Genomic DNA, 72,089 nt, shown 5'->3' with positions numbered 1-72,089 from the left:
GGATGTAGTCTATTTAAACATGAACACAAATAGATAGATTTATTTGGACTTTAAAGAGAACCCATCAGTTGCTAAAAAAAATTAATAAAATATCTTGTCAAAATCCCTATGCTATCCTGATTCAGCTAGTATTTTCTATTTTGCTTCGTATTGAGTGTACAATGTGAAATCTCTGTTGCAGTCCATGTTTCACCAGTCTTCTTTGGGGGGGTGTGCTTTTACCCCTCTATCCCAGATGCAGCCTATCACAGCTCGTTAGCTGATCCTCCAATTTGGTACTCTTGGGCTATTGGCAGAATCTGGGAGAGAGAGAGGGAGAAAGCACATTCCCCTTAAAAGGACTCTGCTTTGCAGACTAACTGAGCATTTCTTTCACATACTGCTTTCCAGAACAAACAGATGTGAATATCTCCGTGCTGCAGTTATGCATCGCAAAACAGAAAAGAGCACAATAATTTGTTAAAGGTATTTAACTCAATTTTTGAGCAAATGACATGTCATCTTTAAACTTCCCTATTTTACCAGCTGTGATGTTACCGGTAGTAGATATGGTCTCCCAATCGGGAATTAGACCAAACAATCAAAAAATCACGTGGTCAGTCTTTGAGCTCTAAGTAATGCATAGCCAACTTTAGATCACCATATAGACCAGTGGTGGGGAACCTCAGGCCCCAGGGCCATTTACGGCCCTCGATGACCTTTTATCAGGCCCCTGAGCAGATTCTCAGGGACTTCATTCTTGGGCAGGGAGCTGTATTTTGATTTCCACCAACTCATTAATTTCTTCTTGCTCTGTGTGCTACTGAACACCGAAGGGAATGCAATGAAAGATTACATCCTGACACCAGTGCCAGAGTCAGGATGCACTTTGTGAGCAGAGTTTGTACGGCCCCCCGAAGGATGGTATAAATATCCAAATGGCCCTTGGCAGAAATAAGATTCCCCATCCCTGATATAGACGATTGGAATGAATTTGGAAAGGTAAAAGAGTGGGTGATCTGGAATCTATAGCTATAAGGTGGAAATTATAATTAGAGATGAGCAGATCGATTTGCTGGACTCTGATCCAGCCTCCAGGTCACTTGTTCTTGGCAGCAAGATGTGAGGCCTAGGTATCTCTTACCTTCAGTCCTCTCTGGTGCAGCAGTTGACCTATTGGCCCTGGCGTGACATCATCTGTGCAACGTGATGCACAGATTATATCCCACCAGTCCTGGCTAATAAAAAAAGCTGTGTCGGGGATGCCAGAAGATAAGAGCTTCCAGTTCAATGGTACCTGGAAGCTAGACAGTTGGCTCGTACATCTCTTACTTTACAGCCTCCATAGCATAGCATTTGATTTGCCGAGCCCTAGAAATCAAATCAAAAGCCTTGCCGAGGACAACAAAAGGTAAAAGATTTGCAGGCCCCTGGTCTAGCCCCCAGGTACCACTGACCTGCATTCTGGATCAAAGTTTCGAGAATTGATCTGCTCATCTTTAATTACAATGTTTCCATAGTATGAACAAATATATCCAGTCTTTATGTAAGACTAATTATTTAAATAGTATAAATACATAATTATTAAATTGGTTAATGAATCAATTAATTATTCAATCAATCAGTACAATGAATTGTAAGTACACCACCGATTTCCCTTCTGTTACATACGTTTTATACATATATATATACATATATATATACAGTATATATATATATATATATATATATATATATATATATATATATATATATATATGTATATATATATATATATGTAGATATTTATGTAAATGGAAAACTGCCATTTCATCAGCTGACAAACCACATTAATGACTGTAAGTAACTCAGAATTCAGTAAGCCAATGTTGGCAGTAAAATATTCCCAGTTATATTTTACCGATGGCTCAGTAGTTACCGTACTTAGATTTAAGTGTAATAAAATTACTAAAGCAAAATGTTATTTTCATATCCTCCATTACAAATAAAAAATTACATTTATAAATTATAATCTCCACAGTGCCCCCAATTGCATTGTGTAAAAATCACGAATTGACACATTAGAAAATGAAGTTCCCAATGTTTTGACATGAACAGTCATGGTTCCCAATATAATGAAAGCCAATGTTTTTGTCCTTGTGAGTATAAAAAGCAATAGAAAAGTATAGATATCTGGATTAGAAGTGGGCAGCTTCCCAATTCTCCACATCTTATCCCTTTGGTGACTACAAATAGTATGATTATTGTAAATTTTAGGGTGCTGAATTTATTTTAACACTTAAAGTTACAAAAAAGCCCCAATACATAATAAAAAAAAACAATTCCACAGTTCTTCGGCTACACACTTGATTCCTCCAGGGATTTACTTCCTGAGCCAGGAAATGGCTGCTCCACCGATCATCGGCTGAGGCATGTCACCACTGTGGCCAATTATTAACTGGATTTACATTTTCTGCTTCTTTCGAGAACCCAAAAAGCAAGGGAAACGGAAGTAGAGATGTAATAGCATTGCCGGGGCATCAATTGAGGTTACTAAAGGTTTTTTTTTTGTTACGCAACTTGGAGTCTGTAAAAAATTGATAGTCTTGAAGTCCCCTTTCATGTTATAACAGGATTCAGTCAAAGTATTAGCCTGGAAGACCAAGTAGGGCATGAAACAATGGAAACAAGCCAGGATAGACAAAAAGACCTCTAAGACCTAACATAAGTAAGATGTTATGGAGAGGTACGTCATTCCTGAACGATCTGGCATGACTAAAGAAAAAGTAGGGGTTTATGACATTTGTTACCTATCCTTAGGATATCAATATCATAAGTTCACGCTTGGCCAATGAAAATTTCTATCCACCTAACCTGGCCCTCCTCCCTGCTGCTGTCGAGATCTCCCATCACTCAGTACAAGATGCCGCTAGTTGGACAGATTCCAATTACACTTGGTCTCTTGAGATCTCTCAAACTTTGGTTAAACTCATAAACCGCTCATTTTAATATTACAATTACATAGCCATTCAGACAAGACATTTTAAAGTAAGTATACCAGCCCCATCACATATGAAAGAGACTGTAATATTGGTGTGTAAGGAGATGTGCGTAACCTACGCCGTTGGTTTTGTATCCACAAAAGAATCCAATAAAGAGGTTATGCGTTTCGAAGTGCTCAAACTTCTTCATCAGGAGGTCCACCTATATTGGTCACAAATTGGTTTTAAGAGGTCAGAAAAATCCTTCAATAACTCTTAATATTTGGCTAAGCATAGGAATTTTTGAGATAAAGGAATGTGAGCCCCAATGTGTTTAAAAATTTGCCTTTTACGAGTCAACAGAGAATGTGTTGGAACAATAGAGAAAATAAAAAAAATGCGTGAGCTGAAATAACAGGAAAAGTTCCACGAGTCTACTTTCACACTGCGTCCAACAGACAAAGCTGTTTGAGTTGTTTTATAGTAGTATTCCCATTCATCCGGGCCGCTGATACATTGTAATAAAATTATTAAACCTATCCACTGCACAAAGTGCTGCGAAAATAAAACACACTCGGCAGAACAGGATGAAAGGTATTTTTATGCAACACGGATTCACAGCATGCAACGTCCTAGATTTATCAAGTGGGGGTAAAAGCTCTCCAGTGAGAATACAACTCCAAATCCTATTATATGACAGTGCATTAGCAAGCTGTGACATTTTTAGGTAGTTTGATAAATCAGACTTTCATAGTTTAAGGTTATGGCAGAAAATCGCATCCACAATAGGCTCGGCCATTAAAGGGGAAGTGTGGACTAAAACGAGCCAGGCCTGTAGGATACACAGGTGAGACTGTGACATTTAAGAAATGATGGAGGGGGATGGCTCCCTGAAGCTGTGAACTTTTTGTCTGCAGACGGGCAATAAATATGAGTTAAGAGCTTTAATAACATGTTTCCTGTGTAGCTCGGCTTTCAGAGGCAGCCAGCTATTGCAGTAAATTAGTAGAACCTTGCGCTCCCGATGTACATCAAACACATTAAATTACTGGACATATACAAAAAAAAAGCAGATATTGTTATAGCCTCTTCTGCTCCATACAAGTCGTAAGCTTGTCTCGGTTACAATGGCTATTGATCCACTTCAAACCCTGACGAGGAGAATCACTTCTATTAGGGCACTTTAGGGCGGAAAACATCTTCCGACCTCTTGGACTATGAGCAATTAACACATTTCAGCCATTGTCAGGGAGCTGAGCAAAATATTATTTTAGATGGAGAGATATTTTGCAGACTTACTTGACAACTGTTAATGGGTACATAAACTTTTTAAAATTATTATTATTATCATCCTATATTGGAATATTATACACTTTAGTAATCTAGTTCATTACTTTATTTTGCTTCTAGCTTTTTCAAATACTATTAAAATTACAAGTTTATGTTCCTTTAGAAGCTTCTTTTAACTGCTACTCGGCAAGATCCATATTGTCATGATCCAGACCGGGTTTTGAGTCCTGTCTTCCCTTTTTCTGGTCTGATCATGTCAGGGGTTAACTTTTCTCAGCCTCAGTCTGGTTTCAGGTTTTGCTATTTATCTCTGTTGCATCCTGCATGCGGTGTCAGTTATAGTTCTGCATACGGTGTGTGTAGTTGACTCTGGTATATCCTGACTTGTCCTGCTGCATTAGCTGCCTGAACCCGTGTCTCTGTATTCCCTTATCCCCGTTTTGACTCAGTGTTTCTCTTTTATGTGTGTTTACTCCCTGGTTTTTTTTTGTTTTTTTTTTCAAATAAGCTTTATTGGGTTTTACAATTATCGGGGAGGGGAAGGAAGTAGGCAGAAAGGAAGGGGTAAGGGAGGGGTAAGGGGAAGGGGAGGGAAAGTGGATAAGAGGGGAGGGGAAGAGAAGGGAGAGAAAAGGAGAGAGAAGACACTTGTGATGTACGTCAACAGGTACTCACGGTTACCAAAGGGTAGTAAATACACGTGCAACAGCTTAAACATAGTAAACAATCAGACAAATCTCCAGAGCTCGAAATAGCACTATCAACTACGGAGTACTAGGGAAAACTTCTTCCCAACGTGCCCATTTTTCAGAAAATTTTTTGAAATTATTATTAGCGATGGCAAATTTATGCTCATAGATTTTATGGAGGGCAACACGGTCCGTTATCTCTTGAAATGAAGGAGGTGCCGTGTTTTTCCAATTATAGGCGATGGCGTTTTTTGTGACCAGGAGTATGTGGATAACCAGCTCCTTGAGAGGAAACTGTATAGCGTTTAGTCCCACAGAGAGCAGTGCCATTTGAGGAGATAAAATAATGTTTTTTCTTAGTAGTACACCAATTAGGGCAGAGATCCTGGCCCAAAGTGATTTTATTTTAGGGCAGCTCCAGAAGATGTGGAGCAAATTGCCCCTAAGGCAGCAATCCCTCCAACAGTCCGGGGAGACGCGACCCCCCATCAGGGACAGCCTTGCAGGAGTAAGGTACCAACGAGAGACCAGTTTAAAATATGACTCTTGCAAAGTCATTGAGACTGTAGCGGAGTAGGTGTGGACCAGGGCTTTTTCCCATTCTTCTGCGTCAATTGTTAGCTGGAACTCTTGTTCCCACTTCAACATAGATGTTGATTTAACAAAATCAAAGTTATGGTTAAACCAACAAAATATATATTTGTAACTCCAGAATACATTGTGGTCAGGGTTACAAATAAGGTTTTGTGCGGCTTCAGAAAAGAAAGGTTTGTTTGATAGAAACTTTTGAATTTGGTCTTTAATGATCTGATATTCACAGAACATAGAGTAGGGAATACCGAAACTATTTTTGAGGGTATTAAAGGGTAAAAATTTCTCTCCGTCAAATATATGACTCAGTTTCGTAATTTTGTACTCTGACCATATGGGGTTGACTGTCTTATTATGTAGCTCAAAGACAAAGGAGATAGCTAGGTTACCCAGAGATTCAAATCTTCCTATGCCCCTTTTGGGCCTGGCCAGTTTCGACCATGCTTTAATAGCTGCTATGAATATTGGATGTGACTTGTTATTGGCATTTTTTACGTTCATTAGTTGTTTCAGAATAAGTTCTTTAGGTGTTCTGTCTAAATTAAGAGTAGTCTCAATCTCTAACCATGCAGGGGGGTTCTGCTTTAGACCACCAAAAGAAGCTCTGCCTAATTAGATTAGTGTAGTAGTGGGCCGAAATGTTAGGAAGGCCAATTCCCCCCGTTGATTTATTTTTATAGAGTGTTCCTATCGCCACTCTCGCTTTCTTGTTATTCCACAGGTAGGTGTTAATTAAAGATTGGATGCTGGTTAAGTGTTGGTTTGAGATAGGGATGGGGATGGACCTGAAGATATACAAGATTTTGGGGATTATGAAGGTCTTGACTGATAAGTTCTTCCCCCACCATGACAGATCCTTCCCTGAGAAGTAGTTCAGATCAAGTGAGATATTTCTAATTATGCAGTCGATATTTGTTGGGATGAGTGAGTTCATGTTTTTGGTAATCTTGATCCCCAGGTAAGTGAAATCGTCACTCACCCAGCTCCAAGAAGTCACTTTTTGTATCTTGCTAATCTGATGGGGTTCTAGGTTGAATTGTAGGAATTGGGACTTAATCTTGTTAATTTTAAAATATGATAGGTGAGAAAATAAGTCCAGTAGGTTTGGGGTTTTTGGAATTGATATTAAGGGGTCCGTCAGGGTCAGAATAACGTCATCGGCAAATAGGCCGATTTTAAATTCTCTGTTTTTTGTTTGGTACTCCCTGGTTTTGACTTGGCTTGTATCCTCACCTTCTTCTGCCTTTTGTCTTTGGTTCTTCCTCTCCTGACTGTTACTGACCTTTTGGCTTGTCTCTGACTCTGTGTTTTGTCTATTCCTTTGGCACTGCTCTACTGACTATTTTTACCCAGTGGTAGCCTCACTGCACAGCAGGCCTGCTTTGTCTAGGTGCAGCCCTCCTTCCACTCTATATCTAGTGGAGCTTGCACTTACCTGCATTGCAGTATCGTGACACATATATTATATTCAAACAATCAGACAACATGACTTCTCATATGTAAGTATGGAAAGTGAAGCAGAGAGGGGAAATTCTGTACATGGACTGATTGGACATAGTGCACAAACCTTGCTGATAAACAGTAAAAGGAGCTTCTAAAGATGCATTAAACAGCATGGAGTTTGAGAGAGAAGGAGGCTGAAAGTAGGGTAGTGAAATATATAGTAAAACTGTTTACTCTCGCTCTTGTAGAGTGTAGGCTCTTTTGGTCAGCATGGTCCTCTCTCTCTCTCTTCTGTAGAGTGCAAGATCTTATGGTCAGTAGGCTCCTCCCTTTCCTGTAGAATGTAAGCTCATATGGTCAGCAAGGTTCTCTCTCTCTCCTGTAGAGTGTAAGCTCTTATAGTCAGCTGAGTCCTCTCTCCTGTAGAGTGTAAGCTCATATGGTCAGCAAGGTTCTCTCTCTCCTGTAGAGTGTAAGCTCTTATGGTCAGTGGGGTCCTCTCTCTCTCTTGTAGAGTATAAGCTCTTATGGTCTGTGGGTTCTTCTCTCCCTTGTAGCATGTAAGCTCTTATGGTCAGCAGGGTCCTCACTCTTTTTCTTGTAGAGTGTAAGCTCTTATGGTCAGTGTGGGCCTCTCTCTTTTTTCCTGTAGAGTTTAAGCTTTTATGGTCAGCGGGGTCCTCTCTCTTTCTCCTGTAGATTGTAAGCTTTTACGGTCAGTGTTGTTCTCTCTATCTTGTAGAGTGTAAGCTCATATGGTCAGCGGGATCTTCCTTTTTCCTGTAGATTGTAAGCTCTTATATTTAGTGGGATATCTCTCTACCACAGAGTGTCTGCTCTTATGGTCAGCGAGGTTTTCTCTTTCCTGTAGAGTGTGAGCTTTTATGGTCTGCGGGGTCCTCTCTCTCTCTCCTGTAGATTGTAAGCTTTTACGGTCAGTGTTGTTCTCTCTATCTTGTAGAGTGTAAGCTCATATGGTCAGCGGGATCTTTCTTTTTCCTGTAGATTGTAAGCTCTTATATTTAGTGGGATCTCTCTCTACCACAGAGTGTCTGCTCTTATGGTCAGCGAGGTTTTCTCTTTCCTGTAGAGTGTGAGCTCTTATGGTCAGCGAGGTTTTCTCTCTCCTGTAGAATGTAAGCTCTTATGGTCAGTGGGGTCCTCTATCTCCTGTATAGTGTAAGCACTTTTTTCCATTAAAGACTTGTCAGAGAAGGTATTACAGCTTGCAGGCAATGCTGTACCATAAGCTGAAGTCCCAACCCAGTGATGTCCATATAACCTCATAGGACACATTCCCTTTATGTTTAATAAATAATCATTTTAACAACAAACCATTCGAAAATTAATACAGTAGGTCATAATTCACTCCTACATAGTGCTGCCGACGGATGAAAAAAAGCTTAGAACTGTACAAATTAATTAAAATTCTAACAAGCACATCACATGTGCGTTCAGATGAAATAAAGACTTCTCGAGAAAGTACCGTTCCAACTGTTTTATTACAAATGCCAAATAAAGACGTATGAAAAAAATCAACTACTGAACCGAGAACGATGGCAGAGGAAGGTTTTCTACAACTCAGCAGATTTATTGCAGCCAATGAATTGTTAAATCCCTGATAATAGATCATTTCATGATGCACCATTCACTTTTTGTTGCTGCATCTCTTGTTGATATATACCTATAACTATTCAACGACTAGGAAATACCATCCACTTTCACTCAAGAAGGTAAAGCTGCAATGCCAATATCCAATATAAAAATGTATTGTGTATGGTCATAATCGTGATCTAATCGTCTATGGCAGCCACCTCTCTAATGAGCTATGCATACCCATCCTCTTCGTCTACAGTAAGCCGTTCAGTATTGGTAGGTCTTCATGCCAACGTTCTCATGCCTGTCATTGAGGTAGGAAACTGACTGTTATAGGGCACTGTTATTGGGAATCACTTTCCTTCCACACATTTACATACCCTAATTAATTTTCATTTAGCACCCACCAGTGGTGGCTGCATGCACTCAAAATTATATCATTTATCAAGAATAAGTAGGTCCTGAATATGGTACAAATCAAATATGCAGTATGTGCTATAGGATCATCTTGAGACGTAGATTCTATAAGACATGGGCCAGATTGAGTAAGCCGGGCCAAAGGCAATGACACAGCAGGCAGGACTTGCCGGATGGCACATGGATAGTGTTGAGCGATACCGTCCGATACTTGAAAGTATCGGTATCGGAAAGTATCGGCCGATACCGGCAAAGTATCGGATCCGATCCGATACCGATACCCGATACCAATACAAGTCAATGGGACTCATGTATCGGACGGTATTCCTGATGGTTCCCAGGGTCTGAAGGAGAGGAAACTCTCCTTCAGGCCCTGGGAACCATATAAATGTGTAAAAGAAAGAATTAAAATAAAAAATATCGCTATACTCACCTGTCCGACGCAGCCGGGACTTCAGCGAGGGAACCGGCAGCGTTGTTTGTTTAAAATTCGCGCTATTACTTGGTTACGTGAATTCCCGGCTTGTGATTGGTCAGGTCGGCCATGTTGCCGGGACGCGGACCAATCACAGCAAGCCGTGACGAAATTACGTCACGGCTTGCTGTGATTGGTCCGCGTCCCGGCAATATGGCCGCCCTGACCAATCACAAGCCGTGACGTCACGGGAGGCTGGACACGCGCTCATTTTAAAATGGGCGCATGTCCAGCCTCCCGTGACGTCACGGCTTGTGATTGGTTGCGCCGCGGTCAACCAATCACAAGCCGGGAGGCTGGACGCGCTCATTTTAAAATGGGCGCGTGTCCAGCCTCCCGTGACGTCACGGCTTGTGATTGGTTGCGCCGCGGTCAACCAATCACAAGCCGGGAGGCTGGACGCGCTCATTTTAAAATGGGCGCGTGTCCAGCCTCCCGTGACGTCACGGCTTGTGATTGGTTGCGCCGCGGTCAACCAATCACAAGCCGGGAGGCTGGACGCGCTCATTTTAAAATGGGCGCGTGTCCAGCCTCCCGTGACGTCACGGCTTGTGATTGGTCAGGGCGGCCATATTGCCGGGACGCGGACCAATCACAGCAAGCCGTGACGTAATTTCGTCACGGCTTGCTGTGATTGGTCCGCGTCCCGGCAACATGGCCGACCTGACCAATCACAAGCCGGGAATTCACGTAACCAAGTAATAGCGCGAATTTTAAACAAACAACGCTGCCGGTTCCCTCGCTGAAGTCCCGGCTGCGTCGGACAGGTGAGTATAGCGATATTTTTTATTTTAATTCTATTCTTTTACACATTTTAACATTAATGTTGTTGCGATACCCGATACCCGATACCACAAGAGTATCGGAATCCCGGTATCGGAATTCCGATACAGCAAGTATCGGCCGATACCCGATACTTGCAGCATCGGAATGCTCAACACTACACATGGATCAACAAGAACTAGGACAGCTGAGTATGCGGGCAGACAAGCAGAGCAAGAAACATCAGCAGACAGAGAGCAAGAGGTGTAGATATACAGTACATAGGAACTGTAGATGTATAGTCAGCACGATACTTTCAGCAAAAAAATAGTTAAAGGGGTTGTCGAGGGTTGGGGTCCAAGTTTGCAATCACTGTACATGATTGCAGACTTGTGAATCTTCACAGTGAGCAGTGATTCTTAGGTTCCGGCGCCGGCAGCAGACGGATATGTGACAGCAAATGTGTGGGAAAGGTGACAGAAATGAATAGAAGTAAACTGAGTACATGCTTATAGACATTGTTGCAGCAACATTTGCAGTGTGAACAGCACCAGTGAAGAGTACATTATGCTTATAGCAGGTTCAGGATGAAATGTAAGTCTGAGCCGGAGAGTAAATGCAACTAGTTAAGAAACAAACAGGAGTTTTTTGAAGAGATGATCGCTGAGAGAAATGGACAGTGAGGCAGATTCCAAAGCACACCTTCACCAAATACAAAGCTTACCGAATAACACCACGTACCTGAGTTAGCCTTTAAAGGCTTTGGGTGACGATGTTGCAGCAGTTCACTGAGCTAAATCAGAAACCTGTCACGGACTACAGTAATGGCAGGTGACCATAAGAGAAAGGAGGAGAGCTCAGGCATGGAGGCGGGAGAGATGAGTAACAATATTTAAGGAGTAATATATTTTGGCAGTAATCTCTAGGTCAAAAAGAAGTTTTGCTCTATAGGTGGAAAATTGTGCACTGTCTTAGTGCAGTGTAAACTGGCGATACGCAATCACTGGATGCACAGAATCAATCTTAACATACTGTAATTACCTGACTGCAACAAATAATGGGTGGCAACAGGTACATTAGCTATCTTCTAGGGATTGCATGATATGTATGCAGTCTCTGAATACTCTATTGACCTTCCTATCCATCCATTTAATCTTTACTGCCTCTAATCTTGATGGGATGAACAGGCAAACAGATGAATTAGTGGTACTAGTTCCAGGAACTTTTAGAGAAGTGTTGCAAAGCCAATTAGGACAGGGTTAAATCGTCGCACTGCAAATCCTGATTAGATGCACTTGACTAGATTTAACTAAGAAACAGGGCGTGTGTTCACTAAAGATGTCAGTCTGCTGAATGAAGCAGAATCGAGTGTGCTAAAGCTGGTGAGTGACCAGCCAAAATGTGAGCTGCTGCTGAGAGAGAGACATGCTGGGGTCTTTCTCTAAATAGACACTGCATGGGTCAAGTAGGGAAGCTGACCAGTCTGTGTGTTGGAGCTGCAGAGAACTGTGTGGAAGCTGCAGCCTGCTCAGTGTGAACTGTGCACAGAGTGGAATACTTCTGTTTGGCAGTGGCAGCTGCTGGAACTCTCCATGTACCGACCTCTGGCTATTTCCTGATGATGCTACCTGTCGGTGCTGCCCCCAGTGGTTGTAATATCACTGCTCCAACTCAGGTCAGTCAATAACAGATACTCTGCTTGCAGCTCACCTGTCATGCTTCCTTAGTCCTGTGTCTGGCACTAATGCTATCCTATTCTACTATTACAGACTCTTCACTATGTGCCAGAGCTTGTGGTGCCATGTAGACCTTTGATGTTACAATAACATAGAGTTCATTTATCGAGACACTAGATGTGATTTCAGATGCTAGCCAAACACTAAAAGCCCCTTCACAACATTATGATGCTGGAATAGCCAAACAGGATATTATGTCTGGATTGCTATAGGGAGCCGGATTGGGAACTTTGGTGGCGGGATAGGTGAGTTGGTAGGTGAGTAAATTCAAATTTCAGCAGATTTGTTAAACACTTATAAGAAACCATTGTTTCTGCTGATTTACTAATGAACAGGTAATATGATCATGAACTGCTTTCCTGTTTGATTTTGTTCTTTTGAGTGTTCTTAAACTTTGACTGAGAAATAAAGGAGGACTAATTTTGTCTGTAGTATTTTTTACAGATATTTAGGTTAATATGAGCTTGCAAAGGATCAGGGAACTTACTGTAGCAGCACTTACCTGTGTAATCAGCTCTTCATTGAGGATAGTCCCTCCACTGCTGAAAGCAGACTGCCATTGGTGCCATATTGAATTGCACTTCCAAGAAAAAAAAAATACTTTGGCAATTACAGCCATATGATGTCTGACAGTATCTTTAATAATAAAATACATTTTTTTTGTATATTAACAGTAATTTCTCAATGCATGGGTTATTTTCAGATTTGGGATTCGATACTGGAGAATTCTATATTTTTGTCAATCCTCAGTTGTGATGACGGCAGCTACAATCCCTGTTATTACACTGAGGACCATTGTACTTTATGTCCTCCACCACATCTGGAGATACATAGAAATTACCATGCAGCAGATGGTACCTGCTGGTAACTGGTCACGTAGGGAGAGGAAAATTACTTAATAATGGGAAGAAATTACTAAATAATGTGTTGCTTTGTTCCCTGAAATAATAGTTATATATTGTTCAAAACAGGTGCTACAGCCTCAATATCGAGGGATCCAGAAATAAAAGCAAGTACTGAGCAGCGTAGACCAGAAGTGTGTGTGTGTGTGTATATATATATATATATATATATATATATATATATATAGTACAGACCAAAAGTTTGGACACACCTTCTCATTTAAAGATTGTTCTGTATTTTCATGAATATGAAAATTGTACTTTCACACTGACGGCATCAAAACTATGAATTAACACATGTGGAATTATATACTTAACAAAAAAGTGTGAAACAACTGAAATTATGTCTTACATTCTAGGTTCTTCAAAGTAGCCACCTTTTGCTTTGATGACTGCTTTGCACACTCTTGGCATTCTCTTGATGAGCTTCAAGAGGTAGTCAACGGGAATGGTTTTCACTTCACAGGTATGCCCTGTCAGGTTTAATAAGTGGGATTTCTTCCCTTTTAAATGGTGTTGGGACCATCAGTTGTGTTGTGCAGAAGTCTGGTGGATACACAGCTGATAGTCCTACTGAATAGACTGTTAGAATTTGTATTATGGCAAGAAAAAATCAGCTAAGTAAAGAAAAAACAAGTGGCCATCATTACTTTTAGAAATGAAGGTCAGTCAGTCCGAAAAATTGGGCAAACTTTGAAAGTGTCCCCAAGTGCAGTGGCAAAAACCATCAAGCGCTATAAAGAAACTGGCTCACTTGAGGACCGCCCCAGGAAAGAAAGACACTGAGTCACCTCTGCTTCTGAGGATAAGTTTATCCGAGTCACCAACCTCAGAAATCGCAGGTTAACAGCAGCTCAGATTAGAGACCAGGTCAATGCCACACAGAGTTCTAGCAGCAGACACATCTCTACAACAACTGTTAAGAGGAGACTTTGTGCAGCTGGCCTTCATGGTAAAATAGCTGCAAGAAAACCACTGCTAAGGACAGGCAACAAGCAAAAGAGACTTGTTTGGGCTAAAGAACACAAGTAATGGACATTACACCAGAGGAAATCTGTGCTTTGGTCTGATGAGTCCAAATTTGAGATCTTTGGTTCCAACCACCGTGTTTTTGTGCGATGCAGAAAAGGTGAACGGAGGGACTCTACATGCTGGTTTCCACCGTGAAGCATGGGGAGGAGGTGTGATGGTGTGGGGGTGCTTTGCTGATGACACTGTTGGGGATTTATTCAAAATTGAAGGCAAACTGAACCAGCATGGCTACCACAGCATCTTGCAGCGGCATGCTATTCCATCCAGTTTGCGTTTAGTTGGACCATCATTTATTTTTCAACAGGATGACCCCAAACACACCTCCAGGATGTGTAAGGGCTATTTGACCAAGAAGGAGAGTGATGGAGTGCTACGCCAGATGACCTGGCCTCCACAGTCACCAGACCTGAACCCAATCGAGATCGTTTGGGGTGAGCTGGACCGCAGAGTGAAGGCAAAAGGGCCAACAAGTGCTAAGCTTCTCTGGGCACTCCTTCAAGATGGTTGGAAGACCATTACCGGTGACTACCTCTTGAAGCTCATCAAGAGAATGACAGAAGTATGCAAAGCAGTCATCAAAGCAAAAGGTGGCTACTTTGAAGAACCTAGAATATAAGACATAATTTCAGTTGTTTCACACTTTTTTGTTAAGTATATAATTCCACATGTGTCAATTCATAGTTTTGATGCCTTCAGTGTGATTGTACAATTTTCATAGTCATGAAAATACAGAAAAATCTTTAAGTGAGAAGGTGTGTCCAAACTTTTGGTCTGTACTGTATGTGTGTATATATATATAGAAGAAACAAATTCTGGGTCCGAAGCCCCTCAGGCATGTACCAAACCTTATAATGAGAGTCCAAAAAGTCGGAGGTAGCACACCATTGCAAATGAGTTCAAAAAGTGTTCTAGTTTAATAGCCCATCATGGCGACGTTTCAGCTCATGGAGAGCCTTTCTCAAGCCTACTATATAATTGCCTAAGGGTCACTTCCGTCTGTCTGTCTGTCATAGATATTCATTGGTTGCGGCCTCTGTCTGTCATGGAAATCCAAGTCGCTGATTGGTCGCAGCAAAACGCTCACGACCAATCAGCGACGGGCACAGTCCGGCAGCAACATGGCTGCTCCTTCCTCCCCACAGTCAGTGCCCGCTGCATACTCCCCTCCAGTCAGCACTCACACAGGGTTAATGCCAGCGTTAATGGACCACGGTGTAACGCACTCCATTAACACAGCTATTAACCCTGTGTGACCAACTTTTTCCTATTGATGCTGCCTATGCAGCATCAATAGTAAAAAGATCTGTTACAAATAATAATAATAAAAAAAAGGTTATTCTCACCCTCCGATGTGGTGCGGTGTTCTCGGCAGTGCAAGTGCAGGTTTCGGTGCCAAGAATGCTATGCGAGAAGGACCTGCCATGATGTCATGGTCATGTGACCGTGACGTCATCACAGGTCCTGCGCTCATACCAACCCTGGTACTGGAAGCTGCCGCGTGCACCGTACACAGGTGCCAGGACTTCAACGGCACTTTGGAAGGTGAGTATATGTTTATTTTTTATTTTACGTCACTGGGCAATATACTACAATACTGGGCAATATACTACGTGGCTGTGCAATATACTACGTGCTGGGCAATATACTACGTGGCTGGGCAATATACTACGTTGCTAAGCAATATACTACGTGGCTGGGCAATATATGTGGCTGGGCAATATACTACATCACTGGGCAATATACTACGTGGCTGGGCAATATACTACGTCGCTGGGCAATGTACTACATGACTGGGCAATATACTACGTGGCTTGGTAATATACTACGTGGCTGGGCAATATACTATGTGGCTGGGCAATATACGACATGACTGGGCAATATACTACATGGCTGGGCAATATACTACATGGCTGGGCAATATACTACGTGACTAGGCAATATACTACATGGCTGGGCAATATACTACGTGGCTGGGCAATATACTATTTGGGCTGTGCAATATACTACGTGGACATGCATATTCTAGAATACCCGATGCGTTAGAATCGGGCCACCATCTAGTATATGTATATATGTATGTATATATTAATATATATATATATATATATATATATATATATTTATATATATATATTTTAAAAAAAAAATATTTTTTTTTTGTCCTATCAAGGATTAACAGCATGTATGGCAAAGGCCAAAAACAAACTATTCATCATAGTAACGTTATGGACCAGAAGGCTAGGGATGGTGATAATTGGCCTATCTTCAATGAAGACGCCATTTGCGTCTACCTGGTCTGCCATCCCAGTGTCCCTCAGGAACCAAACTATCTAGGTCTCTTACTGTAAAATATCCTTGTGAAAAGTAAATGTTAACAGTGTAAACAAAGTGATTTAAAGATAGTTGATATAGTTCAAATGTAAAAAAGGCAGTTTGAACAGTATCTGGAAACCACAATTTGACAACTTCAACATTGTCCCAACTTTGTTAGGTTCACCTGCAGAGGTGAATCCATAAAGCCTCAGATCAATGTGATCACACAGACTCTGGGTATTAGTACAGTAGGCAGGAAGACAAGTGGGAAGGGAAGACTTGATACACTCAGAAATCTCAAGACCAATAGTACAGATGAAGTGGACCCATCAAATATGAATGTAATATGAACAGAGTCCAGGAATAGTTTGTTTGCTTACTGCAACCATTTGATTAATCCAGAGATGGCAGAGTGAGGATTAATCTACTGAGCTGAAGGTATCAAAAAGGGTTTGTAAGTAGAAGCATAATTGATGAAGTACACCAAACATAGGACACTAGTCATAATCCTAAAACAGGTTTGTCTTAGTGGACCTAAGGAGATATGGTCATTGAGCTACTTGCAAAACACGACTTTAAGCACAAAAGAGGGCAGTGGATCCAGGGGATGGAAGCAGAGACCAGGATACTCAGGACTACTGGCTAGAGAAGAGCAGATCAATTCGTAGAGGATCGAGTTTCAGTTGAGTTTCCTAAAATTCATGACTCCATGCAAATTCTAATTCTTTGAGATTTCATTCACAAAAAAAACTTGCCAGTCACCATTTCACACAATTCTGAATCATACTTTTGAGTCATTGGAGATCAGAGATTCCTAGTGACGCACAGTAGAGCACTGGTTATATATATGACCGAGTTGGAACCCATCTTCGGGTTCACTGGGTAGATTATACAGATCTTATTAACACAAAATCTAGTTTTCTTGTGGACCCTCTCTCAAATGTGTTTGACGTAAATACTTTTTTGAGAATTTGTCGAATTTGAAATTCAAGCAATCCGCTAAACTCTGCTCCTGGTCACATTAAGGTGGTAATTGTGGTCTATATAACTTTTCACCCAGGCAGTTCTAACTTTTTTGAGGACATTTTTGTTTTGTTCTTGTATAAACTTCAGTAACATGTTGAGTTTCATCAGGACCCATTTGGAAATGGATCTTTCATAGCTTTTATGTCTCCTTTTTGAGTGGAAGCCATGATGACTAGTTACATACGTTTATCTTTGAACTTTGGTGAAACAACAAGAAAAGTAAATCAATACTTTACATAGAGAATAAATAGTAAAAAACAACCAACATATGAAATGATTCATACATTTCTGAAAAAAGATAAATTTCTGGTAAGCAACCATTCACAAAGTCAGTAGTCTAGTTATATTTGCAAATTATTTTATTAAGACTCTTATTAGATACTTAGTTTAGGATTTGGTCTAAAGTTGTGTATTCTTACTGACCTTATAATAATGAATAATAATGGCTATTTGAATTCAAAGCTGGACCTTCCCTTGACATGTATATAGTCTTGGGTATGAAAGCTCATTGACTTTGGATATATTTAAACAAAGTAATTGGGTCACTTCTAAGGTGTTTTAATGTAGAAACTGAATTTATCAAATCTCTATTTATAAATATACCCTCTCCATTTACTTAATTAATTAGGTTGCCCACCATGTACTGTGTCCTATACCATGTCCTTGTTCTACATAGGTGCCCAAAAGGCTTTAGATTTTAGCAGAACAAGAAACTACCCAAAAAGTGTTTTCAATATGAGTTGCTTTTATATTTAAATATCATATTCACCTTTACCGCAGCTACCTGGCATTGGGTGCTGAAATTCAAACATAATTTACTGGATAATTAATCAGTCCATTATGTTACATAGTGATGAGTGATGAGTAGAGTTGATGCAAATCAATCTGAAGGACTCCTTTTAGCAGCCAGGTCTGTATTCTGTGAGAACCACCACTTACATCTTACCTCCTGGCATCCACTAGTCTTCTTCTGTTTGGCCAGTCTGGTTGACGTTATGGTGTGATGCATATGTAATGCTGCACCAGGCCAGCAAATCAAAAGAATACCTATGTATCCTGCCTGGGAGGTAAAAGGCGGTTCTCAGTGTTCCAGTACAATGGTTATAAATTACTGATGAGGTTGATGGAACCAATATTGCGAATCGACTTTGCCCAACTCTAGAGATGAGCAAAATTCTAGTTCGGCAGCTTAATCGAGTTTGGCCAGAATTTCAAATTGCATCAAAGTTGTTTAATCAAATCAAATGTTTCTTATTATGCTTTGGAATCTCTCCAACCCCTCTAGAGTACTAAACATAAGGGGCAAAAATAATATTAATACTTAGCTTGCTGCTCAACAGTAGCAGCATTGCAACCCCTGTTCTGGTCCGTTGTGAGCCTTCTCCATCCTTTTCTTTCCTTCAGCATTGTGCGCAGTGCTCTCATCCTGCTTCTTCTTTTTACGCCTGGGTTTTCTGGTCAAAATAGGTATATGATGATGTGCATTACCTGAATCTTAGTCAGCAGTGCTCCTCATGCATATCATGGAAGCCCCAGCGTAAAGTGAAGAAGCAGGAAGAATACATTGTGTGCGTTGCTGAAGGAAAGGAGAAGCCGGGAGGGAAGAGTGAAGGGAACCAGATGTGGGTTGCTTCATATGAACAACTAAGCTAAAGTATTTTTTTTCACCCCTTTCCCGTTCACTCTACACTTCACCTAAATGGCAGCCCTCAGGTGAGTGGTAAGTGGGTGATGACAAAGCAATTCTCTTTTCTGAGTTCTCTCAGTCTTTGTGTCATAAACTGTCCTCTGAGGTCAAGTTCTTACACAATGTTTAAGATTTTCCCAGGGGGATTCTTGGAATCTAAAAAAAAAAAAATCACCCTGGATCCATCTTGAAGCTTATGCATTTTCACTTCATCTATCATACCAACCTGATGAAAACTCCTAATTTGTATATTTTTAATACAAATTTGACTTATTAGTATCACTCATAATTATTTGGATTTTTTTATTGTGTTCAGTGGTAGAACCGTCACACTACTCTGAATTATTCAGCCTGCTCAGTGAGCTCGGTGACATTTTTTCTGTTAATCAACTTGTTGAGGATAACTAATAGATATCCTTGTAATGTAATCAAAATGTTTTGTCAGCTGAGTTTGTTATTCCGATCATTGAGATTTGCATTTGAGATGTGGAAGAACATAAGCTGTGGGGATGAATAGATTTATGAAAGCAAAAGTTGCTGCAAAAACAGAAGTAAAATATTGTGATTTCTAAGCATATTACCGATGATGAGCAAAGACTCAAACAACTTCTGAAATGCTTCACAAAGTAAGATTTATTTTTCATCATATTACAAAAGTTCTGCATTGACTTATGAGCATCTATGATTAATTAATATTATGAGTACTTATGGCTTTGTTCTAAATGAAGAATCCCAATCATTATAGTTGAAGAAAATGATTTGCAGGACCCTGGTCCAATAACCGTGTTGGTATCCCATAGTTGCCAGACCAGAGCACTATGATCCTCTTCCTACTTGATGGCATCTCTGACTCCTCTCCTTATTAGTAGGTCCTGTATGATATCATGGTTGTGGTGTGACACACATATGATGTTGCACTGAGCCTACTTAATAGAAGAGGCAATAGGCATGCCATGGACTACCAACATGACTGCCAAAACAGGGACCATCAGATCTTTTTGCTCAACTCTACTCATGATGCTTCGGTAATCATGGCCAAACACAGCCAATTAGAAAGCTGTGACTGTGGAATGAAGAGTCTACTATTGATAGGAGAAAACAAAAAAGTAACTGGCACTGCTACACATCCAAATTACAGGTCAAACGGGATCAGCAAAAAAATATTCTCTCAATCACCAGGTGATGCACTGCTCATCTTAGCAGATAGTTTGATTAAAACCCAGCAAAAAGTAGAGACAGGGAATATGGCAATCAATAGCCATTTTGCTATTCAAATTTCATGTATTCCATATTAGACATGCTTTGGCACGATAGAGTGCAACCTTTTTGTATATTTATGTATGGAGGTAGCTGCTCCTGGTATGCACCTATTCACACTAGTTAGGATGTGCGAGTCTTTTTTCTGTCATTTCAATGCTAGCTTATTGACTGAGCACTCCTCCCATCACCATGTGGTTTTTAATTGCATCTCATTACACTTGGTCCCGGCCAACTCATATGTAGGCTTTGCTGAATAGAGGTGTCCACATTCACCCAGGCATACAGATATTGGCCTTTGGTAAGTGTTCACATTTGGACAGGGAGGTCAGGGACCCATCAGTCTGAGACCACTTTGACGAAGTTGATGGGCTCACACTATTTGATTTATATCAAATTCTGTGCAAAGCGTCTCTTAAATATTTTTCTAATGTTCAAAAGCCATTTTGCTATTCAAATTTCATGTATTCCATATTAGACATGCTTTGGCACGATAGAGTGCAACCTTTTTGTATATTTATGTATGGAGGTAGCTGCTCCTGGTATGCACCTATTCACACTGGTTAGGATGTGCGAGCCGTTTTTCTGTTAATTCCATGTTAGCTTACTGGCTGTGCACTCCTCCCATCACCATGTGGTTTTTAATTGCATCTCATTACACTTGGTCCCGGCTAACTCATATGTAGGCTTTGCTGAATAGAGGTGTCCACATTCACCCAGGCATACAGATATTGGCCTTTGGTAAGTGTTCACATTTGGACAGGGAGGTCAGGGACCCATCAGTCTGAGACCACTTTGACGAAGTTGATGGGCTCACACTATTTGATTTATATCAAATTCTGTGCAAAGCGTCTCTTAAATATTTTTCTAATGTTCAAAAGCCATTTTGCTATTCAAATTTCATGTATTCCATATTAGACATGCTTTGGCACGATAGAGTGCAACCTTTTTGTATATATATATATATATATATATATATATATATATATATATCAATACTGGTGTGTCAGTAAAAGTAGTACACGCTTCATCCGGCTCACATGAGTAATTGGCTCAAATATCCTCATGATGGGATTTCATGGCTACATTAGTTAAATAGGGACTGTTGGGGCCTTGTACAGCATCCTTCTCTACTTCCCTCTCATCTCTTCTTCCCACAACTGCATCTAAGACTTCTCCCGCGTTTCCCCCATACTCTGGAACTCTCTACCCCACCACATCAGACTCTCGCCTACCATAGAAACCTTCAAAAAAGAACCTGAAGACTCACCTCTTCCAACAAGCCTACAGCCTGCAGTGATCCTCAACCTACTGCACCGCCGCACAACCAGCTCTACCCTCTTCTATTGTATCCTCACCCATCCCCTGCAGACTGTGAGCCCTCGCGGGCAGGGTCTTCCCTCCTTAGGTACCTGTGTGCCTTGTTTTTTGCTCATGTTTAATGTATTTGTCTATATTTGCCCCCTTTTCACTTGTAAAGCGCCATGGAATAAATGGCGCTATATAAATGTATAATAATAATAATAATAATTGTAGTCATTTTGTCAAACACAAAACAAAAGCAAATTTAGGAGGTTACCTAAAATGGAGACAACATGGCAAATGACGACTCATCAAGTTCCTAAAACTAGATATTCATGTTCTATCAATCTCCGATTCTGCAAGGTTTGGCTAACAGATATATCTTATATTTATCCCATGTGCCATTGGAGATTTCTTGCTTTCACTGCCAAGATTAAATTCTACGGTATTCACAGGAGCAAAACTATATATAAGAGAAGTATAAGTAAAAGCTGAAGGAACTTCCTTCAATAACTCTGAAAGCTAGAAGACTGGAATTTATTTTTGCAGCATTTATCTCAAACACAGCTCAGAAGATGAAATGTTTCCTCTGGGATATTTAATAATGTCACATCCTGGGACATGCCAAGACGTGCTACACAGGTGTTTATAGCTCTTTTAACCTATAAGAAAATATATTATTTGATCTTGCAATGGAATTTGCTGCATTCAAGAACATATATCGTCCACATCTTGAATGCAAACATAGATATATTGTGTTTAATGCAAGAATTATAAGACTTACTAAAACCTCAAACTCTTCTGATTCATCAAGAAGTTTGTGCTTGTAAAATAATCAGGAATGTATGACTCCAACATGCTCCTCATGAAGACCAGTGAGAAAATCGCCGGTCTTGATGAATCGAGGGCTGTTTACAAAATGTATCAGTTGGCTGTCTTTGTGCCAAAAATGTGGGCACTATGTCGCATGTTAGGCCATGCCCCCTGTCTGGTAAACCACAACCTTTTTTAGAGAAGCCAACCCCCTTGTTGGGCAAGTCGTAGAAAGTGTCTAAAATACATCATAAATATGGTGCAAGTTATTAAAGACCGTTTTTAGATATATTACTACAAAATCTGTGCATCTGAGCATTGTACGGCAAATAAGCCTCCTTACCTTGACAAGCCAGAGATGGTATGTCACTCTCCATAAGGAGAAACGATACCCCTTAGACCCCATGTCCAGAGCCTCTCACCTAGCCAAATCAGTTCTCATGCTTCGCACTGATGAGGGCCAACAGCCCGAAACACCATGTCTGCGAATTGAGATACTGATTTGGCTTTTATCCTAAGTCATATTGCACGACTCGTTAAAGGGTTGATTGTGACTTGTAGGATCGCTACTTCCAATAGGTGGCGCTGTAGAGTTTAAGTCCTCTTTTTCTCAGAAGAGGCAATTTGCATACAAAATCTGTAGCAGTTAGCTTACTAGATAAAATATCACCCTGATTGAGTGCCCTTGATTATTTAAGGGGGAAAACTTTAGCATGTAACTCCTCATATTTTGGTAACAGACTGATTCCCAAGGGTCTATAGTGCATGTTTTACTGGAAATTCAGCATTTCAAGGCAACAATTCATGGGTAGTTGTGTAATATATGGTCTATCAAATACTTATTGAGAGACAGAGTCCTTCTCCACCTTGGCTTTTTTGGAAAGAGCTCTAAGCAGAGGTTATCCATATTCTAGGTTTAGATGATATACCTTTTTAGATTAGAAGTATTATATTTATGAAGAGCATGGAAACAAAACCAGAGTAGGTACTCTATAGAATCAAAAAGAATCATCTTTCTGACTCAATTACTTTAAATAACTGTGATAATGATGTAGAACAGATTGCAGTGAGGAAGAGAAAATATGTAAGGAGTCCAGTGGGTGATTCTATTCAGTGATTGACAGTGCCGATAACTCCTTGAAGAAGCCCTCACAAACGCGCGTTGGGGCTGAGTATTATGGTATCCCACAGGGAAAGATAAGGGTAAGAGTATGTGACTTGCTGTGTTTTGCAGTATTGTCTGTAGATGAATGCAATCTGTTACTCAGTAATATTTCAATATTGGTCTCACAGACATATACTTATGATTGCTAGATTGATTAGTCACTTTTTTGCTGTTTACTTGTGAGACTAACATATCTTCCCTTTGCATCTATTATTATAGGTTATTAATATTGAAGCACTAGCACTTCATTGAAACTATTATATTTTCAAGTGATATATTCTCCCTGCCCCTATACTTATGTGTGGACCTCATAACATTATACCTGAGTCTATCTGCTATTTATCTTGTCCTTCTGTATGTGTTATATGTTTGCCCATTCTTATTCTGATATAATTAAAAAAATTGTGCTTTAATTGGTGGACCATTTACTCCTTGTCTTTAGTAGTTTATCCCAGTGTCCCTTTTTCTCACCTTTATAGTTCTCTGAGGCTTATGGACCTGTGTCATATCTTAAATATATTATGTTTTCTGTTCTGATGATACTGTTCCAATACTGTTGGGACATTGTGTATTTTTGTACAGAGTCAATGCATATGGCCTTCTACCTAGACTACTACTAGCAAATTCCTGAAATTTATTTTAGGCAGATTCACGTGAATCAACCAACAGAATTCATTGAGTCCAAATATGTTCTGCCTGACTTCCTTTTATTATGCTCTGAGATACTTTCAGGCCCCAAAGAATAATAATCTGAGATGAAGAAAGGGGTTAAAAAACAAACAATAAAACAATTTATACTAACCCTTCTCAGGCCATCAGCTGGCTGATTACATCGACTCAATTGCAGCATCTCTGGTGCGTTGCTCTTCCTTACTTCTAGCACTAACGGTCAAGCAATCACATACAGGCAACTCACTTCATTGACAGACCTCATGGGCCTTAACACAACAAGAACCTAAAGACAGAAGTGGAGGACTGGGTTAACTGAGACAGAAGTTGCATAAATTATCAGAGGATAGGCTAAAAAAAGGAGACTACTGTTGGTACTCCACTCCAATCTTCCATTCTTCCAGCATTGATGCAGTCACATAGGGGCAACTTACTTCAATTAATGATTGCATGGGCCTCAACGACGGAAGAACAGAAGTCCGAAGTGGAGAACTGAGAAAAATGCTTAAGAATCAAGGGATGTACAAAAAGTGATGAGTATAATTTTTAATAATTTTATTGATCCCTGAAAATTATGGATTCAATAGAATACTAAATTCTTGGGAAATTTGTAAAGGATTCTATTAGGAATTAATCACGAGCAATAATTAAAATCAATTTCAACCTAATCAGAATAATCCACCTATACTTCAGTTTTCGAAGACAGGTTGACTTCACATAATAGAATCTTGGAAGTTCTTTCTTTAATACATTGTTACCACATTTAATACATTCTAAAGTGTCACAATCTGCAATATGCCATCAAGGCAGGCTATTCTTCTTGCCACCTGTATAGCCGGTCATGCTATCTTGCTACCTTTGGTTATTAACTTTTAAGCACTGACAGTAAAATGATTCACTTGAAATTGGTATTGCAGATTTATGAAATTCCTTTAATTTATGTAATTGCAATCTCCGCACAAATTTTAGCAAGAAAATTGAATGAAGAAGAAAAGCTTGTCACTTGTCAGACACACTTAAATATGCTAATGTCATAACTTCAACTTTTTAGTACTCCTGGACTTTTAAGGCAAAATATGAGAATTATCTAGTTAATACCAGTGTATTAGCTCCATCAAATGATCTCCATCGTGTAAGAGAGCAGAATCACTTTACTAAAATAAGATCAGCTCTGGATAGAAATTTTTTCCAAACGTTTCATAATTTTATATGGGTAGCTACTAGTGATGAGCGAGTAAATTCGTTGCTCGGGTTTTCCCGAGCACACTCCGGTGGTCTCTGAGTATTTATGACTGCTCAGAGATTGTTTTCATCGCTGCAGCTGAATGATTTACAGCTATTAGCCAGCATAAGTACATGTGGGGGTGGCCTGGTTGCTAGGGAAACCCCACATGTAATCAAGCTGGCTAGTAGCTGTAAATCATTCAGCTGCGCTGATGAAAACAACATCTCCGAGCACTAACAAATACTCAGAGACCACCCGAGCGTGCTCAGGAAAACCCGAGCAACTAGTACACTCGCTCATCACTGGTAGCTACCATCATATATTCTACACTCTTCAATACTATATTTCTGTGTTGGAGTATTGTTATATCTACAAAAAAAGTGATGCTTTAATAGTAAAATATATATTGTGCTCCAAAAGAAAGATTGAATTCTCCATTCATAAACCTGGTACAAGATGATCTCATCCATTGGCTGTCCGTAAAAGAAGTCTACCTACTAACGATCAAAGGTCATGAGTTTTCCTAAAGAGCATCTCCACCAAAAATAAAACATCAAAGGGTATGTCTGGGACTTTACAAAAACAAAAATGTATCGAATCACTAACAGGAAGATAATTGCAGCTTACCTGCCTGTTGTGCAAGTCACCGTTCTTCCCATACACAGCGCGGTCACATACCACTCCTACTGGGAAATCAGCTGCATCTGTTGAGGCAACAGAACTCCCATCATGATTCTGACTTAAAGCTGACTTTCCGAGTTAGGCAGCTGTGTTCCAGCTATCAATTAGAATGATGTCGGATGTCCCATCCCGTTGACATAGCAGAGCATTTCAACAACAATTTCAGTGCCGCTTCATACTAAAGCCATAGTGGGGTGGGTGAGATGTCATAGACTTTCCACTGCACTCTCCATGAGCCATTTTGGGGCAAAGAAAATGAGTACATAGAAATGGCAGAACCAAGAGTCAAAAGAGGGTGTCGGGTATGGTTACTCTACTGTACATTAGGTGTACGCAGTCAAGTTTTTATTACGTGCTACTCCATGTTTTCAATAAAGATCTTTTCACTCTTTTCTGAATAATTTCTGACACACTAAAACTTTTCATAAGGAGATTTCATGAAAGCCGAGGCATCAAAATAACAAGTTCTTGATAAGAAAAAATCTTTCTTCTTTATTCCTTGTCAATTAAAAACCATCACAGGCTAACTTGTTATCTTGGTGCCTTGGCTTTCCCAAAATTTCCTTATTGCTCTTGGTTCTGGTGGGAGGCCCTGCCAAGTTAATCACTAGACATGAGTGAATATCGTTGGATCCCTCCTTATTCGGCTCGCTAATAGAACTTACCAAATAGCAGCAGTGGGAACCCGGATACCTGGAGCGCTCCCGATATACAGGTATCCTGCACTGCAGCTGCATGTCTCGCGGCTGTGTGACAGTCACAACACACAGGTTTTCCATGCATGTGTTATGACTGTCACACAGCCGCGACACATGCAGCTGCGGCGCCGGACACCTGATTATCAGGGGCCCTCAAGGTATCCGGGTTCCCACTGCAGCTATTCGGTAACCTCTATTAGCGAGTCAAGTAAGGAGGGATCCAACAATATTCGCTCATGTCTATTAAGCACATATTGGTTAATGGTGCTAATTAGTTCATTTTTGGACCAAAACCGTGCATGATATAAATGTAATGAATCATCACAACATGCTATAAATAACCACCAACAAGCTGCAATTCACATTACAACCACCGGGTGCCCATGAATTACACATACAGTATAGCATAAACATCTCCCAAAGGAGCACCACAAAGTCCATTTAAAAAACACAAACTGTTTATTTCATGGCACTTATGGTATCTCGAAACAAGAGGAAAGATAAGAAAGGAAACATCTGCACCAGCTTAGTTATCATCTTCTTTGTCTTCTTTTATTCATAACTAGAGTTGAGTGAATTTTTCAAAATTTGGTTCTGTATATGATCGGCGGTGAATATAGTTTTTGCAATATTCGTCGAACACAGCCGAACGTCATTGGAGTCAATGAACGTAGAAATGAACTAATATATTCAAAACCGATCATCAAACATAAACTCGGCACGAATATGGCAAATTCAGATTCGGTGACCGATTCTGAACATACTCGCTCAACTCTATTCATAACTACTGTATACAATAATACTCATTCCTTAAGCATCACTATTCCATATTTTTGAATTATACAACATATTTCTGATAAAAGCTCATTGTAATGCTAGCAAGCTTCATCCTATCCACTGAAGCTAGAATGTCCTGTAAGTGGACCACTGGGGATGAGCCAGGTACCCATGGTCCTCAGATGTTGACAGTTTTGGCTCAAGGCATCAGTGTCACTCTTCACTTATGTAACCAACCATTAGCTTTCAAATACTGAAAGCAAAGCTCTGCTCCCTTTTGTATTTGCAACTGTCTGTCATAAATTAGCTGAAACCTGACAATTGGATTGTATTAGCAGTAGCAGATGACAGGGTGGCACAGAATATATTCTCATTTGCCACTCACACTTTATGCCTGTCTGTTTGAATCAGACCATCTTTGCTGATGTAACAGAGATTAGCATTTGTTGATGCACAAAACTGCATCATTTTGCATTTTTATTGCTGATTTTTTTGTATACGCTTTGATAGGTCTTCACATAAAATATGCATCTTTTTCATCAAATTATACTGAAGGACTAGTAGAAAGTGATATAAAAGCACATCCAGTTCTAAAATGCTTAAAGGGAACTTGTCACTTGATTCAGTTTTATCCAACTAATTTCATTGTGGGTAGGGTAGTAAAAGACAAGTTCATATATATCCTTTTGGCCTTGATGGATATTCAATGATTGAGAAAATCAGCTTAAAATATAAAAAATACTGTAAATGGCCAGAAGCTATGCCAATTTTTTATCCACTTATTTGTTGGCTTAGTTTGACCCTTAAATGTGGGGCAAAACTTTGACACATTTTTTGGAGCTTTGTCTTGTATGTTAAACCACTCTGGCTGTCTGCAAAATGACTCCTTTCTTGAAAGTATGCGCCAACCTGTCAGACAAGACGCAATAAGGGGCCGGTTCATTTTGGTTCTCACTGAGCATGCCAGTCTCAATGAATGGGTTTCCTGGAGTACAACGCAACTCAATAAGTGCATGCCACTTATTGAAATAGGCACGTCTTACAAGTGCCATACTGCACTGACAGCAATGCTGCTGCAGCCTGAAGCTGGTGTACATTTCTGGTGTAAGGTTACACCACTAAAGCCACTGGAATGTTTTACTCTGTACTGTAAAGTACAGAGATTCGGGGACTTCCCAGCGGACATCACTTGAAAAATTTAAGGAACACCAGAAGTGACACAAGACAAAATATTTTGTTCATTTCATAGGTGTTATGCCAGTAACTAGCATGCTTTCTTGGCGCCTTTCTACTCAATGTGCTTACCGTTCTGCCCCTCTTAGTCTCAGGCCTTCAAATTGAATATTTTCTATAGGCCAACCCAGCACTGTGCATCTTCCTCTTGGTGTGAATCTCCACCGGTCTATAGGGAGGCACAGCCAGTCTCCGCAGGAATTAAGTCCCTGTGTCCCCAGTGTCCCTGGCCTATCCTCTGCCAGCAGGATATATGTTAGGCAGCTCCACCCTCTGCTTGATGCTGGAACTTAGGTTCCTAATGGCAGTCCATCCTTAATGTTCCATCTCATCGCATGTTGCTTGTTTCTATTGTCTCTTCTGATATCGACCTGGTTTGCATTCACATTCTGTCTGATCTCTCCACTGTCATCAGCTACGTTTTATGATTCTGTGCTCCCTACCTGTATATGCCTGTGCCCACTGAACCTCATATCTCTGCCTTGACACATTGGTCAACAGTTGCAGGTCCGGGGTCTGCCCTGGAATGGGACCTTGTAGCTAGCTTAATGGCCCAAGCATATCCTAACCACCAGAGGTTCTAGCGAAGTCCAGGTAGACACTTAGTCAATCCCATCCAGGGTAAGCCTGGCCAGTGACTCAGTGGATCCACACCCACCGCCATAACAATGGGTTGTTTTTGCTGTAATTTTTCAGGTAGATTCTGGACAGAACCCATCTTAAAAAGTATGAAACTTGGTGATAGGGGTCGAGTTCCCACCTCTGCACAGGGGGAATCTCGAGCCATCTCCACTGTGGTCTCCCATTCTTCTCCAGCCACAGTGGAGCCTGCTCAGCAGAGACGTTGGTCCCAGCATCTGGCTCAGCCTGATATGGTGCAAATGGTTACTGCTGCCTTTCCAGGCTCAACCATTGTAGCCCAGTACTGGTCAGCGGCGAGCAGACGTCTCTGGGACTAAGTCCTGCTTTTCCCCTTCTGAGCATGCCCAGGGTAAGACCTCTAATTGGAGGTCGGGGGTCACATGCTCAGGTACTGCAGCAGCTCCCATTGGTCCTCTAGGAAGGACCTGAAGTTGCTGCAGCTATAAAAGGTTTGCATGAGCGAATGGCCATGTGCTAGTATCAATCTTTGTTATGAGCTTTGCGCCAGTGTGGTCATGTATGCTTGTGGTCAGGGCTCAGCTGAAATAAGCCACTAGAATACCGACACCTCCGGTGAAGAGTTTGTTTGCATGTATTCAGGGCTTGGCTGAAAAAACCCACTAGAATACCGGCACCTCCGGTGAGGAATTGTTTGTGTGTTTCTCTGACTGCATGACCACTGACTGCTATCACCTCAGCAGTTAGCTGTGTACTCCTGAGAACTTAACAGGACACAGTGCTTTTCTATCACGGCGACTCTGTAAAGAAACAGGGGTCACTTTTACCGCCATACAGTGCCATTTGCTAGCAGCAGGCTCTCCTCCTGCACGGTGGACCCCGGGCTGCGAATGCACCAATAATAACATCTATATTTACTCTGTGCATTCCGCCAGCCCTAACATAATACTAGCACCAGGGTCTGGTTAGTAAATGGCGGATCAACAGCAAACTTTGCGGTGCATCCAGGAGCTGGAGGGTAGATTGGCGGCTCTCGAGCGCTCAATCTCAGCAGTGGATGTTACCGCAGTTGCTGTTCAGGCTGCTAGTGTGGCTGCAGCAACCTTGTCCACTGCCACCCCTGTTCCGACTGTTTCTTGTCTCCCGCTGCAAGAGAAATTTTCTGGAGATAGTAAATCTTGGAGGGGCTTTGTGCGCAAGTGCTCTATACATCTCTAGCTTCTGGCTGCACATTTCCCCACAGAGAGGGCAAAGGTGGGATTTATAGTGTCTCTCCTGTGGAACAGGGCATTGGAGTGGGCTACACCGCTGTGGGAGCGTGGCGATCATGTGGTGCAGAGTGCTCCGCTGTTCCTGAGCACACTGAAACAGGTCTTTTTAGGACCTCGAGTCACCCATGATATGGCGCTCCAACTGTTGGCATTGACTCAGGGCTCGTCCTTGGTCAGCCATTTTGCCTTCCACTTCCGCACCCTAGCATCTGAGCTGGAGTGGTCTTCTGACCAAAAGTCTGGGGTCAATGCCAATCACATCACCAATCTGACTAGAATAAATAAAAATAAATGCTAAAAATAAAAACAACCTAAACTGCATGAAAATGATATAATAAAATCCACTGTAAGGACCGTACTAAAAAAATAGCATTTCTGTTGTCCCTCAAAGTGAATGCATTAAAAAAACTGCACAAACAATGCTCATCAAATGGTTGTATGATCTCCACATTAGTTACTATGAAAATTATGAGTCATGCGTTGAAATTATATACATTATGACATGAGATGTCACAAAAGTGCAAAATGTATACAGGGTGAACCAAAAGTAGATGGACAGTAACTAACACTAACCTTAATCCACCAATGTCCACCTACTGGGCAGCTCGGTGACTCAGTGGATAGCATTGCAGTGCTGGAGTCCTAGGTTCATATCCTACCAAGGACAACATCTGCAAGGAGTTTGTATGTTCTCCCCGTGTTTGCATGGGTTTCCTCCGGGTACTACAGTTTCCTCCCACATTCCAAAGAAATACTGATAGGGAATTTAGATTGTGAGCCCCATCGGGGACAGCGATTATAATGTGTGCAAACTGTAAAGCGCTGCGGAATATGTTATATAAAAATAAAGATTATTATTATTATTACTTTTGGCTCACCCTGTATGTGGTTTCAGACAGCGGAATTAGACTGTTTAGATGATTCTAAATTTAGGAAAAAGTGAAAAAAAATTGAGATTAAAATAGAAAACCATCTAAAATTTTGAAAAAATGTAGATTTTATTTTGTGGCCACATTACCGTGCTTTAGCCTTAAAATGGACCTGTCACTTGATCAAAAAACATGGAGTTAAATACCTTGTAAAAATCCTTGAGTATCCCTGAATCCACCACTCGTTTCCATTTTGTGCTACGTCACTCCATTGCAGAGATATTCACATTTGTTGCTATTGAAACTCAATATGTGAAATCTCTACTTGCAGACCAACTGGGAATTTCTTTAGAGTCTCCTTTGGGGATGTCCACTTTCAGCCCTCTTCCAGATGCTTTCAGTCACAGCTCAGCAGCCGATCTAGCAGTGTATGAATCTCAGACTTTGTGATGGGCAGCATTTGAAAGGGAGGAATGAAAATAAAGGAGCAATAAGATACGCCCAGTTGCACTGCAAGCAAAGATTTCACATGCTGCTCTCCAGAACCAACAAATATGAAAATCTCAGCACTGGAGCGACGCAGCTCAAAATGAAAACATTCTACGTAGTCGAGGGAACTTATGGATTTTGCAAGGTATTTATTTTGAGCAAATGAAAGGTCATTTTTTTTATGTAAACAAAGAGCCATATGAGCAAATCTATTTTTAATAGACTTTGTACATCCGTTGCCAAGATTTTCTGAAATTTTGACACAATGCGCAGCATTAAGAATTCTGTAAATTCATATTTTAAAACAGTCAATTCAGTTCCCGCATCTGACATAATATTAAACATTCTCAGTTAATATTCCCATTGCATCTTTCCCATGATGTTATTTATTCCAATAATTATGTATATAAACAAGCATAAATCATTTTAGTGATATTTGCCCTTTTACATAAAATTGCTATAACTTACTTAAAGTTAATGAGCTGTCATCCTGAAGTAATATTGCCTTCAGCCTATGCAAATACTCTGAGCTTACATAGGTATAAATACAAGTCAACACTTAAATAAAAAAAAAAATATATAAAAAAAGACGTAACCTAGAAAAAAAAGAAAGTGAAATGGTCATTCCACATTTAGCTTTATTTGCCCTAATTTACCAGAACCTAGAAAATCTAGGCCATGGACAGAGTCTAATAACTCCCTAAGGCTTTAGGAATAAGTGTAAATACCATTTATTTAACTCAGGCTAAAAAGTGACAGGTGCTTGTAGAATGTAATAAGTCGTGTAACAGATGATATCGTTATGTCATGTGTCAGCCACGGCATGCACCGCTGAATGTTTGGACAGCTCCTAAACAATGATCGCAAACAAGAGGGGGGGGGGGAGAAAATATTGGAAAAAATGGACTCTAACAAATGAATGCATTAATTCACAATTTATAGAAAAGAAAGAAAAAAATGTAAATGAAAAAATGTACAAAAATAAATAAAACAAATATAGAATATTTTTTAGTAAATATGCCAAGTTGTCTAAAAAGCAAATAAAAAAACATACATATATACATTATATATTATATACCTACACATATATAATACATCATTTATAAATATGTTTTATTATATTATTAAAAAAATTCAAATTATTAATATATGTATTAATAATTAGAATTTTTTAATAATATAATAAAATGTATTTATGAATTATACATTATATCCATACATAATCAATTTATAATAACTATATCTACTTAATTATATAAATATATATATATATATATATATATATATATATATATATATATATATATATATATATATATATTTATATATATATATAATGTACTGTACCATAGACAAGCTTAAGGTAAGTGTTGGAAAATCAAGGCAAAGTGAGGTTGCTTTAAGAAATAGAGGCACTAATTGTTTATTTTTATTAATGAACACAATGCAGTCTGTGTTTATAAAAAATGGAGAGAATAAAATGTTTTTTTTCATAAATGCCAAAAAAATGCACAACACAAAAATATGTTTTCTTGTCTAGTTGAAACATTAAACCGCTGCTTCACTCAGTGATCGATATATCCCTCAGGACAAAAAAAGAATCTATTATTACATCTTGAGAACTACTATACATAGTCCAACCGCTTGCCTCATATGGTATGAAACACAAATTAAAATAGATATTATAACAAAAAAAAATCCAAAACACTTAATTGATATAAAAAAGAAATTCTATTTGACATACGAGGTTCTGGATTTCCGTTAAGTGAGGTCTTGTATTTATTAACTTTTGTAGTGTAACATCACAAGGCTCGGCTGACATGCCAGGCACTTGTAATTGGGTTTCTGCTTAAAGGCAACAATAAACATGGAACTGAGAAAGCAAAGTGTACCACAGAGCCGGGTGACCTTGGGAAGCAATGCCTAAGGCACCTTGCTGTGGTAACTGATATCATTAACTGTGACTGTGATGCCTGGGCTTTTGGAGTAATCAGACTTCGGAGGAATGTTTCACAGGGGGCACCTTATGGAGGTCAATCTTTCATGCACTCATTATGATGCCCTACGTGTTTGATTATATGAGAACAAGTAAAATCTACCTTGAGGCATATCAAGAACTCCAGCTGGAGGTATTAGAAATCTTGACAGAGTAAAGTAGTGTATTAAAGGCTTTGCCACCGAGGATCCTCTTTAAAATGGGATTCCAGGTCTGCTTTCTGCACATCACGTTTCATCCGAGACATCAAATAGTTCGCGGAATTCCTATCAATCTTACAGTCGTAAGGCTTTTTTTATTTTTTAATTACGAATTTTAACTTGGAAAGAAAAAGTTTTTTTTTATTCTCTATATTTTTTTAGAACTTAATCTGCTCGGAACAATTTAAGTTCCATGCCATCTTTCTTTCTAAATAATGCATGACGAGATTAATCGTGTTGCAGATGTCTTCCAGACTGTCACTTCCCGATCAAAACATATTTATTTCCCGTCATCCATTTTTTCTCTTAATCGTGCAATTATTAGCAGCTGAAATCATCACATCACAATTTTTTTTTTTTAATTAGTATAATTAAAAATATTCTGGAAATTCACAAGTTGGTGTATTAACCCATGATTTGCCTTTGACGTGTTTGCGAATAAAGGGAATTTCTCAGTAGAATCAATTATGATCTAGCCCACTTGCGGAGATCCGTACTCTGTGTGCAAAAAATTTCTCAATGGCTCATCTCCATTAGGCCGGCGTCACACTCAGCGTATGAAAATACGGTCCGTTTTTAACGGCCGTAATATGCAGAAATGTTCCCAAAATAGTGATCCGTATGTCATCCGTAGGCAGAGTGTGTCAGCGTATTTTGCGCATGGCATCCTCCGTATGTAATCCGTATGGCATCCGTACTGCGATATTTTTTCGCAGGCTTGCAAAACCGACATCTAATGGATTTTTTGGCTCAAATGTTCGTTAAAACATATATACAGTCTATATATATATATATATATATGTAATTGAGACATATATATATATATATATATATATATATATATATATTTATTTAATTCAGCGCTAGATATCCTAAAAGCCGGTAATTCAATTGCCGGCTTTTCATTTCTCCTTCACAAACCCGACAGGATATGAGACATGGTTTACATACAGTAAACCATCTAATATCCCTATTTTTTGCATATTCCACACTACTAATGTTAGTAGTGTGTATGTGCAAAATTTGGGCGCTGTAGCTTGTAAAATAAAGGGTTAAATTGCGGAAAAAATTGGTGTGGGCTCCCACGCAATTTTCTCCGCCAGAGTGGTAAAGCCAGTGACTGAGGGCAGATATTAATAGCCTAGAGGGGGTCCATGGTTATTGGCCCCCCCGGCTAAAAACACCTGCTCCCAGCCACCCCAGAAAAGGCACATCTGGAAGATGCGCCTATTCTGGCACTTGGCCTCTCTCTTCCCATTCCCGTGTAGAGGTGGGATATGGGGTAATGAAGGGTTAATGTCACCTTGCTATTGTAAGGTGACATTGAGCCAGATTAATAATGGAGAGGCGTCAATTATGACACCTATCCATTATTAATCCAATAGTACTAAATGGTTAATAAAACACACACACATTATTTAAAAGTATTTTAATGAAATAAAGACACAGGGTGTTGTAATATTTTATTATACTGGTAATCCACCTGAAGACCCTTGTCGCCTGAAATAAAGTAAAAAAACCAAACAACAATATTCCATACCTTCCGTCGCTCCGTCAGTCCCACAATGTAAATCCATCTGAAGGGGTTAAATCATTTTACAGCCAGGAGCTGTGCTAATGCACCCGCTCCTGTCTGTAAAATGTTGTGAATGAATGGAGTGCAGGGGAATATCCTGTAGTCACCTTGATACGCGGTGATGCGCCCCCTGCTGGATGTCCTCATATGAACTCAAGCTTGGGAACTTTTCCCAGGCTCGAGTTCATATGAGGACATCCAGCAGGGGGCGCATCACCGCAAATCAAGGTAACTACTTGCGTATTACTCGCAAGTCACACTGCTGGTCTGTGTGTAATCCGTATTTTTCTTGCACCCATAGACTTTCATTGGCGATTTTTTTGCGCAATACGGTGACAAACGCAGCATGCTGCGATTTTCTACGACCGTAGAAGACCGTATAATACGGATCCGTAAAATACGGCTGATAGGAGCTGGGCCATAGAGAATCATTGGGCCGTGTGTTATGTGTATTTTACGGATGTATTTTCTGCACTCATACGTCCGTAAAACACGCTAGTGTGACGCCGGCCTTATTCCTGGAAGCATATTGATCTGTCTATTAGTCTATGACCGACTATTCAACTTTTAGAAAATACTTAAAGAGAACCTGACAGTGGATACATGTCCAAACCACTAGTTCAGCCACAAAAAAATAAAAGCTGTCCATGAACTGAGCCCCACGGAAGACTTGTCAAAAACACCAATCTTGCAACCTGTCCCCTTGAGTGACGTGTTTCTCGGTGCGTATGTCTATAGGGAGATTGTCTGTGAGGAAGAGGACTTGGACTCTATCGCCACGTATTGGAAGCAATCCTAAAAGTCAATATCGACCCTTTAACAATCGTTGCTATATGACTTAGATACTATGATATAAGCCAAACCAAAATCTAAATTTTCAGACTTGTTTTGGGGTGTTGCCTCTCTTCAGTGCAAAGCATGAGATCTGATTTAGCTTTGTGAGAGGCCCCTGACTGAGGTCTAAGGGGTAATTTTTTTCCTTACAAAGAGTAACATGTCTGACATGTCAGAATACAGAGACTTATAGCCCATTCAATGCTTTTCTGGGAAATTAAATATCCAGATTATCTCTTCAGAGAGGAAGTTGACTTGAACTCCTAGGTCACCTATTGGAAGTAGCAACCCTAAAAACTCAATATCAATCCTTTATCAAACCTTGTCATATGACTATGGATTTAGGCCAAGCCAGAATCTCAATTTGCAGACACATGTCTTGAGGTGTTTCCCCTCCTCAGTGCCTCTTTATTTTGGTCTCTGATGGAAGTCCTGGCCTAACGTGAAGAGGCTCAGGGTCTCAGAATGGGGTGGTGGCAATAAGATAGTAATAATCATTTTTGTTTCTATGACACTGTCACGCTCACGCCCTGACTGATGGGCGTGAGCCAAGGGGGTTTGTGGCCCCACTGTGCCACAAACCAGACTACCCTGTAAGGGGTGTGACTATGACAGCTGCCTTGGTCTTCACTGGAGCCTCTGATGGTGAGGTCAGGCTTGTGTGGCAGGCAGCTGCCATGTACTACTCCAGGGTGGTGTCTGGCTGTGGCTGCTGATCCCACTTGGGAAATAGGAACACCAGGATTGGTGCGGGCATCAGGCAGGACTAGCAGATGAGCACAGATGAAACGGATGAGTAGGCTGGCACGGCTGAAACACAGAGCTGGCAGAGACACAGGACTGACAGGGCTGGCAGGCACGGCAGAGGCACAGGGCTGGAAGGCACAGCAGAGACATAGGGCTGGCAGGCACAGCAGACACACAGGGCTGGCAGGCATGGCAGATACACAGGGCTGGCAGAGACACAGGGCTGGCAGGTACGGCAGAGACACAGGGCTGGCAGGTACAGCAGAGACACAGGGCTGGCAGGTTCAGCAGAGACACAGGGCTGGCAGGCACGGCAGAGACACAGGGCTGGCAGGTACGGCAGAGACACAGGGCTGGCAGGAACGGCAGAGACACAGGTCTGGCAGGTACGGCAGAGACACAGGGCAGGTTGGTGTGGTGTATGAAGGAACAGGTAGGGACCTGTTCACACAGGAGGTGCAGGTACGGATATGATGTATGAAGGAACAGGTTGGGACCTGTTTACACAGGAGGCGATGTAAGGAAACAAGCAGGAAGAAATGAAGTATGAAGGAACAGGTTGGGACCTGTTCACACAGGAGATGCAGGTACAGAAACAAGCTGGAAGGAAAAGAGTATGAAGGAACAGGTTGGGACTTGTTCACATTCACACAGGAAGAGAACCGCAAGGCTGCGGATAGGAGCGGTAGAGCAGCAAGAGATAGCGCAGCAACAGAAGCTAAGCAGAACGGAACCGCAAGGAATGCAGAGAGGAGCTGCAGCAAGAGATTACTGCAGCAAAAAGAGCGGAGCAGAGTAGAACGGAGCAGAACCGCAGGAGTGCGGAGCAGAGGTAAAGCTACAAGAGAGACAAGGGTTGAACCACAAAGTGCAGAGCCAAGAGCAGAGTGAAAGCACAGAGTGCAAAGCCAAGAGCAGAGTGAAGGCACAGAGTGCAGAGCCAAGAGCCAAGTGCAAAGCAAAGGCACAGAGACAAGAGCAAAGCAAGGTCGCAGAGTGTGGAGCCGAGAGCAGAGCAGAGAGGCCCTGCAGGGAAAGAAACCACAGACAAGGAGACAGAGATAGGACAATGTTCAGACAAGGTAATGGAACAAGACAAGGTGCAAGAACAAAGACACAGGGACCAGGACATTCTGCCTCCTGGAGGGCAGAAAACAAGAACAAGGCAAGGCTAGAACAGAAACACTGAGACTAGGATATACAGCCTCCTGGAGGGCAGACAGACAAGATCAAGGCAAAGCTAGGAGTAGAACCTCCAGTGAAGGAGAAACACAGAGCAAGGCCTGGCAGCTCAGAAGCTAAACACTAACTGAGTTTGCACATTGCACAGGGGTAGTCCACTGGGTGGAGCTGCTCTAAATACTGGAGGCCTCTTGGTAATTGGTCAGGAACAGATTAGACAGGTGCACATGATTCCTATAAGAACCAGAGAGTTCAGGCGCCGGCCCCCTATGCACACAGCCAGGAAGCATGCAGAGAGCAGAGGCACAGAATATGGAGCTGGCAAGAAACAGAAACCACACAGAAACATGACCTGGAGCAGTGGGTAAGATAGTGTGAGAAATGAGAGGCCATGCAGTGATGCCAGCAGAGTTGTTACAAACACCAATATGTGTATATATATACATATATACATACACATATATATATCTCAGCTCTAACATGTAGAGATAATAAAGACATAACAGAGTGACACAAAATTCAACAGATACCAAGAGGAGTGAGGGTGCTGCCGTTCGCAAGCTACAATCTATGAGGAAATAGGGGAAATACGAAATGTAAATGGTAAAATAGTGCTTGCATTGTATGGTCTAGCCAGCCATGAATATAATGACTAGAGTATTCAAGTTATGATGCATGAACCGGCCACCAGTCAGTATCTGAACAAGTACAGATAAAAAGTGCTTTCGAGGTGGTGTGAGAAAATGCTATGAGAGACAAGATTTTGAAGAAAATTTTGGAAGGGCAAAACTGGAAGAGTTACATAAATGTGGTAAGGTGATAGTTTAGTCTAAAGAAACATGCTTTTAGGGTATGTTTAAAACTGTGAGTATTGGGAATCACACACACTTAGGAAGGAAAAAAGGATCATCCCTGTGCTGCCGCAAGAAGAATTCCAAAAATTGTAGAAAATTTTTGTTATCCTACAAAAAAAAAAAAGGCTAAATGTGTAAGATATCAATTTGTATGTTTCTCTGATGATTTGTCTTGTCATGTGAACTTACTGATGAATCTGGACTTTGACACTGGGTGTCATCTGATCCATTGGGCGTCGCTTCCAAATGCTGACGTGCACTTAAACCCTGTATACATATGACTCTTGTACAATATTTGTGGTTGTCCTGATGAAGGGATCACCGGAACCCTGAAACGCGTAGAATAAACCACGTTGAAACCTCTACAATTTTTGGAATTCTTCTTGCGGCAGCGTGGGGATGATCCTTTTTTCTTTCTTAAGTGAGAGTTTCAATGAGGTCTTGCACTGACCTGTGGATCTGCAGCAGCTGCCATTAATATATGTCCTTCCTTCGCTCTCACAGGTGAGTAGTTCTCTTGGTGGGCAACTCTGTGTAACCTTTGATAAGACTCTATTTGCGCTTTTGTGTCTCCCTCTTTTCTCTGGTATTGGGAATTAATCAAATTGTCCAGGGTAGTGCATTCTAGAGAACTGGTGCAGCACAAGAGAAGTCTTGGAGATGGCAGTTGGAGATTCAGATTATCGAGGATGTTAATCTTAGGTCATTAGTGGAACGGAGGGCACAAGTGGTAGAGTGGTAGACTGAGATGAGGGAGGGGATGTAGAGCGATTCCAAACTGTGGAGATGCACCAAGGACCATACAGCAAAAGTGTCCAAAAATTATTATTTTTTTTTACTGAATTTATGTTTGAGATTAAAAAAAAAACATATTTTGAAAAATATGGATATTTAAAACATGTGAGTAGAATTCAAATTTGCTCAAATAATCTCTAGTCATAATAGATGATATCTGTAGTGTTAAACTTTATTGAATCATATGACTAATTTATATAGATTTCATCAAAGTGATAAAAAATATAAATGGGCGATCCGGCAGATACGCCCCCTACTGCAGAGATACTTGCATTTGTCCAAAGAGCAACAGATTCTAATATCTATTATTGATGTCGACTACCAGGTAACAGTATTGTGTTCTGGTATTTGTGCAATGCATTACCGAGCCTTCCAAAGATGGATGTGTTCAACATTGCACATTATCTCCTTGCCAGAGCTCCCCCGTTATATTTTCTCCAGCAGCTCACTTTATTATACAGCCAGCATTTTTCAGACGTATGTTGTACACACTAATTGTCTCGGTGCTGACAGCACACTGTTGTAGTTGCTTCTCTGCAAATACCTGGAAAGTCAATGCACTTACGTTAATTGATGTCTCGGGAACATAATCTCCAGTAATACGTTCTTATCATGCTGTGAGCTTTTGCATATTATACCGATTTCATAATACTGTTTTGCTAATATATTGTTTTAATTGTTGCCCATGTAGCACATTGCTCGGCATTTCTCATTACTAAACATGTTCGGCGCACAATAGCGTATGACGGCTGCAATTTAAAGCCTTTAATCCAACTTTCCGGTTACAGTGCAGTATGCATATGAAAATTATTTATTATAAACGCATCAAACAGGTTATTATAAGTCATGTGTGGGGTTTATTTGAATCTCAGTTAATGTTCAGAAATGGCATAATTAATTTTTTGTACTGCAATGCATCATCGGAATTGGAAGCCGCAATTTTTTTTTTCGTGTTTTAATTTTTATTTATTTTTGTAATTATTTTTCAGATACAATATTTTTTTTCTTAAGATAAGTATAAAAGGCAACAATTTCTTATTTTTGGGAAGGGATTTTTTTCATATGACAATGTTTAGAGATGCATGAACCTGAACTGTAAAGTTCTGAGTTTGTACCAGACACTTAGTGTCCAGTGCTGGACTCCAATCACAGACTTTTCCTGGAAGTCCAATTTATAGTTGGGTAGTTCGGGGAGGAGAGAGACAGCAAGAGAGAGATAGAGGAGATATAGAGAGCTAGAGGAGAGACTGCAGAGAGAGGGGTGAGAGGTGAGAGAGAGCAGAGAGATGGGAGAAAGAGGAAATAGGAGAGAGAAGAAAAAGAGAAGAGAGAGAGCCAGGAGAGAGAAGAGAGAAGAGAGAGAGAGGGGAAAGAGAGGAGATAGAGAGAAAATATATTCGGGAGATAGGAGAAAAAGAGGAGAGATAGAGGAGAGGCTGCAGAGAGAGGGGGAGAGGTGAGAGAAAGGAGAGAGACAGGAGAAAGAGGAAATAGAGAGGAGAGAGAGATAGAGAGAAGAAAGAAAGAAGAGAGAGAAAAGAGAGCCAAGAGAGAGGAGAGAGCAGAGAGAGAGTAGAGATAAGGGAGAGACAGGAGAGAGAGAGGAGATAGAGAGAGGAGAGATAGTTGGGCGAGGTGAGAGAGGAGACAAAGAGAGATTGGGGAGAATGAGAGCAAGGAGAGAGGAGAGAAAGGAGACAGAAGAGATAGAGAGGAAAGAGAAGCGAGAGAGACAAAAGAAAAAGGAGAGAAAAGAGAGAGACAGGGTAGAGAGAGGACGGTGTGGACCTGTATTGATCTTGGGAGCGCCGCTCTTACCCAAGATCAATACAGGTCCACACCGTCCAAAGGGAGCCTCTATAGGCATAGACGTATCTATTGTATTGCTTAAGAACGCCTACACTGCACCGCTGGGACTCTTCCCTCTCTGCGCACTAGTCTGTATTCCAATAAGCGAACACGTGACAAAGGCTCTGGTTGAGCCGAAACGTAGTTTATCGCATATACTGTAATATTCTGTTACGCTCCCAATAAACGAATATAAATCCTTTGAATAACCTATCCACATGAGAGTGCGGTGAATTTCGACCTCTCTGTGCGGTAACAGAGCTGGTTACACAGTGTTCCGTTTACACCGTGTGTCACCTTATCACTGTTAGTTTAAAGCTTCCACCTATCTGTCTGATTCCTCCATTGTTCTACAGCTGCAGTTTTCTATCTCTGTACGGTGAACCCAAGGTTGCGTTTGCACTATATTACTCCTTTATTGTGTGCAATCTGCCAACACTAACAATCAGTGGGATCCGTTGAAGCCTTCTAGAGTTATTACTTCAAAAAGTGACACTGTTCAGAATTGTCAAATTTGGCCTGGTCATGAAGGTGAAGATAGGCTTTGGGGGTAAAGAAGTTATTTGCAACTTTTTTTTAAGTTGTATTGAGCTTTGAGGAGGATATGGAGAGTGTCCATTAAGTTTCCGCTTAGATTCTGCTCTAAAACCTCTTTAAAAAATGTAGTGTATATATTGCGTAATGGTATGTGCACAAAACATTTTTTTCGCAAAACATTTTTAAGACACAGCCACGGTTTTCTTAGGCAAAGCCTCTTTGGTAAAAAGACAGGTGTATTTGCTTTGCCGTAGCTTTTTGCAGTTTTCTAATTTCTGGTTGAGGCATTCCTGTTTGCGATGAAGATCAGATCTTAAACGTCCTTTAACAGAAATTTTAGTAAGTCAATGTAATTAGAGATGAAGGCTTGGAAATATAGCAGAAGCTAAAAACTGACTGAAAAGAAATTTGAAAACAAGCCAAAAAATTATGGCTAAATAACAGCTGTTCCGTAAAAGTAAAGGGAAACCCTAGTGCTTGTTGATAAAAAAAAATGTTTGTGGCTAGTGTTGAGCATTCCGATACCGCAAGTATCGGGTATCGGCCGATACTAGCGGTATCGGAATTCCGATACCGGGATTCCGATACTTGGCGCGTATCGGATACCGGAATCGGAAGTTCAATGATTCAAAATTCAGAAATTCAGCCAATGAGAAAGATTCCAAGTGTGGGCACATCCTGTTTAGCATGGAGGGCATGAAACTACTGGCAAGGCTGTGATTGGCTGCTGAAATGATGTCATGATGCAGTTTAAAAGTCGCTGGCGCCATTTTGCGATCACTCTGCTGTGAATTCAGTTAGTGACAGGACGCTGTTTGCTGACTGAGGGACAGTTTAGAGATAGCGATTTGCTTCTTTGTGCTTTCCAAAGGCTAATTTAGCAACCGCTGTGTTCACCTACTATTCACCTTCCTTTTGCCTTGTAGCGCTGTTTTCACAGCGATCTGCAAGGTCTCTCTGTGTGTGTGTGTGAGTGCAGCCCACTCTCTAGTCTGAGTGCAGCCACATAGGCCATCCATAGCTGGTTGTATTCAGTTCAGGGAGGGTGGTTCATTGCCTCATACTGTCCTTTTTTTTTTTTTTTTTGAAGTAGTGCAGGCTGCTGCACATTTTTTCCAAAAATTCCTATTAGTGTCTTTCCACCCGTCTCCAGCTAATTTGTGGAAAAACACTACATAGGATAAAGTAGAGGAGGGTTTTTGGGCCTTGCAGCGCCGTTTACGGCTGTCTGCACGGTCTCCGTGTGACTGCAGCTCGCCCTGTAATCTGTGAGCAGCTATAGCCTGGTTGTCTCCAGCTCAGGGTTTTTCACTGCGTCATACCGCCAAATCAATTTTCTTTTTTTTCAAAGTAGTGTAGTCTGCTGCTAATTTATTTTAAAAAATCCTATTAGTGTCTTTCCACCCGTCTCCAGCTAATTTGTGGAAAAACACTACATAGGATAAAGTAGAGGAGGGTTTTTGGGCCTTGCAGCGCCGTTTACGGCTGTCTGCACGGTCTCCGTGTGACTGCAGCTCGCCCTGTAGTCTGTGAGCAGCCGTAGCCTGGTTGTCTGCAGCTCAGGGTTTTTCACTGCGTCATACCGCCAAATCAATTTTCTTTATTTTCAAAGTAGTGTAGTCTGCTGCTAATTTATTTTAAAAAATCCTATTAGTGTCTTTCCACCCGTCTCCAGCTAATTTGTGGAAAAACACTACATAGGATAAAGTAGAGGAGGGTTTTTGGGCCTTGCAGCGCCGTTTACGGCTGTCTGCACGGTCTCCGTGTGATTGCAGCTCTATCCGTTGTCAGTTCAGCCCCCAAAAAATAAATAAATAATAAAGTTCACCAAACACACCAGTTACACCACTTTACATTTGTGTAGGCCACATTAGCTCATATTCAAGTCTAGTCCACACTTTAGAAAATTAGTGTGTCTTATACCTGTTAGGAGGAGTTGCTCAGGAATAAGCACACAAAGCCGTTAGTACTTTTCTGCTTATCTTTATCAGTCAACCAAGATGAAGAAGGCAGTGAGTAAGGCACGTGGGCGTGGGCGTGGGCGCGGAGCAGGGAGGGGACGTGGGGATTCTGTGCCTGCTGCGGGCACCGGTGAGTCATCAGCACCCACTTTCACAAGGGAACAGCCGAGCGCCGTACACCGCTGCTGCGTGAAGACCAAATTGAAGCCGTTGTGGGATGGATGGCAGCTAATGCATCAACTTCCATTAGTGCCACATCCTCTCAGACACAGAGCACTGGAGAGCAGCCATCTGTCTCTTCACCACCTGCAAAATTGCCCAGGCAGACAGAGATCCCAGGACAGGAGCAGTCTCTACTTCTGTTCTCTGAATCATCTCTTGGCTTGGAAACAGGGGGCCAGCCAAGCAGCATTGGAGAAATGGAAGAAGAGGCAGGGTGCAGTGATGCCCAACAGCTTTTTCTGTCTTCCTCTGAAGAGGCGGGTGGGCCAGTGGCTCCGGTCACCACCTCGCAGGCCGCATCAGCTGATGATGACACTCAGGTGCCACTTACTGGTGCGTGCTCTGCTGCTGAGACTACCCAGGAGGAGCAGTTGGGGGCAGAGGGTAGTGTAGATGATGAGGTCCTTGACCCATCTTGGCGTCAGGGACAGGAAGGTGGTGGGAGCAGCTCTGAGGAAGAGATTCCCCGTACGGCCCAAAGAGGGAGAGGGAGGGGGAAGACTGCGGATCCTGCAGCCTCCGCTTTGGCACCCGTAAGGAGCATGTCTCTTCCAAAAGTCAAAAGGGGGGCTCCCAAGACTTGCAGTGCCTGGTCCTTTTTTGACACAGTTGCAGATGACATTTGCTATGTCAGATGCAAGGTGTGTCATCAAAAAATCAAAAGAGGTCAAAAAGTCGCCAACCTCAATACCTCCAACATGTGGAAACATGTGCGCAACAGGCACCCGGCGGAGTTAGACAAACACACTGAAGAGCTAGGCCAACCAACAGCGGCAGCTACCACCTCTTCAGCTCGTGTTGCCTCTTCCTCTAGCTCACACGCAGCTGGTTCGGCTTCCTCCCAGGATCGCCGTGGAAGAACCTCTGGCCCTGTTGTCCAGAGACCCGCTGTCATTCCACCCGCAGCACCACTTTCCCAGTCAACCACACACTCCCAGCCCAGTCTACAGCCATCGGTAGTACAGGCATGGGAGAAAAGGCGGCCTTTCTCGTCAAACCACCCACGAGCACAGGCTCTGACTGCAGGCATTGCCAAACTTCTGTCACTGGAAATGCTGTCATTCAGGCTGGTGGAGACTGACAGCTTCCGTGACTTGATGTCATTGGCAGTCCCACAGTACAGTGTGCCCAGCCGCTTTTACTTCAGCAGGCAAGCCGTCCCTGCCCTGCACAAGCATGTGGAGGGACACATAAAACACGCGCTACTGAACGCCGTCAGTAGCAAGGTCCACCTCACCACCGATGCGTGGACCAGTCAACATGGACAGGGGCGGTACCTTTCCCTCACTGCCCATTGGGTTAATGTCGTTGAGCCGGGTACAGACCGTGCGAGTGGCGCAGGACGTGTCCTGCCCACTCCAAGGATTGCAGGAATCCATTCTGTACGCATTGACTCCTCCTCTTACACCAGTTCCTCAGAATCATCGCTGCAGGAGCCGTCACAGTCCACCTCCACATGGACCCGTGATGAACGTGTACCTGTTACGACCGACATGAGCACAGCCGTGGCCAAACGTCAACAGGCCGTCTTGAAATTAATTTTTTTGGGGAATCGTAGCCACACAGCGCAGGAGCTCTGGAATGCCATCAAGCAGGAGAGCGATGTGTGGTTTGAGCCAGCGAATCTCCAGCCAGGCATGGTAGTGTGTGATAATGGCCGAAATCTGGTGGCAGCCCTGGGCCTCGGCAACCTCACTCACATCCCATGTCTGGCACATGTGCTCAATTTGGTCGTGCAGAGTTTTTTGAGGGACTATCCGGATCTTGATGCACTGCTGCACAAGGTCCGCCTAGAGTGTGCTCACTTGCGGCGTTCCAGCACGGCAAAAGCGCGCATTGCGGCTCTGCAGCGCCGACACCGCCTGCCGGAACATCGCATCATATGTGACCTACCTACCAGGTGGAATTCCACGTTACATATGTTGGAGCGGTTGTGTGAGCAGCAGCAAGCTGTAATGGAGTACCAGCTGTATCAGGCGCAAAAAAGTCGCAGTCAGCGCCGTACAGACTTCACAACCACAGAGTGGGCCACTATGAAGGATGTCTGCCAGGTTTTGCGTCCCTTTGATTATTCCACGCGGATGGCGAGTGCAGATGATGCACTAGTCAGCATGACTGTCCCCCTTATCTGCCTGCTTGAAAAATCACTGCAAGCGCTAAGGGATGATGTTGTGGAAGAGGTGGAGGATGAGGATTCACCACTTCCATCATCTTCTGGACAGTCAGCGCCACGTGGTTCCTCACAAACGCGTAGGCAGGGGACAGTTTGTGAGGAGGATGAGGAGGAGTCAATGGAGGAGGAAGACATCCGTCCAGAGGAGGGAGTTCCCGAATTGTCCAGTACTCAGTGTGTACAGCGAGGGTGGGGTGATGACGAGCGGGCAGAGATCACGCCTCCAGCTGGGGACAGCGTTTCTTGGGCAGTTGGCAGTCTGCAGTACATGGTGGATTACATGCTGCAGTGCCTGAGAAACGACCGCCGCATCGACCACATTCTCAACATGTCTGATTATTGGGTGTTCACCCTCCTCGATCCTCGCTACCGGGACAACGTAGAAAGCCTCATCACACCGTTGAACCGGGAGCGAAAAATGCGGGAGTACCAAGACACACTGGTCAGTTTCATCATCTTCTCCATTCCAACTGAGAGAAGTGCTGCTAGTGCATTCCAAAGCAGCTCAGTGCGTCCAGGCAGTGGTGGAGGCTCTGCACAAAGAGGGAGCAGAAGCAGTGCCTCTGCCCAAGGCAAGACCAGTATGGCCGAACTGTGGCACAGTTTTCTGTGCCCGCCACAAAAGTCTACACCATCACAGACGGCTCCAGTCAGCAGGAGGCAACGGTTCCGTCAGATGGTGACAGACTACATGTCTTGCCCTCTTGCTGTACTCCCAGACGGCTCTTCCCCTTTCAAGTTTTGGGTCTCAAAGCTGGATACATGGCCAGAGCTAAGCCAGTATGCATTGGAGGTGCTGTCTTGCCCTGCGGCCAGTGTATTATCGGAACGTGTCTTTAGTGCTGCAGGTGGTGTACTAACTGACCGTCGCATGCGACTATCCTCCGATAACGTTGACCGGCTTACTTTCCTGAAAATGAACAAGGCCTGGATCTCGCAGGAATTTGCCACTCCTCCTCCTGATTAAATAATTAGGTCACTGTATACGTTATCCAGGTCTCCTGTTGTGTTCATCTTTCTACCACCTGAACTTAAATTCCTGGGCTCCAACACCGCCAGTTGAGGCTCAGATGTGCCGTCTGCACAGTCAAAACATACGACCCAGTGTTATTGGGTTTCAGTAACGTCAGCTGATCCCCAGCTGTGTAGCCGGCAATGTGTCATGCGACCGCCACGCTGACACAACAACTGAAATGTAAGGGAATCTGTCCCCCCCCCCCCAAGGCGTTTGTTACTGAAAGAGCCACCTTGTGCAGCAGTAATGCTGCACAAGGAAAAAGGTAGCTATTTTGGTTTTGCTCCTTGCACACGCAAAACTTAACACTTATAAAATGTGTCCACTGATACCGTAAAACCGTCCCGGAGGTGGGACTTTCCTTCGTAATAGGACGCAGCACAGCCGTCATTCCTACCCCCCCGGCGCCGCGCCCCGGCTCCTCAGCGTTGTTTGATTCCGTCCCGGAGCCTGCGCTGTTATGTTATCCCGTGGCCAGGCACACTTAGCGCTGCCCGTCTTCTGGCATCATTTGGTGTCAGGCTGGCTGCGCCTGTGCGGCCACGCTGGCCGAGAGCCCGCCTCGCAGTGTCTTCTGATTTAATCCCACTGGGGGCCTGGGATCTATGGACATGCGCAGTGCATATCTGAACCTCCACCTCTCACTCATCTCCCTATGGCTTCTTCAGACTGTTCGGTGTCAGCTGGTCCCTAATAGCATGCCACGGCCGTGACACCGCACAGTCTGAAAAAGAAGCCGTAGGGAGGGGAGTGAGAGGCGAGGATATGCACTGCGCATGGCCATGGATCCCAGGCCCCCAGTGGGATTACATCAGAAGACACTGCGAGGCGGGCTCTCGGCCAGCGCGGCCGCACAGGCGCAGCCAGCCTGACACCAAATGATGTCAGAAGATGGGCAGCGCTAAGTGTGCCTGGCCACGGGATAACATAACAGCGCAGGCTCCGGGACGGAATCAAACAACGCTGAGTGTTGTGAATTTGGATTCTGGGCTCCCCCGGTGGCTACTGGTGGAATTGAACTGGTGTCTTCATCTTCTCTGTTCACCTGTTTCCATCAAGATGTGGGAGTCGCTATATAACCTTGCTGCTCTGTTAGTTGCTTGCCGGTCAACAATGTTATCAGAAGCCTCTCTGTGCTTGTTCCTGCTCCTAGACAACTACTAGATAAGTTGGACTCTTGTCCATGTTTGTTTTTGCATTTTGGTTCCAGTTCACAGCTGTAGTTTCGTTACTGTGTCTGGAAAGCTCTTGTGAACAGGAATTGCCACTCTGGTGTTTTGAGTTAATGCCAGAGTTTTAAAGTAATTTCTGGATGGTGTTTTTGATTAGGGTTTTCAGCTGACCATGAAAGTGTCCTTTCTGTCTTCTGCTATGTAGTAAGTGGACCTCAAATTTGCTAAACCTATTTTCATACTACGTTTGTTATTTCATCTTAATTCACCGCCAATACATGTGGGGGGCCTCTGTCTCCTTTTGGGGTATTTCTCTAGAGGTGAGCTAGGACTAATATTTTCCTCTGCTAGCATTATTTAGTCCTCCGGCTGGTGCTGGGCATCTAGAATCAACGTAGGCATGCTACCCGGCCACTGCTAGTTGTGTGTTAGGTTTAGTTCATGGTCAGCTCAGTTCCCATCTTCCAAGAGCTAGTTCCTATATATGCTTATGCTATGATCTCTTGCCATTGAGATCATGACAGTTTGACCGGCCCACTAAAGGGTTAAAATCCTTGGCTGAGAAAGGAGAGAAATAAGTAGTCTGCTGAAATTTTTTTTTTTTTTTTTTTTTTTTTTCTCTCTCCTTTGAATGGCTCTGTGTCCACCTGTTTGTAATGGATCTTCAGAGTGTAACTGCAGGTTTGAATAATCTCGCCACGAAGGTACAAAATTTGCAAGATTTTGTTTGTCATGCACCTGTATCTGAGCCGAGAATTCCTTTGCCGGAATTTTTCTCGGGGAATAGATCTGGGTTTCAGAATTTTCGAAATAATTGCAAATTATTTTTGTCCCTGAAATCTCGCTCTGCCGGAGACCCTGCACAGCAGGTCAGGATTGTGATTTCCTTGCTCCGGGGCGACCCTCAAGACTGGGCTTTTTCATTGACACCAGGGGATCCTGCGTTGCTCAATGTGGATGCGTTTTTTCTGGCCTTGGGGTTGCTTTATGACGAACCTCATTTGGAGCTTCAGGCAGAAAAAACTTTGATGTCCCTATCTCAGGGGCAAGATGAAGCGGAAATTTACTGCCAAAGATTCCGTAAATGGTCTGTGCTTACTCAGTGGAATGAGTGCGCCCTGGCGGCGACTTTCAGAGAGGGTCTCTCTGATGCCATTAAGGATGTTATGGTGGGGTTCCCTGTGCCTGCGGGTCTGAATGAGTCCATGACAATGGCTATTCAGATCGATAGGCGTTTGCGGGAGCGCAAACCAGTGCACCATCTGGCGGTGTCCACTGAGAAATCGCCAGAGAGTATGCAGTGTGATAGAATTCTGTCCCGAAGCGAGCGGCAGAATTTTAGACGGAAAAATGGGTTGTGTTTCTATTGTGGTGATTCTACTCATGTTATATCAGCATGCTCTAAGCGCACTAAAAAACTTGGTAAATCTGTTTCCATTTGCACCTTACCGTCTAAGTTTATTCTATCTGTGACCCTGATTTGCTCTTTGTCATCTATTACCACGGACGCCTATGTCGACTCTGGCGCCGCTTTGAGTCTTATGGATTGGTCCTTTGCCAAACGCTGTGGGTATGATTTAGAGCCTTTGGAGACTCCTATTCCTCTGAAGGGGATTGACTCCACCCCATTGGCTAATAATAAACCACAATACTGGACACAAGTAACTATGCGTATTAATCCGGGTCACCAGGAGATTATTCGCTTTCTGGTGCTGTATAATCTACATGATGATTTGGTGCTAGGATTGCCTTGGCTGCAATCTCACAACCCAGTCCTCGACTGGAGAGCTATGTCTGTGTTGAGCTGGGGATGTAAGGGGGCTCATGGGGATGTACCTGTGGTTTCCATTTCATCATCTATTCCCTCTGAAATTCCTGAGTTCCTGTCTGACTATCGTGACGTCTTTGAAGAATCCAAGCTTGGTTCGTTACCTCCGCACCGAGAGTGCGATTGTGCCATAGATTTAATCCCGGGTAGTAAATACCCAAAGGGTCGTTTGTTTAATCTGTCTGTGCCTGAACATGCTGCTATGCGAGAATATATAAAGGAGTCCTTGGAAAAGGGACATATTCGTCCATCGTCATCTCCCTTAGGAGCCGGTTTTTTCTTTGTGTCAAAAAAAGACGGCTCTTTGAGACCATGTATCGATTATCGGCTTTTGAACAAAATCACTGTTAAATATCAATACCCATTGCCGTTGCTGACTGATTTGTTTGCTCGCATAAAGGGGGCCAAGTGGTTCTCTAAGATTGACCTTCGTGGGGCGTATAATTTGGTGCGAATCAGGCAGGGGGATGAGTGGAAAACCGCATTTAATACGCCCGAGGGCCACTTTGAGTATTTAGTGATGCCTTTTGGTCTTTCAAATGCTCCGTCAGTTTTCCAGTCCTTTATGCATGATATTTTTCGCGATTATTTGGATAAATTTATGATTGTGTATCTGGATGATATTCTGATTTTTTCGGATGACTGGGACTCTCATGTCCAGCAAGTCAGGAGGGTTTTCCAGGTTTTGCGGTCTAATTCTTTGTGTGTGAAGGGTTCTAAGTGTGTTTTTGGGGTACAGAGGATTTCCTTTTTGGGATATATTTTTTCTCCCTCTTCCATTGAAATGGATCCTGTCAAGGTTCAAGCTATTTGTGATTGGACGCAGCCCTCTTCTCTTAAGAGTCTTCAGAAATTTTTGGGCTTTGCTAACTTTTATCGTCGATTTATTGCTGGTTTTTCGGATATTGCTAAGCCATTGACCGATTTGACTAAGAAGGGTGCTGATGTTGCTGATTGGTCCCCTGACGCTGTGGAGGCCTTTCGGGAGCTTAAGCGCCGTTTTTCCTCTGCCCCTGTGTTGCGTCAGCCTGATGTTGCTCTACCTTTTCAGGTTGAGGTCGACGCTTCTGAGATCGGAGCTGGGGCAGTGTTGTCGCAGAAAAGTTCTGACTGCTCCGTGATGAGGCCTTGTGCCTTCTTTTCCCGTAAATTTTCGCCCGCTGAGCGGAATTATGATGTTGGGAATCGGGAGCTTTTGGCCATGAAGTGGGCTTTTGAGGAGTGGCGCCATTGGCTTGAGGGGGCCAGACATCAGGTGGTGGTATTGACTGACCACAAAAATTTGATTTATCTTGAGACCGCCAGGCGCCTGAATCCTAGACAGGCGCGCTGGTCATTATTTTTCTCTCGGTTTAATTTTGTGGTGTCATACCTACCGGGTTCTAAGAATGTTAAGGCGGATGCCCTTTCTAGGAGTTTTGAGCCTGACTCGCCTGGTAACTCTGAGCCCACAGGTATCCTTAAGGATGGAGTGGTATTGTCAGCCGTTTCTCCAGACCTGCGGCGGGCCTTGCAGGAGTTTCAGGCGGATAGACCGGATCGTTGCCCACCTGATAAACTGTTTGTTCCTGATGATTGGACCAGTAGAGTCATCTCTGAGGTTCATTCTTCTGCGTTGGCAGGTCATCCTGGCATTTTTGGTACCAGGGATTTGGTGGCAAGGTCCTTCTGGTGGCCTTCCCTGTCACGAGATGTGCGAGGCTTTGTGCAGTCTTGTGACGTTTGTGCTCGGGCCAAGCCTTGTTGTTCTCGGGCTAGTGGATTATTGTTGCCCTTGCCTATTCCTAAGAGGCCTTGGACGCACATCTCGATGGATTTTATTTCAGATCTGCCTGTTTCTCAGAAGATGTCTGCCATCTGGGTGGTGTGTGACCGTTTCTCTAAGATGGTCCATTTGGTTCCTCTGCCCAAGTTGCCTTCTTCTTCCGAGTTGGTTCCTCTGTTTTTTCAAAATGTTGTTCGTTTGCATGGTATTCCTGAGAATATCATTTCTGACAGAGGGACCCAATTCGTGTCTAGATTTTGGCGGGCATTCTGTGCTAGGATGGGCATAGATTTGTCTTTTTCGTCCGCTTTCCATCCTCAGACGAATGGCCAGACCGAGCGGACTAATCAGACCCTGGAGACATATCTGAGGTGTTTTGTGTCTGCTGACCAGGATGATTGGGTTGCTTTTTTGCCATTGGCAGAGTTCGCTCTCAATAATCGGGCCAGCTCTGCCACTTTGGTGTCCCCGTTTTTCTGTAATTCGGGGTTTCATCCTCGATTTTCCTCTGGTCAGGTGGAATCTTCGGATTGTCCTGGAGTGGATGCTGTGGTGGAGAGATTGCATCAGATCTGGGGGCAGGTGGTGGACAATTTGAGGTTGTCCCAGGAGAAGACTCAGCTTTTTGCCAACCGCCACCGTCGTGTTGGTCCTCGGCTTTGTGTTGGGGATTTGGTGTGGTTATCTTCTCGTTTTGTCCCTATGAGGGTCTCTTCTCCTAAGTTTAAGCCTCGGTTCATCGGCCCGTATAAGATATTGGAGATTCTTAACCCTGTTTCCTTCCGTTTGGACCTCCCTGCATCTTTTTCTATTCATAACGTTTTTCATCGGTCATTATTGCGCAGGTATGAGGTACCGGTTGTGCCTTCCGTTGAGCCTCCTGCTCCGGTGTTGGTTGAGGGTGAGTTGGAGTACGTTTTGGAGAAAATCTTGGACTCTCGTGTTTCCAGACGGAGACTCCAGTATCTGGTCAAGTGGAAGGGATACGGCCAGGAGGATAATTCTTGGGTGAATGCATCTGATGTTCATGCCTCTGATTTGGTTCGTGCCTTTCATAGGGCCCATCCTGATCGCCCTGGTGGTTCTGGTGAGGGTTCGGTGCCCCCTCCTTGAGGGGGGGGTACTGTTGTGAATTTGGATTCTGGGCTCCCCCGGTGGCTACTGGTGGAATTGAACTGGTGTCTTCATCTTCTCTGTTCACCTGTTTCCATCAAGATGTGGGAGTCGCTATATAACCTTGCTGCTCTGTTAGTTGCTTGCCGGTCAACAATGTTATCAGAAGCCTCTCTGTGCTTGTTCCTGCTCCTAGACAACTACTAGATAAGTTGGACTCTTGTCCATGTTTGTTTTTGCATTTTGGTTCCAGTTCACAGCTGTAGTTTCGTTACTGTGTCTGGAAAGCTCTTGTGAACAGGAATTGCCACTCTGGTGTTATGAGTTAATGCCAGAGTTTTAAAGTAATTTCTGGATGGTGTTTTTGATTAGGGTTTTCAGCTGACCATGAAAGTGTCCTTTCTGTCTTCTGCTATGTAGTAAGTGGACCTCAAATTTGCTAAACCTATTTTCATACTACGTTTGTTATTTCATCTTAATTCACCGCCAATACATGTGGGGGGCCTCTGTCTCCTTTTGGGGTATTTCTCTAGAGGTGAGCTAGGACTAATATTTTCCTCTGCTAGCATTATTTAGTCCTCCGGCTGGTGCTGGGCATCTAGAATCAACGTAGGCATGCTACCCGGCCACTGCTAGTTGTGTGTTAGGTTTAGTTCATGGTCAGCTCAGTTCCCATCTTCCAAGAGCTAGTTCCTATATATGCTTATGCTATGATCTCTTGCCATTGAGATCATGACAGCTGAGGAGCCGGGGCACGGCGGCGGGGGGGTAGTAATGATGGCTGTGCTGCGTCATATTACGAAGGAAAGTCCCACCTCCGGGACGGTTTCACGGCTTCAGGGGACACATTTTAAAAGTGTTTAGTTCTGTGTTTGCAAGGAGCATGATGAAAAGAGCCACCTTTTCCTTTTGCATCTTTTGTGCTGCACAAGCTGGCTCTTTCAGCTACAAACGCCTTGGGGGGGGGGTTAAAGGTTCCCTTTCGACTTTCTCAGGCTTCGGCCTACATTGTGTTCCTCTGCTTTTCCACCTGCCCCTGGGCTCCAACACCGCTAGTTGCCGTCCAGAAGTGCTGTATGCACAGTCAACAGTCGCTCCTCTGTTATTGGGGTTCAGTAACGTCAGCTGTTCCCCTGCTGTGTGTGTGGCAATCCCTCATACCTCCTCCAACCTCCTCCAACCTCCTCCTCCTCCACCTGTCCCTGGGCTCCAACACCGCCAGTTGCCGTCCAGAAGTGCTGTACGCACAGTCAACAGTCCCTCCTCTGTTATTGGGGTTCAGTAACGTCAGCTGTTCCCCTGCTGTGTGTGTGGCAATCCCTCCTACCTCCTCCAACCTCCTCCAACCTCCTCCTCCTCCACCTGTCCCTGGGCTCCAACACCGCCAGTTGCCGTCCAGAAGTGCTGTACGCACAGTCAACAGTCCCTCCTCTGTTATTGGGGTTCAGTAACGTCAGCTGTTCCCCTGCTGTGTGTGTGGCAATCCCTCCTACCTCCTCCAACCTCCTCCAACCTCCTCCTCCTCCACCTGTCCCTGGGCTCCAACACCGCCAGTTGCCGTCCAGAAGTGCTGTACTCACAGTCAACAGTCCCTCCTCTGTTATTGGGGTTCAGTAACGTCAGCTGTTCCCCTGCTGTGTGTGTGGCAATCCCTCCTACCTCCTCCAACCTCCTCCAACCTCCTCCTCCTCCACCTGTCCCTGGGCTCCAACACCGCCAGTTGCCGTCCAGAAGTGCTGTACGCACAGTCAACAGTCCCTCCTCTGTTATTGGGGTTCAGTAACGTCAGCTGTTCCCCTGCTGTGTGTGTGGCAATCCCTCCTACCTCCTCCAACCTCCTCCAACCTCCTCCTCCTCCACCTGTCCCTGGGCTCCAACACCGCCAGTTGCCGTCCAGAAGTGCTGTACGCACAGTCAACAGTCCCTCCTCTGTTATTGGGGTTCAGTAACGTCAGCTGTTCCCCTGCTGTGTGTGTGGCAATCCCTCCTACCTCCTCCAACCTCCTCCAACCTCCTCCTCCTCCACCTGTCCCTGGGCTCCAACACCGCCAGTTGCCGTCCAGAAGTGCTGTACGCACAGTCAACAGTCCCTCCTCTGTTATTGGGGTTCAGTAACGTCAGCTGTTCCCCTGCTGTGTGTGTGGCAATCCCTCCTACCTCCTCCAACCTCCTCCTCCTCCACCTGTCCCTGGGCTCCAACACCGCCAGTTGCCGTCCAGAAGTGCTGTACGCACAGTCAACAGTCCCTCCTCTGTTATTGGGGTTCAGTAACGTCAGCTGTTCCCCTGCTGTGTGTGTGGCAATCCCTCCTACCTCCTCCAACCTCCTCCTCCTCCACCTGTCCCTGGGCTCCAACACCGCCAGTTGCCGTCCAGAAGTGCTGTACGCACAGTCAACAGTCCCTCCTCTGTTATTGGGGTTCAGTAACGTCAGCTGTTCCCCTGCTGTGTGTGTGGCAATCCCTCCTACCTCCTCCAACCTCCTCCTCCTCCACCTGTCCCTGGGCTCCAACACCGCCAGTTGCCGTCCAGAAGTGCTGTACGCACAGTCAACAGTCCCTCCTCTGTTATTGGGGTTCAGTAACGTCAGCTGTTCCCCTGCTGTGTGTGTGGCAATCCCTCCTACCTCCTCCAACCTCCTCCTCCTCCACCTGTCCCTGGGCTCCAACACCGCCAGTTGCCGTCCAGAAGTGCTGTACGCACAGTCAACAGTCCCTCCTCTGTTATTGGGGTTCAGTAACGTCAGCTGTTCCCCTGCTGTGTGTGTGGCAATCCCTCCTACCTCCTCCAACCTCCTCCTCCTCCACCTGTCCCTGGGCTCCAACACCGCCAGTTGCCGTCCAGAAGTGCTGTACGCACAGTCAACAGTCCCTCCTCTGTTATTGGGGTTCAGTAACGTCAGCTGTTCCCCTGCTGTGTGTGTGGCAATCCCTCCTACCTCCTCCAACCTCCTCCTCCTCCACCTGTCCCTGGGCTCCAACACCGCCAGTTGCCGTCCAGAAGTGCTGTACGCACAGTCAACAGTCCCTCCTCTGTTATTGGGGTTCAGTAACGTCAGCTGTTCCCCTGCTGTGTGTGTGGCAATCACTCCTACCTCCTCCAACCTCCTCCAACCTCCTCCTCCTCCACCTGTCCCTGGGCTCCAACACCGCCAGTTGCCGTCCAGAAGTGCTGTACGCACAGTCAACAGTCCCTCCTCTGTTATTGGGGTTCAGTAACGTCAGCTGTTCCCCTGCTGTGTGTGTGGCAATCCCTCCAACCTCCTCCAACCTCCTCCTCCTCCACCTGTCCCTGGGCTCCAACACCGCTAGTTGCCGTCCAGAAGTGCTGTACGCACAGAGCCAAACACCTCGCCAATGTGTTAGTGGGGTTCAGCACCGCCAGCTGTTCCCCTGCTGTGTATACGGCAACGTGTACTGCGACCGCCACGCAGGCACAACAAGTTAAATGTAAGGGAACCTGACCCCCCCCCCCCCAGGCGTTTGTTACTGAAGGAGCCACCTTGTGCAGCAGTAATGATGCAAAGGGAAAAAGTGCCTCTTTTCGTGATGCTCCTTGCACATGCTGAACCAAACACTTATGAAATGTGTCCCCACACAGCGTTAAACCGTCCGGTAGGTGGAACTTTCCTTTGTCGTGTGACGCAGCACAGCCATCATTTTTACCCCCTTGGCGCCGTGCGCCCCCTCCTCAGCGTTGTTTGAATCTGTCCCGGAGCCTGCGCTGTTAGGTTAGCCCTTGGCCATGCACACATGTTGCGCTGCCCGTCTTCTGACCTCATTTGGTGTCAGGCTGGCTGCGCCTGTGCGGGTGCGCTGGCCGAGATCCCGCCTCGCAGTGTCGTCTAATGTAATCCCACCGCGGGCCTGTGATCCGTGCCCGTGCGCAGTGCATATCCTCTCCTCTCACTCCCCTCCCTACGGCTTCTTCAGACTGTGCGATGTCAGCTGGTCCCTAATAGCATGCCACGGCCGTGACACCGCACAGTCTGAAAAAGCCGTAGGGAGGGGAGTGAGAGGAGAGGATATGCACTGCGCACGGGCACGGATCACAGGCCCGCGGTGGGATTACATTAGACGACACTGCGAGGCGGGATCTCGGCCAGCGCACCCGCACAGGCGCAGCCAGCCTGACACCAAATGAGGTCAGAAGACGGGCAGCGCAACATGTGTGCATGGCCAAGGGCTAACCTAACAGCGCAGGCTCCGGGACAGATTCAAACAACGCTGAGGAGGGGGCGCACGGCGCCAAGGGGGTAAAAATGATGGCTGTGCTGCGTCACACGACAAAGGAAAGTTCCACCTACCGGACGGTTTAACGCTGTGTGGGGACACATTTCATAAATGTTAGGTTCCGCATGTACAAGGACCATAATTAAAAGAGCTAAGTTTACCTTTTCCAGCATTAGTGCTGTACACAATGGCTCTTTCAGCTACAAACGCCTGGGGGGGGGGGGGGTTAAAGGTTTCCTTTCAACTTGCTCGAGTGCAGGCTTCGGCCTACACTCCGGTCCCCCTGCTCCTCCTGCTGACCCTGGGCTCTAACACCGCCAGTTTTTGCCCAGATGTGCTAGCTGCACAGAGAAAAACACCAGCCAATGTGTCAGTGGGGTTCAGCACCGCCAGCTGTTCCCCTGCTGTGTAGCCGGCAATGTGTCCTGCGACCGCCATGCAGACACAAGAACTGAAATTGAAGGGAACCTGTCCCCCCTCCCCCAGGTGTTTCTATGTTTTACAGCTACCTTGAACAGCAGTAATGCTGCATGTGTTCAAGGTGGCTCAGAAACTTATTCTCCTTGCCCATGTTGAAGTGAACACGTCTAAAATGTGTCCTCTGTGACCATTAAAACGTCCCTCAGGTGTGATTTGACTTTGTATTGACACACGCAACAAGCTCCTTGGTAACGCTGCCCGTCTTCTGGCATCATTGTTTGGCTGGCTGCGCCTCTGCGGCCGCCCTGACCCACACAACAGCCCTCGTTGTCTTATTTAATGGGACTGCGAGGGTGTGATTGATGGGCAGGATCAGTGCATCAGTTCGCCTGTCCCTCCTCTCCTTCCGCCTTCTTCGGACTGTGCGGCTTCATGGCCGTGGCATGCGATAAGGGATCAGATGACGCCGCACAGTCTGAAGCGGGTGTAAGGACCCGAGTGTGAGAGGCGAACATATGTGCTGCGCCAGGCCCTGAATCCCAGCCCCGCAGTGTTTTAACAATGTTAAGACACTGCGGGGCTGGGATTCATGGGCATCGCGAACCGCACCGGCCGACATTACATGATGCCAGAAGATGGGCAGCGCTAACGGCGCTAGGCCAGGGGATAACACGACAGCGCAGACTCCTGTACAGCAAATAACAACGCTCGGGAGGCTGCACCCAGCACCAAGGTGGGATTCTTGACACCTGTGCTGCGTCTCATTACAAGGGGAACTCTCGCCTCCATTACACAGTTTGACTGTATAAAGGGCTAAATGTTATACGTGTTCCATTCAGCGTGTGCAAGGAGAAAAATTACAAGAGCAACCTTTGACTTGCGCAGCACTGCTGCTGCATAAGCTGTGGCTCTTCTACTTTGTAACCCCTGAGGGGGGGTTAAAGGTGACTTTTGAAATCGGTTCAATTAGGCTTCGGCCTACACTCTGCTCCACCTGCAGAGCCCGGGCTCCAACAACGCTAGTTGCTGTCCGGAAGTGCTGGCTGCACAGAGCCAAACACCTCGCCAATGTGTCAGTGGGGTCCAGCACCGCCAGCTGTTCCCCTGCTGTGTAGCCGGCAACGTGTCCTGCAAAAGCCACGCAGACACAACACACCCAAAGCTGCCGCCTGTGCAGGCTTCGGCCTACACTCCCCTCCCCCTGCTCCTCCTCCTCCTGCTCCTCCTCCTGCTGTCCCTGGGCTCTAACACACCGCCAGTTGGGGCCCAGATGTGCTAGCTGCACAGAGAAAAACACCAGCCAATGTGTCAGTGGGGTCCAGCACCGCCAGCTGTTCCCCTGCTGTGCAGCCGGCAACGTGTCCTGCAAAAGCCACGCAGACACAAGAACTGAAATTGAAGGGAACCTGTCCCCCCTCCCCCAGGCGTTTTTACGTTATCCAGCCACCTTGTACAGCGGTAATGCTGCATGTGTGCAAGGTGGCTCAGAAACGTATTCTCCTCGCACATGTGGAACTGAAAACACGTCTGAAATGTGTCCTCTGTGTGACCATTTAACCGTCCCGGTGGTGTGACTTTCCTTTGTAATGACACGCTGCAACCCCCTTGGTAGCGCTGCCCGTCTTCTGGCATCATTGTTTGGCTGGCTGCGCCTCTGCGGCCGCCCTGACCCACACAACGCCCCTCGGTGTCTTATTTATTTGGACTGCGAGGGTGTGATTCATGGGCAGGATCAGTGCATCAGTTCGCCTGTCCCTCCTCTCCTTCCGCCTTCTTCGGACTGTGCGGCTTCATGGCCGTGGCATGCGATAAGGGATCAGATGACGCCGCACAGTCTGAAGCGGGTGTAAGGACCCGAGTGTGAGAGGCGAACATATGTGCTGCGCCAGGCCCTGAATCCCAGCCCCGCAGTGTTTTAACAATGTTAAGACACTGCGGGGCTGGGATTCATGGGCATCGCGAACCGCACCGGCCGACATTACATGATGCCAGAAGATGGGCAGCGCTAACGGCGCTAGGCCAGGGGATAACACGACAGCGCAGACTCCTGTACAGCAAATAACAACGCTCGGGAGGCTGCACCCAGCACCAAGGTGGGATTCTTGACACCTGTGCTGCGTCTCATTACAAGGGGAACTCTCGCCTCCATTACACAGTTTGACTGTATAAAGGGCTAAATGTTATACGTGTTCCATTCAGCGTGTGCAAGGAGAAAAATTACAAGAGCAACCTTTGACTTGCGCAGCACTGCTGCTGCATAAGCTGTGGCTCTTCTACTTTGTAACCCCTGAGGGGGGGTTAAAGGTGACTTTTGAAATCGGTTCAATTAGGCTTCGGCCTACACTCTGCTCCACCTGCAGAGCCCGGGCTCCAACAACGCTAGTTGCTGTCCGGAAGTGCTGGCTGCACAGAGCCAAACACCTCGCCAATGTGTCAGTGGGGTCCAGCACCGCCAGCTGTTCCCCTGCTGTGTAGCCGGCAACGTGTCCTGCAAAAGCCACGCAGACACAACACACCCAAAGCTGCCGCCTGTGCAGGCTTCGGCCTACACTCCCCTCCCCCTGCTCCTCCTCCTCCTGCTCCTCCTCCTGCTGTCCCTGGGCTCTAACACACCACCAGTTGGGGCCCAGATGTGCTAGCTGCACAGAGAAAAACACCAGCCAATGTGTCAGTGGGGTCCAGCACCGCCAGCTGTTCCCCTGCTGTGCAGCCGGCAACGTGTCCTGCAAAAGCCACGCAGACACAAGAACTGAAATTGAAGGGAACCTGTCCCCCCTCCCCCAGGCGTTTTTACGTTATCCAGCCACCTTGTACAGCGGTAATGCTGCATGTGTGCAAGGTGGCTCAGAAACGTATTCTCCTCGCACATGTGGAACTGAAAACACGTCTGAAATGTGTCCTCTGTGTGACCATTTAACCGTCCCGGTGGTGTGACTTTCCTTTGTAATGACACGCTGCAACCCCCTTGGTAGCGCTGCCCGTCTTCTGGCATCATTGTTTGGCTGGCTGCGCCTCTGCGGCCGCCCTGACCCACACAACGCCCCTCGGTGTCTTATTTATTGGGACTGCGAGGGTGTGATTCATGGGCAGGATCAGTGCATCAGTTCGCCTGTCCCTCCTCTCCTTCCGCCTTCTTCGGACTGTGCGGCTTCATGGCCGTGGCATGCGATAAGGGATCAGATGACGCCGCACAGTCTGAAGCGGGTGTAAGGACCCGAGTGTGAGAGGCGAACATATGTGCTGCGCCAGGCCCTGAATCCCAGCCCCGCAGTGTTTTAACAATGTTAAGACACTGCGGGGCTGGGATTCATGGGCATCGCGAACCGCACCGGCCGACATTACATGATGCCAGAAGATGGGCAGCGCTAACGGCGCTAGGCCAGGGGATAACACGACAGCGCAGACTCCTGTACAGCAAATAACAACGCTCGGGAGGCTGCACCCAGCACCAAGGTGGGATTCTTGACACCTGTGCTGCGTCTCATTACAAGGGGAACTCTCGCCTCCATTACACAGTTTGACTGTATAAAGGGCTAAATGTTATACGTGTTCCATTCAGCGTGTGCAAGGAGAAAAATTACAAGAGCAACCTTTGACTTGCGCAGCACTGCTGCTGCATAAGCTGTGGCTCTTCTACTTTGTAACCCCTGAGGGGGGGTTAAAGGTGACTTTTGAAATCGGTTCAATTAGGCTTCGGCCTACACTCTGCTCCACCTGCAGAGCCCGGGCTCCAACAACGCTAGTTGCTGTCCGGAAGTGCTGGCTGCACAGAGCCAAACACCTCGCCAATGTGTCAGTGGGGTCCAGCACCGCCAGCTGTTCCCCTGCTGTGTAGCCGGCAACGTGTCCTGCAAAAGCCACGCAGACACAACACACCCAAAGCTGCCGCCTGTGCAGGCTTCGGCCTACACTCCCCTCCCCCTGCTCCTCCTCCTGCTGTCCCTGGGCTCTAACACACCGCCAGTTGGGGCCCTAGGAAGACAAGCTTGAATAGGTCCCCATCCGGGTTCCAGTACCGTCAGCTGGTTCTCGGCAGTGTCTTTTGCTCTTGTACCTTCTGCTCCCCATCCTGGTTCCAGTACCGTCAGCTGGTTCCGGGCAGAGCCTTTGGCTTAGGTGCCTCCCTCTGGGTATCCGAGTTCCACCAACGTCAGGTGGTCCTTGGTAGTGCTTTCAGGCACGGGTACCTCCTGCTTAGTAACCGGGTTCCAGTAACGTCAGCTGGTCCTCGGTAGTTCCATTGGCTCTTGGACCTTCGGCTACCCATCCTGGTTCCAGTACCGTCAGCTGGTTCTCGGCAGTGTCTTTTGCTCTTGTACCTTCTGCTCCCCATCCTGGTTCCAGTACCGTCAGCTGGTTCCGGGCAGAGCCTTTGGCTTAGGTGCCTCCCTCTGGGTATCCGAGTTCCACCAACGTCAGGTGGTCCTTGGTAGTGCTTTCAGGCACGGGTACCTCCTGCTTAGTAACCGGGTTCCAGTAACGTCAGCTGGTCCTCGGTAGTTCCATTGGCTCTTGGACCTTCGGGTAGCCATCCGAGTTCCAGTTCCATCAGCTGTTTCTCGGCATTTTCTCAGCCTTCTTGTACCTTCTGCTACATTTCCAAGTTCAAGACCCGAAAGACGATGACCCGGAAGACCACCCCTAAGATGATGACGACACCAGAGACGACAACCACCGAGATGACGACGACCCTGGAGACGATGACCCTGAAGACGAACCCGATGACGACGACCCCGATGACGACGACCCCGATGACGACGACCCTGGAGATGACGACCCTGGAGATGACGACGACAACCTGGAAGACCGAGAAGCAGAAGAACAAGAGGCTGCAGAACAAAGAGCAGAAGAACATTAAGCATAAGACTAAATATCAGAGCAAAAGATATTATCTAAATTATAAGCAGAAGAAGACTAAGCAGTGTATGGGGGTGAGTCCGTTCCTCCTCGTGGTGCCCCTGGATAAAGCCTGATGCTGCAGGCCAAACTGAACGCGGACAAATGTAACTGTTTTGTGACAGGCAGAACGGAAGGTGTAATCTTCAAACTTTTATAGATAACAACTACGGGAATGCCTGTCACAAATAAGAATATGATGAAGAAGTTGAATATAAAAAAGATAATAGTTAAATAAAAAGAATATGAACAATGTAAAAAAAAAAATATATATATACGTAGAAAAGAAGAAGATGAATAAGGTGAAGAAGTTGATGTCACAGAAGCTGATGATGAGGATAATGAAGAAGAAAGTGTGGGAGAAGTAAAAAATAGGGTGAAGGGCGTGGAAGTAGTGAAACATCAATATCTGACAAAATAAATAAAAAATTAACATAGTCAAATTCTTTCTAACGCCGAACGTCATAAAAAAATTAAAAATACTGCTATTCTATTTGATTGGGATAAACCCCTGTGCCTTTAATGTCTCCGCCACCTCCCCCAATACATCCTACATTATTCTTAGTTGTTTTCCTTCATGTAGAATTAACCTACAAGGAAAGAAAGGGTTTATTTTAATTCCGATATTTTCGTCCCATTGACTTGCATTGGGATCGGGTATCGGTATCGGATTGGATTCCGATACTGTGACGGTATCGGCCGATACTTTCCGATACCGATACTTTCCGATATCGGAAAGTATCGCTCAACACTATTTGTGGCATTTTAGCTACTAAAGTTGAGGTCAGACTCAAGGAAGCCTTGTTGAGGTTTACCTTGGAGGGACTCTTAACATTAGGGAACCTTCTGAGGGATGTGCTTACCTCCTGAAGGACAAAAGGTGTTATGGTTCTCAATGGCAAGAGAACATCGCCCAGCAAACATAAGTACTAGCTCTTGGAAGGATGGAAACTAAACTGACCATGAACTAAACCTGCCGCACAACTAACAGTAGCTGGGTAGCGTTGCCTACGTTTTTTATCCCTAGACGCCCAGCGCCGGCCGGAGGACTAACTAATCCTGGCAGAGGAAAATATAGTCCTGGCTCACCTCTAGAGAAGTTTCCCCGATAGGCAGACAGAGGCCCCCACATATATTGGCGGTGATTTTAGATGAAATGACAAACGTAGTATGAAAATAGGTTTAGCAAAATTGAGGTCCGCTTACTAGATAGCAGGAAGACAGAAAGGGCACTTTCATGGTCAGCTGAAAACCCTATCAAAATACCATCCTGAAATTACTTTAAGACTCTAGTATTAACTCATAACATCAGAGTGGCAATTTCAGATCACAAGAGCTTTCCAGACACAGAAACGAAACTACAGCAGTGAACTGGAACAAAATGCAAAAACAAACGAGGACTAAAGTCCAACTTAGCTGGGAGTTGTCTAGCAGCAGGAACATGCACAGAAAGGCTTCTGATTACAATGTTGACCGGCATGGAAGTGACAGAGGAGCAAGGTTAAATAGCGACTCCCACATCCTGATGGAAACAGGTGAACAGAGGGGATGATGCACACCAGTTCAATTCCACCAGTGGCCACCGGGGGAGCCCAAAATCCAATTTCACAACAGTACCGCCCCCTCAAGGAGGGGGCACCGAACCCTCACCAGAACCACCAGGGCGATCAGGATGAGCCCTATGAAAGGCACGGACCAGATCGGAGGCATGAACATCAGAGGCAGTCACCCAAGAATTATCCTCCTGACCGTATCCCTTCCATTTGACCAGATACTGGAGTTTCCGTCTGGAAACACGGGAGTCCAAGATTTTTTCCACAACGTACTCCAACTCGCCCTCAACCAACACCGGAGCAGGAGGCTCAACGGAAGGCACAACCGGTACCTCATACCTGCGCAACAATGACCGATGAAAAACATTATGAATAGAAAAAGATGCAGGGAGGTCCAAACGGAAGGACACAGGGTTAAGAATCTCCAATATCTTGTACGGGCCGATGAACCGAGGCTTAAACTTAGGAGAAGAAACCCTCATAGGGACAAAACGAGAAGACAACCACACCAAGTCCCCAACACAAAGCCGAGGACCAACCCGACGCCGGCGGTTGGCAAAAAGCTGAGTCTTCTCCTGGGACAACTTCAAATTGTCCACTACCTGCCCCCAAATCTGATGCAACCTCTCCACCACAGCATCCACTCCAGGACAATCCGAAGATTCCACCTGACCAGAAGAAAATCGAGGATGAAACCCCGAATTACAGAAAAAAGGAGACACCAAGGTGGCAGAGCTGGCCCGATTATTGAGGGCAAACTCCGCTAAAGGCAAAAAAGCAACCCAATCATCCTGATCTGCAGACACAAAACACCTCAAATATGTCTCCAAGGTCTGATTCGTCCGCTCGGTCTGGCCATTAGTCTGAGGATGGAAAGCAGACGAGAAAGACAAATCTATGCCCATCCTAGCACAGAATGCTCGCCAAAATCTAGACACGAATTGGGTTCCTCTGTCAGAAACGATATTCTCCGGAATACCATGCAAACGGACCACATTTTGAAAAAACAGAGGAACCAACTCGGAAGAAGAAGGCAACTTAGGCAGGGGAACCAAATGGACCATCTTAGAGAAACGATCACACACCACCCAGATGACAGACATCTTCTGAGAAACAGGAAGATCCGAAATAAAATCCATCGAGATGTGCGTCCAGGGCCTCTTCAGGATAGGCAAGGGCAACAACAATCCACTAGCCCGAGAACAACAAGGCTTGGCCCGAGCACAAACGTCACAAGACTGCACAAAGCCTCGCACATCTCGAGACAGGGAAGGCCACCAGAAGGACCTTGCCACCAAATCCCTGGTACCAAAGATTCCAGGATGACCTGTCAACCCAGAAGAATGAACCTCAGAAATGACTTTACTGGTCCAATCATCAGGAACAAACAGTCTACCAGGTGGGCAACGATCAGGTCTATCCGCCTGAAACTCCTGCAAGGCCCGCCGCAGGTCTGGAGAAACGGCAGACAATATCACTCCATCCTTAAGGATACCTGTAGGTTCAGAGTTACCAGGGGAGTCAGGCTCAAAACTCCTAGAAAGGGCATCCGCCTTAACATTCTTAGAACCCGGCAGGTAGGACACCACAAAATTAAACCGAGAGAAAAACAATGACCAGCGCGCCTGTCTAGGATTCAGGCGTTTGGCGGACTCAAGATAAATTAGATTTTTGTGGTCAGTCAATACCACCACCTGATGTCTAGCCCCCTCAAGCCAATGACGCCACTCCTCAAAAGCCCACTTCATGGCCAAAAGCTCCCGATTCCCAACATCATAATTCCGCTCGGCGGGCGAAAATTTACGCGAGAAAAAGGCACAAGGTCTCATCACGGAACAATCGGAACTTCTCTGCGACAAAACTGCCCCAGCTCCGATTTCAGAAGCGTCGACCTCAACCTGAAAAGGAAGAGCAACATCAGGCTGACGCAACACAGGGGCGGAAGAAAAGCGGCGCTTAAGCTCCCGAAAGGCCTCCACAGCAGCAGGGGACCAATCAGCAACATCAGCACCCTTCTTAGTCAAATCAGTCAATGGTTTAACAACATCAGAAAAACCAGCAATAAATCGACGATAAAAGTTAGCAAAGCCCAAAAATTTCTGAAGACTCTTAAGAGAAGAGGGTTGCGTCCAATCACAAATAGCCTGAACCTTGACAGGATCCATCTCGATGGAAGAGGGGGAAAAAATATATCCCAAAAAGGAAATCTTTTGAACCCCAAAAACACACTTAGAACCCTTCACACACAAGGAATTAGACCGCAAAACCTGAAAAACCCTCCTGACCTGCTGGACATGAGAGTCCCAGTCATCCGAAAAAATCAAAATATCATCCAGATACACAATCATAAATTTATCCAAATAATCACGGAAAATGTCATGCATAAAGGACTGAAAGACTGAAGGGGCATTTGAAAGACCAAAAGGCATCACCAAATACTCAAAGTGGCCCTCGGGCGTATTAAATGCGGTCTTCCACTCATCCCCCTGCTTAATACGCACCAAATTATACGCCCCACGGAGATCTATCTTAGAGAACCACTTGGCCCCCTTTATGCGAGCAAACAAATCAGTCAGCAGTGGCAACGGATATTGATATTTAACCGTGATTTTATTCAAAAGCCGATAATCAATACACGGTCTCAAAGAGCCATCTTTCTTAGCCACAAAGAAAAAACCGGCTCCTAACGGAGATGACGAAGGACGAATATGTCCCTTTTCCAAGGACTCCTTTATATATTCTCGCATAGCAGCATGTTCAGGCACAGACAGATTAAATAAACGACCCTTAGGGTATTTACTACCCGGAATCAAATCTATGGCACAATCGCACTCCCGGTGCGGAGGTAATGAACCAAGCTTAGGTTCTTCGAAAACGTCATGATATTCAGTCAAGAATTCAGGAATCTCAGAGGGAATAGATGATGAAATGGAAACCACAGGTACGTCCCCATGCTTCCCCTTACATCCCCAGCTTAACACAGACATAGCTTTCCAGTCAAGGACTGGGTTATGAGATTGCAGCCATGGCAATCCAAGCACCAACACATCATGTAGGTTATACAGCACAAGAAAGCGAATAATCTCCTGATGATCCGGATTAATCCGCATAGTTACTTGTGTCCAGTATTGTGGTTTATTACTAGCCAATGGGGTGGAGTCAATCCCCTTCAGGGGTATAGGAGTTTCAAGAGGCTCCAAATCATACCCACAGCGTTTGGCAAAGGACCAATCCATAAGACTCAAAGCGGCGCCAGAGTCGACATAGGCATCCGCGGTAATAGATGATAAAGAACAAATCAGGGTCACAGATAGAATAAACTTAGACTGTAAAGTGCCAATTGAAACAGACTTATCAAGCTTCTTAGTACGCTTAGAGCATGCTGATATAACATGAGTTGAATCACCGCAATAGAAGCACAACCCATTTTTTCGTCTTAAATTCTGCCGTTCACTTCTGGACAGAATTCTATCACATTGCATATTCTCTGGCGTCTTCTCAGTAGACACCGCCAAATGGTGCACAGGTTTGCGCTCCCGCAGACGCCTATCGATCTGGATAGCCATTGTCATGGACTCATTCAGACCCGCAGGCACAGGGAACCCCACCATAACATCCTTAATGGCATCAGAGAGACCCTCTCTGAAATTCGCCGCCAGGGCGCACTCATTCCACTGAGTAAGCACAGCCCATTTACGGAATTTCTGGCAGTATATTTCAGCTTCGTCTTGCCCCTGAGATAGGGACATCAAGGCCTTTTCCGCCTGAAGCTCTAACTGAGGTTCCTCATAAAGCAACCCCAAGGCCAGAAAAAATGCATCCACATTGAGCAACGCAGGATCCCCTGGAGCCAATGCAAAAGCCCAATCCTGAGGGTCGCCCCGGAGCAAGGAAATCACAATCCTGACCTGCTGAGCAGGATCTCCAGCAGAGCGAGATTTCAGGGACAAAAACAACTTGCAATTATTTTTGAAATTTTGAAAGCAAGATCTATTCCCCGAGAAAAATTCAGGCAAAGGAATTCTAGGTTCAGATATAGGAACATGAACAACAAAATCTTGTAAATTTTGAACTTTCGTGGTGAGATTATTCAAACCTGCAGCTAAACTCTGAATATCCATTTTAAACAGGTGAACACAGAGCCATTCCAGGATTAGAAGGAGAGAGAGAGAGAGAAAGGCTGCAATATAGGCAGACTTGCAAGAGATTCAATTACAAGCACACTCAGAACTGAAGGGAAGGGGAAAAAAAAAAAAAAAAAAAAATCTTCAGCAGACTTCTCTTTTCTCTCCTTTCTCTGTCAATTAATTTAACCCTTTTTTTGGCCGGTCAAACTGTTATGGTTCTCAATGGCAAGAGAACATCGCCCAGCAAACATAAGTACTAGCTCTTGGAAGGATGGAAACTAAACTGACCATGAACTAAACCTGCCGCACAACTAACAGTAGCCGGGTAGCGTTGCCTACGTTTTTTATCCCTAGACACCCAGCGCCGGCCGGAGGACTAACTAATCCTGGCAGAGGAAAATATAGTCCTGGCTCACCTCTAGAGAAGTTTCCCCGATAGGCAGACAGAGGCCCCCACATATATTGGCGGTGATTTTAGATGAAATGACAAACGTAGTATGAAAATAGGTTTAGCAAAATTGAGGTCCGCTTACTAGATAGCAGGAAGACAGAAAGGGCACTTTCATGGTCAGCTGAAAACCCTATCAAAATACCATCCTGAAATTACTTTAAGACTCTAGTATTAACTCATAACATCAGAGTGGCAATTTCAGATCACAAGAGCTTTCCAGACACAGAAACGAAACTACAGCAGTGAACTGGAACAAAATGCAAAAACAAACGAGGACTAAAGTCCAACTTAGCTGGGAGTTGTCTAGCAGCAGGAACATGCACAGAAAGGCTTCTGATTACAATGTTGACCGGCATGGAAGTGACAGAGGAGCAAGGTTAAATAGCGACTCCCACATCCTGATGGAAACAGGTGAACAGAGGGGATGATGCACACCAGTTCAATTCCACCAGTGGCCACCGGGGGAGCCCAAAATCCAATTTCACAACAAAAAGGTTTACCTTGCTCTCCCTCAACAGACCAAGTCACACCAAGATCCTGATGCCAAGGGCTCGCATAGTCTACTATGCCACATAAGAAGACTTTAGCATTAAAAATACCATGTAATATGGGGAACCAAGCATTAGATTTTTCATAGGGTCCTTGGATCTTGTAGTTTTCCTTCTGAACCCTCATCAATGTCAAAGAAGAAACCAGATTTGGCTCTCTTGCTTCGTGCTGTATCATATGCCTTCCCTCTTTCTGCAACATATTACATATCGTGGCTCAACTTCTGCACAAATCTCGGCAAACAATTTTTCTTCCGAGTAGCCACCGTAAAAAAAAGATGGAGATTGATTCCACGAGCTTCTCTCAAGCAGAAGATCATACTGCTGGCTTTATCTGCATGTAACAATCTTCACGGCTTTTGCAGAATTTGTAATTGGAAGTAAAGCAATAAAAATATGTGCTTTACTGGCAGGATTTTCTTACAGCTACTCATATGCGAGGGTCAAAGATCTTTGTTCAGTCACTTTGTACGTAGAAGATACTCAAATTTTCAATTCCAAGCAGATGTATAAAGAAACGAAGAGTGTTTCAGAACATACACCTGTAAAACTTGTCAGCGGTGATCACAGTGGGACTCATCTTCCAGCTTGAGAGGAAAATATTTAGTGGCAACATATTCAGTGGGAGATGATTTTAGCCGCAGCCAGGACATTTTTCACAGCGTTAAGAAAATTGAACAACTTCCCTTGTCTCCTGCTGGGGCAATAAATGGTAGGAGAATCAGTGCTGTTCAAGGCAGGTAAAGAAATCTATCTCTCTCTTTCTCTCTCCCCCACTCGATCTATCTTTTCCATCTATCTTATCATCTATATATTTTTTTTCTTAGATCGCTGTTATATAACACTGTTATATTATATTAAATCCACTGCATTGGATCCAGTGCTGAGCAAGTGCCTCCAGTTAGCTTTTATTTAACATGTCAGGTTGCCACAGCCACCAGAAGCATGCCGATAAAGTCATAAAAGTCACAAATAAAAACAAAGCAAAGACATTTTAACCAAAGTCAGGCAGCATCCAGTAACCAGGTAGTTGACGTTTCTATGCTATGTCCTTTGATACTTTAGTATCTCTGCTTAGCCCTGCCATTTTCACGTCTGTCGCTCAATTGTGCTACATTCAAATCTCCATGCTACAGTTCCATTATTCAACTCTGTTAATTCCCTCTTTCCACTACACCAATTTTGTTACTCAGCTCTGCTACCCACTAATCCTGTTTCACTGCTCAACTCTGCTACATCTGGGTTTCCACTATTTTGCTGCCAGTACTCAGCTCTGCTACATACAAGACTCTGTCCTTTCAGTTTTACCACTGAGCTCATTAGGGTCCTAACTACTCTAGCACTAAAGTACGGTATAGTGGGCATGGCATTACTTTAGTTGCACCTTATAGGCACTGTGGCTACCAATGGCATATGTTTTCCAGCAAAAGTAAGAGCACAATTTCTGGGCAGAGTGTTTTCAAACTAATTTTTCCATGTCAAAAACCAAAACCAAAACCAATAAAAAACAAAAATGGGCATATATCTACAACAAGTAAATAAGTAAATAGTAATAGTATGTGTAAATATCATAGGGGACTTAGTTAATACTATTTAGAACAAAAAAGCATGAAAGCTATCCCACCGTGACGAGGTATACCCATCGCGATGGTCCTAACCTGTCCTTGGTATTAAAGATTTTTGGTTTTGCTGTTATCTCTTGTATTTGTTACAAACAGGAGGCATGGTTCCTTGTTCTGAGTTGTCTTTAAACTCTATAGCTTGGATGGTCTCTCGGTCAGCCCCTGTTCTGCCCTTATTTGTGTTGACGTAGTGTGACACATATTAAGTAGGGATGAAAGGACCCATGGAAGATCGGGTTCTGGTACCCGACACAAACTTTATTACAAAGTTCGGTTTGGGAACCATAACTGTACAAGAACTTGAACAGGAGGCATGGCTTCCCGTTCTGAGCTAAGTCTTTAAACTCTATAGCTTGGATGGGTGTCTCAGTTGGCCCCTGTCCTGCTCTGCTCTTATTCACATTGACGTAGCTTGACATATGGTAAGTAGGGATGAGAGGATCCGTGGAAGTTTGCGTTCTGGTACCCGACCCAAA

Source organism: Ranitomeya variabilis, chromosome 2 (genome assembly GCF_051348905.1).
Source record: "Ranitomeya variabilis isolate aRanVar5 chromosome 2, aRanVar5.hap1, whole genome shotgun sequence".
In the NCBI taxonomy this organism is placed as follows: domain Eukaryota; kingdom Metazoa; phylum Chordata; class Amphibia; order Anura; family Dendrobatidae; genus Ranitomeya; species Ranitomeya variabilis.
This window is presented reverse-complemented; position numbering follows the sequence as displayed.